Here is a 72089-nt window from a genome sequence, read left to right as displayed (position 1 = left end):
GCTTTAAAACAAGAGTCTTATCACTCAACAAGATCTAAATCTTCACAGTCTATTCTATACATGGAGAAAAGGGCTTCTGTGTATACTGAAATATAAAAGTGTGGGCAATTAATTCCATGTTCCTTAAAAGAATGGTAGAAACTAATCTCTCTAGGGTTTTTTTTTTCTTCATTTTACTAATGATCCATTATTTTATTCATGACATATGAAAACTTAACAGCTAAGAGATACCTAAAACTCAGTGAGGAAGTGACTTCATTTTTCCTCAGGTTCTGCTTGAGAAGGCACCTGTGGGAGCAAACCTAAATGACTTAGTAGCTTCTTCAGTGGACTCTGAGTGTCTCATGTAAAATGTCATTTTAATTACTTATGCAGGAAGAAGAAATTCCATCATGTACTTGAATTTTTTTTTATTAGTTTCAATTCACTTGTAGAAAGAATGAAACTCCCAAGAGTGACAGAGAACAGAAATTTACAGAGACAATCCATAGAAATAAGAAAATCACAGGCAACATAATGTCAATAAAAACATATCTTTCAATAATCACTCTCAATATGAACGGCCTAAATGCTCCCATAAAATGGCAAAGGGTTGCAGATTGGATAAAACAACAGGACCTGTCCAAATGCTATCTACAAAAGACCCATTTGGAACCTAAGGATACATCCAGACTGACTGAAGGGACAGAGAAGTATCATGCCAGCGGGCCTCAAAAGAAATCTGGGGTAGAGATTCTCATATCAGATAAATTAGATCTTAAACTAAAGACTGTAGTCAGAGATACAGACACTACATCATTCTTAAAGGGCCTATCCACCAAGAAGATCTAACAATTGTAAATATTTATGCCCCCAATAGGGGAGCAGCCAACTACATAAGACAACTGTTAATCAAGATAAAGTGTCGTACTGATATGAATACAGTAATAGTAGGGGATCTTACCACTCGACTCTCAGTAATAGACAGATCATCCAAGCAGAAAAATCAATAAAGAAACAAGAGCACTGAATGACACATTGGACCAGATGGACCTCATAGATGTATACAGAACATTCCACCCTAAAACAACAGAATACTCATTCTTCTCCAGCACACATGGAACTTTCTCCAGAATAGACCACATACTGGGTCACAGATCAGGGCTCAACCGATACCAAAAGACTGAGATAATTCCCTGCCTATTCTCAGACCACAGTGCTTTGAAACTGGAACTCAACCACAAGAAAAAGTTTGGAAGGAATACAAACACCTGGAAGCTAAAGACCACCTTGCTTAAGAATGCTTGGATTAACCAGGAAATCAAAGAAGAACTTAAACAATTCATGGAAGCCAATGAGAATGCAGACATATCGGTCCAAAACCTATGGGATACGGCAAAGGTGGTGCTGTGGGGGAAATACATAGTCATCCAAGCCTTCCTCAAAAAAACTGAAAACTCCAGAATACACCAGCTCTCTTTACACCTTAAAGAACTGGAGAATCAACAACAAATTAAGCCACCCCACATGTAAGAAGGGAAATAATCAAGATTAGAGCAGAGATCAATGAGATAGAAACTAGGGATACAGTAGAACACATCAAAAAAACTAGAAGCTGGTTTTTTGAAAGAATCAGTAAGATCGATAAACCATTGGCCAAACTAATCCAAAAGAAAAGAGAGAAGACCCAATTTAATAAAATTATGAATGAAAAGGGAAAGATCACAACTAACACCAAGGAAAGAGAAACAGTTATATGCCAATAAGTTAAGCAACCTAGATGAAATGGATGCACTCCTAGAAACCTATAAACTTCCAAAACTGAATCAGAAGAAACTGACAAACTGAATAGACCAATATCTATTAACAAGATTGAAGCAGTGATCAAAAACCTCCCAAAAACCAAGAGCCCAGGATCTGACGGATTCCCTGGAAAATTCTACCAAATATTCAAAGTAGAAATAATCCCTATTCTCCTGAAGCAGTTTCAGAAGATAGAAATGAAGGAAAATTTCCAGATTCTTTTTATGAAGCCAGCATAACTCTGATGCCCAAACCGGGCAAAGACCCCACCAAAAAGGAGAACTTCAGACTGATATCCCTGATAAATACGGATGCCAAGATTCTCAACAAGACCCTAGCAAATAGGATCCAACAGTACATTAAAAAAATTATCCCCCATGATAATCCCATCCCATGGGATTTATCCAAGGGATGCAAGGGTGGTTCAACATTCACAAATCAATCAATGTGATAGAACACATTGTGATAGAAGAGAGAAGAACCATATGGTCCTCTCAACTGATGCAGAAAAAGCATTTGACCAGATCCAGCATCCATTCCTGATTAAAATGCTTCAAAGTATATGGATAGAGGAACCATTCCTCAACTTCATAAAATCTGTCTATGAAAAACCCACAGCAAGTATCATCCTCAATGGGGAAAAGCTGACACCCTTCCCTTTGACATCAGGAACATGACAAGGATGTCGACTCTCGTCACTGCTGTTCAACATTGTACTAGAAGTCCTTGCAACAGAAATCAGACAACAAAGAGAAATAAAACATATTCAAATTGGCAAAGAGGAAGTCAAACTCTCTCTCTTTGCAGATGACATGATACTTTATATGGAAAACCCAAAAGACTCCACCCCCAAACTACTAGAACTCATACAGCAATTCAGTAACGTGGCAGGATACAAAATCAAGGCATAGAAATCAGTTGCTTTCTCATACACTAACAATGAAAATATAGAAAGGGAAATGAGAGAATCGATTCCATTTACTATAGTACCAAGAACCATAAGATACCTGGGAATAAACCTAACCAAAGAGGTAAAGGATCTGTACTCGAGGAACTACAGAACACTCATAACAGAAATTGAAGAAGACACAAAAAGATGGAAGACCATTCCATGCTCATGGATCGGAAGAATAAACATTGTTAAAATGTCTGGGTTTATATAGCACATTTTGCCTCAGGAATACAAAGTGCTTTGAAAGCATTACTGCAAGGTTTCCAATAGTGTGAGATGAGATGCCTATTTTTATTCTCACACACAGGGTAGAAGAGTGACTTGGACAAAGTTAGCCAAGTTACTGAAGGAATTCAGAATTAAACTCAGGACTCTAAATTCTAAAACAATGCAGCATTGACAAGAATAAATACTTCAAGAGAGAGTCTTATTCAAAGGGAAGTAGCACAAAATTTTTGTCATTAAAATATGTGTTATCAGATGGATCTTAAATAGCTTCTGAAAATCAGAATTAAAGATAGGACAGACTAATAATGGAATTCCTTTTTTTTAAAGATTTTATTTATTTATTTGTCATAGAGAGAGAAGCGAGAGTGAGCACAGGCAGACAGAGTGGCAGGCAGAGGCAGAGGGAGAAGCAGGCTCCCTGCCAAGCAAGGAGCCCGATGCGGGACTCAATCCCAGGACGCTGGGATCATGACCTGAGCCGAAGGCAGCTGCCCAACCAACTAAGCCACCCAGGCGTCCCTAATAATGGAATTCTTAAAGGCATGTAAAAGAGGCCATCAATGACTCAACCAGTTTAATAAAATACATAATGACAAACAAATGCAAATTAACCATTTTAAATTTTTCTCAGGAATTAAGCTTAATGATATAGGAATTATGAAAACACCATTCTCATATATAAGAATACACTGCTGTTTGTTCTTTTTTTGTTATTATTTTGAAACTGAAATTTAGATTACTTTGCCAATTGGGTGACAGAAAACTTAATAAATAAATAGAGAGAGAGACACGTATGAATAACGACAAGTTATTCTAACCGTAGGACAGCGTTCTGGGCTCAACATTCTCTTGGGTCTCCACTGGAGTCTTCAAACTATGGCAAATACAACTTCTGGAAACATTCAGCAATGGTGTCCTTGTGTCCTTGTATTTTACTGTTATTGAGTCACATCCTGGTCCTTCCTTTACAATTTTGGAAATATTTTTATCACAACAGTCTGTAAGCTCCACAGACATTTATTAAAAGCCTACTGGCTCAGATGGTTGGACGACTGCTTTCGGCTCAGGTCATGATCCTGGAGTCCTGGGATCGAGTCCCTCATTGGGCTCCCAGCTCCATGGGGAGTCTGCTTCTCCCTCTGACCTTCTCCTCGCTCATGCTCTCTCTCACTGCCTCTCTCTCAAATAAATAAATAAATAAAATCTTAAAAAAAAAAAAAGGCCTACTCTATGTCAGGTTCTGGGGATATGGAAACAAATGAGAAAGAGCTTCTTCCTACAGTCACAACCAAGGGAAGAGGAGAGTGGTTATATAAACAAGTAAGCATTACAGCATGTAAGAGAAGTGACAGCAGAAATATTTATGGAGCACACAGAAGTCAGCAGAAGGACAGGTCAGGGGCAGCCAAGGGAGTGTTGACCCTGCTGTGGTTGCCTGGGCAGGCTGGTGAGGGACAAGCAGAGGACTATGGTTTGAGTTTTGGGCAACGGAGGTCTTGTTGGTCTCATCACCACCTGTCCTTTCTAAGGCTGGAAACTACATTTCCCAGAAACCATTTGGTCTGAACTGTGTCAGAATTTGCCCCTGAGCGGAACCTGTGGAAGATTTGGAAGGAGGGAGGAAAACAGAAACCATTAACCTTGACATTTTACAGTAGCCTGCACTAACAGAATTCTGGACCCCGTCACAAACTTCCACTTTGTGGCCCCCCAGAATTAGCCATTTCCTCCAAGCTGGTTTACTATTTCTCTAATCGTCCAGCCTCAGTCTCTAGGGGCTTTAGTCTCCCATATCCTACCATAGCCAGATAAATTCTAATTCCCATATTAGAGGCTATAAACATTCCTACATTAAATCATTCCTTTTCCTAATACTTGTAGACAAAGATTACAGACAATCGTTTCCTGACTCAACCCAGGTAAGGCAGACAATTTCAGAGAGAAGATGAAATGTGGACAGGGTTTTGAAGGCTAAGTAAGAATTGATCGGGCAAGCAAGCTATAGAAATCATCCCTATAGAAGGAAAGAGCATGGGCACTGGATATAAATTAATCATTCTAAGTCCATGAGAGAACAAAAATAGTCACATCTAAATACTCCCAGAACTGTCCTTTCTAGCCACTGGGATGGATAATGCTATATCCATGCTTAGTCTTTGCTCCTTACCCAAAGTCTAAGGAGTGGCTCAGTCTTGGGACTGAAGGTAGAAAGGCTTCAATCAGTTCTCACCCATGTCACCACATATACACAATAAATTTGTCTGAGAATAAATCCAAGAAGGCAAGTAGAACCAGACAGGGAAAGAGAAGCTGAGCTCTGGGGGTATATACTAAAACCCAACACCAAGCCATAACTGAAATTGGTTCATCTCCTGGATTTCTCAATTGTGTAAGGAAAAAAAATAGAAAAAGAAAAATATTTTCCCTATAAAAACACTTTGACTAATGTTTATATTCACTTGAAAACAAGGTTCTTTATTAATAATACAGTGTTTGAGAAAGGTAAGCATTTGAATGACTTTGAAAACACTTCCTGGTTTTCACACCAATTCTGCAGTTCCTACAGACTGCATAGGAATGAAGTCTTGAGAGTGTAATTCATTTTTTCAATCAGTATTTACTGTGTCAAACAGTGCCTGGCACCAAACTGGTATTGGGCATTCAAAAAAACCGGAAAAGATGCTTGCCCTCAAGGAGCTTAAATTCCACAGGGTAGAGTTACAAAATAATTGGAAAATTTCATAAAGAAGTAAATTCTGGAGCATACCATCCGGATGTAAGAGACTGGTCCTTCCTCAGCCACAGATGACTAGAACCAAAAAAGGCTCACTAGCTGGTGATATCTGAGTAAGGGCTGCTTGACCTGAGTAAGGGCTGCTCCCTTTGACCCTGGGAGGCCCCCAGGTCCTATCTCTGGCCTCTCCCTAGTTCCCACCCTCTTTAACCAACACCTTATAACTCCTGTATGATAAGTTGATAAAGGGTCCTTACAACAGGCTGGGATACATTTAGAGAAAAAAATATCCTTTCTGGTGCCATCAACAGGGGCTGGTTAGGGCTCAAATCCCATCAGGTGATGACTAGTATGAAATGTAGTCACTCCTTTCTTTTAAGATTTATTTATTTATTTGACAGAGAGAGAGAGATCACAAGCAGTTGGGGGGGGGAAGCAGACTCCCCGCTGAGCAGAGAGCCCCATTAGGGGCTCAATGTGGGGCTTGATCCCAGGACCCTGAGATCATGACCTGAACCGAAGGCAGAGGCTTAACCCTCTGAGCCACCCAGGTACCTCGTGTAGTCACTCCTTGATCAATCCATAAATTCTAACCCTTCTGTCATCCTGCCATTTTTTCTAAGACCCTGTCCACCAACCTCTACCTGGTGACTCCTACCCTCTTTTGGGAGTCATCAGTGGCATGCATAATATTAAGAAAACTTTATCCGTTATACTTGGGGTTGGTAATGTCATTACATCAGGTACCTGGTAACTTCCTCGATGGGCAGATCACAGTGAGTTTTAGGGCTTTTGTACGTCTCTCCAGGGTTGACTGAAACACTGATTTATTACTTCACTTATGTGCTCATATTCCTATATCTCTCCTTCATCCTTCCATCCATACCTTTAATGATGTTACTCATACTTCACCAAGAAAAATGGAGCAATTTCAAGGTAATATTTAACAGACTCTCAACCACCACATCTATTACCTACCCGCACCTGTTCCTTCGTACTCTGTTCTCCCAAACTGTTAACTTAGATGAACTTCCTGTGCTCCTATCCAAAAACCAATTCTTACACTTTACCCAGGATCACATCTCCTCATGAGTGCTCAAGGACACTGCTAAAACAATTTTTTCCTTGTTTTCCTACATCATTATTTTTTATTTCTAAATGGCTTATACTGATGACACACAAACATGTGGTTATTTCTTTCAGGTAAAGAAGAAAATCTCATTTTCTAGTGTATCTGAGAAGGAATCTGATAAGGAGTAGCCAGTGAAGCAGGAGGGAAACATAGTACATGGGAATTTTGTAGCCCATGTGAGAAAAAAACAAACAACAAACCAAAAAAAACAAAACAAACAAACAAAAACAAACAAACAAACAAAAAACCCAAAAACAAAAACAACAACAAAGAAAACAGTGTTTTAAGGAAAAGGAAGTAATCACATGCCATGGCTTGTAAATCAGACAAGGTGACGACACTTTCGTACCAACAAGAATGGTACCAGCACGGAAGTCACTAAAGAGTCATCAGAGCAGCTCTGAGGGGAAGGTGAGGGCGAAAATTTGACAGCCCGTCTCACAGAGGCTGGGAGGATGAGATGGGACCTAAAGCTTCAGCTCTTTCAAGGAACAAAATGGTGTTGATATTGACAGGGGAAGTGAAAATAGTGGTTTTACGTAGTATCACAAAAATTCCTTCTGTGGTAACAGGAAAAAAGCAGTGGGTGTTAAGTGCACGCAAGGAGACAGAAAAGGAGTGGTGAGAGCCTACAGAAGGACTTAGGGTGAGGATGGGGGAGGAGACGATGAGGGATAGAAATAGAAGATATGGGGGCACCTGGTTGGCTCAGTGGGTGGAGCGTGCAGCTCTTGACCTCGGGTTGTGAGTCCGAGCCCCATGTTGGGTGTGTAGAGATGACTTAAAAATCAAATCTTGAAAAAAAAAAAAAAAAACAAAAAAACCAGAAGATAAGAAATTGGCCTGAGGAGAACAGACTCTGAACTTCAGTATGACCCCAGCAGGCCCCCTGAGGTTCTTGTCCATGAATTCAAAATGAGACCAATCAGCAGGGTCCTGTGTTTTCTTTTACCCCCATTAGAATACAGGCATGGAATTCGGTGGAAAGTTTAATTAAATCAAGACTGTCAATTTTCTGAGCCCGTACACGCAAGAAAGAAAGAAAAATTGAGATTGTGTGTAAAGGACTTATAACAGTGATTGACCATGAAATTCATGCTGGGTAAGGAGCGAGGACAGGAAGCAGGGGAGGGATGATTAAATGACCACAGCTCCAGCAGACTGGTGATGCTGGTGGCACTCACAGATCTCTGTGGTAAGAGTGAGTGGTCACTATAGGAAGGATGGTAAGGAGAACAGGACCCATGAAATTTAGATTTTAGAGAGGTTATAATTATTGACAAAGTCTAGCACCATTTATGGAAGTAGATGCCTGAGACAGAATGAAAGGAAAATATGGTCATTCAAGTAATGTTACAAGGTCTTTATCCTTAAAATTGTTGAGTAGCTTTTTGTTATCTGCAATATGGAAGTCACAGCTCTGTAGCCTATGACACAGGTGCTTTACCATTTAACTCTCTAGCTGTCCTGTTCTACTCTAAGCCCGCACCACTCTCGCTAGTGCACCCGACACTTCAGCAATGCAGACCACCTCAGTTTCTCTGAATATCACTTTCACTTTTACTGCAGTACATCTTTATAAATACATTGTTCTGTCTGCCTGTAAAGGTTTTTCCCTTTTATACACACAATCATTTATATACATTATATACATAAATCATTTATGATTTCTTTCCTGATGATTACACACACACAGTGTTTTATTCTCTTTTCAAAATACGAGTTCCTTGAGAAAAGAGCCAAATTACTCATTTGTACATTTCGACCTCATAGTGTCCAACATATAAAATTAAAATATCTGAGATGAATAAATGGAAAGACAAATGTAAATAGCTTTTCTTCTTGATAAAGTGTCCATATCCCATTTCCTAACTCATTTTACACTTTCATTTATAGACATTTCCTTATGCAATCAAAGGCTACTAAGTTGATTCAAAGACACGTACCAGTGTAAATACAGAGAGGAAAAATAACTTCAGCTTCTCTTCTTCATATTTCTTCATGACCCAGATAACCTCAGATCACCCAAACCCAGAAGGCCTCAAATTCCTAGAGCACCCCTCCTCCATGAGCTAAGCCACATGTTTAAACATCATCCTTACAACAGATTTGGAAAAACCTTGCTTTAGAGAAGTCTGTACACAAGATATTATGCTTTGTTATAATATGGAGGGTCATACTGAATAATGTTGTTAGCTTTTTCAAATAGAAAAATAATACTGTTAACCGAATACTGTAACTTAATTTAAAAAGACCCAGGAATGCAGGAAGATATTTAATAACTTCTAAACTCGGCAACTAATGCACATTTTGATTTAGTGCAAAGGAGTGAGTGTGGCTTGTGAAGAACAGCCATTCCGCCCACCAGCCTTAGAAGGAAAAACAACTAAGACAGGATGTGAATCGGAGTGCCCCAGTAATGTAACAGAAGTCTCCCCAAGCCACCTGAGGGTCTCCAAGGAGGGAAATGCAGTTCAGCCCCTTTCTCTGACTGAAAGTATAGGGAAGGTACTCAGCATGACACCTGCTGTGCTGGTCCTTTCCACAAGCTGCTGTGGGCAGTGGCTCTCCTTGACCATGACATTGACAAATTGCCCAGAGCCTTTTCAAAGAATAACAGCTACTGCTTCTCCATCTACTGATTCTGGGGCAACATTATTTGACATTTGGTCTTTGTGGAACCTGGAAACCAGGAAAGGGCCACCAGATGCCTCTTATTAAAGAGTCCCAGGAGGTGGTAGCCAACGATAGAGCAAAATCTCATCCACCTGGTCTGTGAGGACCCCTGAAATCCCTCTACGAAGCACAGAAACGTCATTCCTCCAATTCTCATCCGCTCAGGAGGAGGAACCCTGCATGAACTCACAAAAAGTCTCCCAACACCAAACTTTTAGAAATGCACAAAAATAGTGTCGAGTGTGTGTGCGTGTGCGTGTGTGTGTGAGAAAATCCTCAGAGAACAACGTGTGGTTAAGCCCACGATCTGAGGCTGTGACTACCAGGGAAATTCTGCTGCTCTCAGTAAGCTGGAGCTTGAGTAAAAACCACACACGAGGACAGGCCAGGAGGCCTTCAGGAATTGTTACTTAGAACCCCACATACACTTCAGGTGAAGACTCAGTAAAAGTATGAAGTAGGAGGGAAAATGTTCACACTGACAGAAGAAGACCTAAAATAGTTTTCACCTGGTTTAGCCTGGGCTCTGGTCAGGAAAATTAAAAATCTCCCAGAGATTCATAAGTACAATAGGCCTGAGGCCTAAATTTCAAGTCTAATCTAGGAATCCCTACTTCAAGAAGTCCACATTAAATGCAGTCTGAGGGGCGCCTGGGTGGCTCAGTGGGTTAAGCCGCTGCCTTCGGCTCAGGTCATGATCCCAGGTCCTGGGTTCAAGCCCCACATCGGGCTTTCTGCTCAGCAGGGAGCCTGCTTCCTCCTCTCTCTCTGCCTGCCTCTCTGCTTACTTGTGATTTCTCTCTGTCAAATAAATAAATAAAATCTTTTAAAAAATAAATAAATAAATAAATAAATGCAGTCTGAACTCCTGAGAAATCTGCAGCCCCAGAGAAGCTCAGACCTAAATAAATAAATAAATAAATAAATAAAATGCTTTTCTTCAGAGGCATGCCCTCTCCATAGCCCCAAAGTTATACTGCAAATAAACTTTCACTAAAGATTTTCTTGCAAATCTTATGAAACATACTGGAAAACAACCCACCTCGAGTATGAAGCAGTTTACACAGTGGTAGCAGGAAGAAAGACTCAGGAACTGGGCTGCCTGGGTAGCTCAGCCGGTTGAGCGTCTGGCTCTTGGTTTCGACACAGGTCATGACTGCGGGGTTACGGGATTGAGCCCCACGTCAGGCTCTGGGCTCAGCAGTGGAGTCTGCTTGTTCTTCTCTCTGTTCTCTCTGTTCCTTCCTGACATGAGTGACTCATGTCACTCGCTCTATCACATAAATAAATAAACAGATTTATTTTAAAAAGCGAATACTCAGGAACTACAGGACAATATAATGAGTTCAAACAACTAAGACATAAAAGAATTCACAGAAAGAAAAAAAAAAAACAGAAAAATCCCAGATCAATAGACTATTTTTAAAAAAGGCCTATTTAAAGAAAACAGAAGCTTGAATATTAAAAAATATAAAAATCGTAATAAAAAATTAATTGAACGGGCTAAGCAATTAGAGCTGAAAAGAAGAGAAAACCAGTGAATCTGAATATTAATCTGAGAAAATGACTCTGAATTGAGCAGAAAATGAAAACAGACAAGAAAAAATATGAGAGTTTAATAGATACAGAAATTAAAATAAGAAAATGTAATGAATGGCTAATAAAAAGCTTTCAAACTGAGAGAGGACGGTTCCAGTCCAATGGGGACACAGGAGGCTCCCGAACCCACCTCCTCCCAGAGACACACTGAATCTACAGCCGCATACAGAACAATTCCCTGTGAAAGAAATCCAGACACCAGCTGAGCAATTCCTACATGCTGAGTGAACAAGAGAAAGCCCACACTGAGTAGGAACCGTGAGATACCCTCTCGCCTTAAACCTCACACCCAGCACAGTGACATACAATCAGGAAGGAACTTACAAATCCCAGCCTCACCCTGAGGAAAGAAAAAGGATCTGGACCCCAACTTCTAAGACTTTCACCCAAGGAATGGGCCCAAAACACCGAAACCTGAAAGCCTAGAGGGTTTGTGTCCCTGAGACCCACAAGACAATAAGAAACAGAAGTGTTTGTTAGCAGGTTCCCGGAGCACCATGCCCATCCCCCAAGGCCTAGAAGAGCGGCAACAGACAGATGTGCCCATCTTCTAGTCTTTACCTGAAAGAGGTCTATTTGCATGTCTTAGGAACTGCAGCCTGAAGGTCAGGCATCACAATTTAACATACGTCTAGGGGCCAATTGCAATCCTCTCCAGAGATGGGGAGGCCACTGGGCACCTCTGTCTGACCCACTCTAGGTCACTGGTACCTCCCTGAAAGGAGGTTATGGACATGTCTCACCCTCTGGCTACTAAGGCTATCACTCCTAAGATGCACCTGTTGACCCCCGGGCCATGGTGGCCAAAAGGACTTGAGTTTGTGGGTCCCACAGGACCGTAGCAAACAAGAAACAATTCTCAACTACCTAACCTGCCCGCCAGGACTAGCTTCTAAACAGCAAAGAAATTGATCGACAAAATAAAAATGCAATCTACAAAAAGGAAGAAAATATTGGCAAATCACATATTGGATAAGGGGCTAATAGCCAAACCATATAAAGAAGACTTAACACCTCCATAGCAAAAACAAACAATCCCATTAAAACGATGGGCAGAAGGGGCGGCTGGGTGGCTCAGTGGGTTAAAGCCTCTGCCTTCGGCTCAGGTCATGATCCCAGGGTCCTGGGATTGAGCCCCACATCGGGCTCTCTGCTCAGTGGGGAGCCTGCTTCCTCCTCTCTCTCTCTCTCTCTCTCTGCCTACCTCTCTGCCTACCTGTGATCTCTATCTGTCAAATAAATAAATAAAATCTTAAAAAAAAAAAACAAACGATGGGCAGAAGACCTAAATAGACATTTTTTCCAAAGATGTGCAACTAGCCAACAGACCCATGACAAGGTGCTCAACATCACTCATCATCAGGGACATGCAAACCAAAACCTCAGTGCAACGGCGCCTCAGACTTGTTAGAAATGTTCTCATCACAAAGAAATAGCAAGTACTGTTGAGCATGTGGAGAAAAGGGAGCCCTCGTGCGCGGTCAGCGGACATATAAACTAAACATAAAGTAGGGAAGACATTATAGAGGTTCCTTAAAAAATTAAAATTACAACTACCCTATGATCTGGCAATTCCACTTCTAGGTATTTACGCCAAGAAAAGGGAACCCAGAATCTCAAAGCGCTATCTGCAGTCCCATCATCACTGCAGCGCTATTCACAATAGCCACAATATGGAAATAACTTAAGTGCCTGTCAGGGAACAGATGAATGAAGAAGTTACGGTATATAGGCACGATGAGATACTATTCAGTCTTGAGAAAGAAGGAAGTCCTGCCATTTCAGCAACATGCATGGGCCTTGAGGGTATCATGCTAAGTGAAATAAGCATTCAGACACAGACAAATATTGCTCGGTATCACTTATACATGGGTTCTTTTTTTTTTAAGATTTTATTTATTTATTTGACAGACAGAGCAATCACAGGTAGACAGAGAGGCAGGCGGGGGGGGGGGTGGTGGTGGGAAGCAGGATCCCTGCTGAGCAGAGAGCCCCATGAGGGGCTTGATCCCAGGACCCTGAGATCATGACCTGAGCAGAAAGCAGAAGCTTAACCCACTGAGCCACCCAGGTGTTCCTTATATGTGGATTCCTTATAAAAAAAAAAAAAAAAAAATGAAGGAAGGAAAGGAGGGAGGGAGGGAGGGAGGGAGGGAAAACTCCATAGAAACAGAGTAGAAAAGTGGTTGCCAGGGGCCAGGGCATGGCTAAAGCAGGGAGACTTTAGTAAAAGCATACAGACTTCCAGCTCTCAGATGAATACAGTCTAAGGACCTAATGTAAGTCATGGTGACTACAGTTCATTTAAAAAAGGGAAAGACAGGGACGCCTGGGTGGCTCAGTTGGTTAAGCAGCTGCCTTCGGCTCAGGTCATGATCCCAGCGTCCTGGGATTGAGTCCCACATCGGGCTCCTTGCTTGGCAGCGAGCCTGCTTCTCCCTCTGCCTCTGCCTGCCACTCTGTCTGCCTGTGCTCACTCTCGCTTCTCTCTCTATGACAAATAAATAAATAAAATCTTAAAAAAAAAAACAAAAAGGGAAAGACAATGGGAAAGAGGTAATATTCAAAAGGGTAATCTTGGAGATTTTTCATTAAATAATAAAAGTATATGATTCCTCAAAAAAGATGATTCCTCATATTCAGTAGCACAAAATACACTACATATGGATTTATTCTTCACAGAAAAAGAAGAAAGAGGAAGGAAGGAAGGAAGAAAGGATGGATTAATTAAAGGAAAGGATATTAATTATAATAAATAATGCAGATAACTTTCAGAGAAATGGCATTTAAAGTAAATGGGAGGCTATCAAGTAGACTAAACAATGCATAAAGACAATGGAAAAATATCACCAGTGTACCGATGAAGAAAAAAATCAGTTATATATCTGGGTATGGTGTATATCTTTACTAAACATTTGGCTTTGCAGATGTATGCAGTTGTCAAAATGCATTCCTTATACAGTTTAATGTAATTTTTGCACTCAAATTACACTGCAACAAAGTTGGTTCTAGAAATCCAACATGCTCACATTCCCAGGGACATCAGACAATGAGATGAAAAAGAATTCAACACATGAAGCACTGTTACAGGATGAATTGTGTGCCCCCAAATTCATATGTTGAAGTCCTGACCCCAGCACCCCAGAATGCAGCTCTATTTAAATATGAGGACTTCAAAGGGCAACTGTGCTAAAATAAAGTGCCTTAGAATGAGCCCCCATCCAATAATGACTGGTGTCACGCAGAGGAAAGGTCATGTGAGGACAGAGAAGAGGACATGCAAGCCAAGGACTGAGACCTCCTGAGAAACCAAACCAGATGACACATTGATCTTGGCCTTCCGACCTCCAAACTCTGAGCAAATAAATTTCTGTTGTTTAAGCCACCAAGTCTGTGAAATTTCAGGCAGCCCTAGGAAACTAAGACGACTGCGTTGTTATTAAATAAAAAATCCCAAGTACATTTCAGTAGAGACATAAAAATCACAAGATGAAGTTCCAATTCTTTACATAACTTTAGAAAGACGATTATTATCAAAATAGGTGTAGAAGGATACTACCGAAAGTGACTACGGTATCTTTCTAGAAAACCACGATCATGACACATAGAGAGGCTTTCCTTTTAAAATCCAGGAACTTAGGGGTGCCTGGGTGGCTCAGTGGCTTAAGCCTCTGCCTTCGGCTCAGGTCATGATCTCACGGTCCTGGGATGGAGCCCCACATCGGGCTCTCTGCTCAGCAGGGAGCCTGCTTCCTCCTCTCTCTCTCTCTGCCTGCCTCTCTGCCTACTTGTGATCTCTGTCAAATAAATAAGTAAAATCTTTAAAAAAAAAAAAATCCAGGAACTTATGAAGATTCTTACTATTACTACTTTTACTCAATACTCTACTGTAGCTTCTAAACAGAAAAATAAAAAAAATCATAAATATTGGAAATGAAAAAGGAAAACTCATTATTTGCATATGTTACGATTGCATATATGGGAAATCTTAACATATCTACAAACTTTTAGAACAAAAAACTCAGGTCAGCAAGTTTGATGACAGGAACATTGTAAAAATTCAATTGCGTTTCCGTAAAATAGCAACAACAACAGAAATAAATCTTTAAAAATTCAACTTTATAACAAATACAACTGTAATTTATCTAGGAAAACCTCTAGCAAAGATGTGCAGTATCTTTGTGGAATTTTAAATACAAGAAGAAGTATATTAATGAAGATTCAATATTGGAAAGGTGTCAATTCTTCCCAGAATTGATCTCTAGAGCCAAAATAATTCTTTTCAGATGAAAACAAGTAATTTGTATTATTTTTTGCTGTTTCGGAGAAACTTGACAAATTGATTCTAAAATGTATGAGGGACACCTGGGTGGCTCAGTCAGTTGGTGGGAATGCAAGCTGGTGCAGCCACTTTGGAAAAGTGTAGAGGTTCCTCAAGAAATTAAAAATAGAGCTTCCCTATGACCCTGCAGTTGCACTACTGGGTATTTACCCCAAAGATACAGATGTAGTGAAAAGAAGGGCCATCTGTACCCCAATGTTTATAGCGGCAATGGCCACGGTCGCCACACTGTGGAAAGAACCAAGATGCCCTTCAATGGACGAATGGATAAGGAAGATGTGGTCCAGGGCTTCCTGAGTGGCTCAGTGGGTTAAGCCTCTGCCTTCAGCTCAGGTCATGATCTCAGGGTCCTGGGATCGAGTCCCACATCGGGCTCTCTGCTAGGCAGGGAGACTGCTTCCTCCTCTCTCTCTCTCTCTCTCTCTACTTGTGAACTCTCTCTGTCAAATAAATAAAATCTTTAAAAAAAAAATAGATGTGGTCCATATTTACAATGGCGTATTGTGCCTCCATCAGAAAGGATGAATACCCAACTTTTGTAGCAACATGGATGGGACTGGAGGAGATTATGCTGAGTGAAATAAGTCAAGCAGAGAAAGTCAATTATCATATGGTTTCACTTACTTGTGGAGCATAGGAATAACATGGAGGGCATTAGGAGAAGGAAGGGGAAAATGAATGGGGGGAAATCATAGGGCAAGACAAACCATGAGAGACTGTGGACTCTGGGAAACAAAATGAGGGTTTCAGAGGGGAGGGGGTGGGAGGTTGGGTGAGCCTGGTGGTGGGTATTAAGGAGGGCACACACTGCATGGAGCACTGAGTGTTACACGCAAACAATGAACACCACAACAAAAACTAATGATGCACTATATGGTGATAACATAATATGATAATAAAATTTTTAAAAAATTTTAAAAAAAGCATCTGCCCTCCACTCAGGTCATGATCTCCGGGTCCTGGGATGGAGTCCTGCATGGGCGCTGAGTCCCGTACCTCCCACTGAGCAGGGAGACTGCTTCTCCCTTTCCCTCTGCTTCTCCTCCTGTTTCTACTCTCTCTCCACGTCAAATAAACAAACAAAATCTTTAAAAATAATAATAATAATAAATAATAATAAAATTGTATGCAAATTGCAGTGTCCAAAAATGGCCAAAATTCTTAAGGAAGAGTAACATTGGAAGGAGGGGCAGTGACACCTAAGAGTTACATTACAAAACTGTAATAAATAAGAGAATGACCGCCGAACATAGACAGGTCGACAAGCAGGACCCAAAAATGCTCAGAAATGAAGCCCCATATTTTTCGTAACTTACTAGTGGTAGATTTATCATTGCAAATCTGTGGGTAAGAAAGAACGCCTCTTTCAATAATCTGCTCTGGGACAGCTGGTTATCCATGTGGAAAGGAAACAAAATGAAGTTAGATCCCTACTTTCAAACCATACACAAAAATACATTCTAGGTACATTGAAGATATATATGTGCAAAGCATTTCTATAGAATTTTTGGAAAATAATATGCATGAGTATCTTAAGTTTTCAAAATGGGAAAGGATTTTTTTATATAAGGCAAGAATGCATAAAACATTATGAAAGATTGAGTAATTTCTGTGCAATATTCAAAATGAACAAGATAGAAAAGAAATCACAAAGTGGAAGAATATATTTACAATGTATGTAACCAAAAAAGAATAAGTATCAATATATTTAAGGACTTCCTTTAAATTAATGAGAAAAAGAAAAAATATAATAAAAATATACGAAAAAAATGAATAACCATTTTACAGGAAAGCCAAATGATTATCAAGCATATGGCAAGTTGCTTAGTCATCACAAAAATGCTAATTATAATAATGAAATACCGTTTTATGATTTTTTTAGTTTGTCAATATTCAAATTTTGACAAGGTTTTTTAAATATAAAGGTTTGGTAATAACAAGTGGCGACAAACATTTGAAGCAATCAGAACTCCTACAAACTACCAGTAGGACTATAAGTTAGTATAACCTTTTTGGCAAAAAATCTGAATATGGAATTCCACATCCATTTACAAGCCGCTGAAATCATGTTGATAAGAGCAACACAAATGTATGAATCTTTGCCACAGCAAGTGAGGCACAGAGGGGTTAAGTGACATTCCTAGGTCACTCAACTAGTAAGTGGTAAAATCATGATTCAAATCCTGAGGTCTGAGTTCCGAGTCTCCACTCCACTGGTGTGTAACGTACCAATCTATAAGACACTCAGCAGCCATTAAAAAGAATTACCCAGCTCTGTGTCTAATAATATTAAATTACTTCTAATATATACTGTCACACAAAGAATCAATGCTTAGGAATATAAAAAGTGGAGCGGGATCTCCAGATAATATATGAGAACTAGTAAGTGAGTTTGAAAAATTTGTCAGCTACAAGGTCAATATGTAAAAATCATTTTTATTTCTAGACATCAGCAACAACTATGAAATTAAGTTTTAAAAAGGTATCATTTTATGTGCACACACACAAAATAAAATACATAAGACCAAATCTAAAAGTACCCAATTACTGAAGGAAATGAACAAATCATAAATAAATGTGTGTGAATACATATATAAATATTAATCATGCAATAAAGGATTGATAAATTAGAGTATAGTAAAATTTAAAAATTCTATTCATCAAAGATGATTACGATTAAAGATGATTAAAGATTTGTACTGATTAAGACAGTACAAATCAGACCGTGGAATAAGAGAAGACGTTTACAACACATGTAACCAACAGACAACCTGGGTACAGAATATATAAATCATTGCTTCAAATCAATACAAAAAGATACATAACTCAATCATAAAATGGCAAAAATGGTATTATTTCACCAAAAAGATATACAAAGGAACATATGAAAATGTGCTCACCCTCATTAGTCATTTGGGGAATTTTTTTTTTTTTAAAGATTTTATTTATTTATTTGACAGAGAGAGATCACAAGCAGGCAGAGAGGCAGGCAGAGAGACAGGAGGAAGCAGGCTCCCTGCTGAGCAAAGAGCCCGATGCGGGACTCGATCCCAGGACTCTGAGATCATGACCTGAGCCGAAGGCAGCGGCTTAACCCACTGAGCCACCCAGGCGCCCCTCATTTGGGGAATTTGAAATAAAACTTGCGTGAGGCACCACTACACATTCATGAGAATGGTTAAAATCAAGACAAGATTTACAACTAAGCTTTGGTGAGCGTGTGAGCTACTAGGAACTCTCATACTGTGCTAGGGGGTACGTCGATTGCTACATTCACTTTGCAAAACAGCACTTACTGAAGTTAATCTAGGACCCAACATTTCCACTTCTAGTAGATACCCAATAGCACTGCATCTCTGTGTGCACCAAAGGACATTGTCTAAGTATCTACAAGTAGTTTTAGTCAAAATTTTCCCAGGCTAAAAAACAAATCCGTTAATGCTGAAATGAACAAATAACTTGTCCATATAATGAAATCCCATACAGTAATGCAGTAAAAGGAACCACAGCTACACACTTACAAGCATAACCTGACAAAGATAATTTTAAGCTCAAGCAGCCAGATCACAAAAGGATAGACACTGTGTGATTCTAGTTGTACTAACTTAATAAACAGGCAAAAACAATTTTCTGTGGTATTTGAAGTCAGAAATGGGGAGCAAAGTACAACCTGTTATTTCAGGGGTATGGGGGTTGTGGTTTGGGGTTTGGGCCAAGTTCTATTTCTGGACTGGGGGCATGGCTACATTGGTGTCAACTTTGCTAACTCTTTGTGGTGTACATGTATGTTGTACACTTTTATAAGTGTGTAACACATAGATGAAGAAAGATTCTTTTTGAAAATTCAAAAAACGTGCATTTTAAACTATCTGCCTGCATGTACATAGTTTATCTAGGTGCATTACTTAACGGATAATGATTATATTTGAGAATAATGCAGACGAAGGACGAGGTTTTCCAGTGTATTTGAAAATCTTCCCCACATTTAGTAATCTGCACTTTCCAAGACAAGCTAAAAAACCTAAAACATGAAAAAAAAACAAAAACAAAAAACTAAAACATGGTTCCCCATGCTCTCTAACCACCTTGGAGCTCTCCGGTATTTTACACACATTCCCTCTCTCCGGGAAGAACCAGAGTGGTGCCTGTTGCTTGTGTTGGAGAAACAGAATCAAACTAAACGTAAATGGAATTTAATAGAATTAAAGAATTAAAGTAGAACGTCTTCTGACTCAGAAAACCTCCCACAAAGTAGAAGAGAAAGAACCCAATTTTATTACTAAGCATTAAACCAGAAAGTGATGTGAATTACACACCACCCTATAGACGGTGAAGAAATCAAGAAATCCCCCTTTTTATACTTCCAAGTGGATACAGCCCATTACACACACGTTCTCAAGATAAACAATCCACTAGCCCTCAAGTAAGAGGACTTGACAAGACCATATGCCACCCATAGTTCATCTACCCATACAGTTGGGATGACCATCTGTGTTAGTTAATTGGCTCCATCCAGAGGAAAAATAAACCACTAATATGTTTATGAATGGAGCCAGTTTTGCATCTTGGAGTGAGGGACCCGCTGAAGTCAGGCTCCGAGCTTCCCACAGACACTGCAGCGAGGGGCACCTGCTTCCTTCATAATTTCATTCTAACAATACAACTCCTAGGTCCTTGAGAAAGATAATCCTGGGTTGTAGAGATGGCCAGACTCTTACTTAGCTTTTCAAAATATTTATATACATTCTAAAGAGCCCTAGAAGGAACTTGAAAGTTTTCGAAAGCACGTGCTTTATGAAAAGGGGAAGGGAAAGTCATTTCTCTTACTCTCCGCCGAGCGACTAGATCTCTTATTTTAATATGTATTTGCCCTTACACTTGCCTCCTCAAAACCTAATGAATGAAGAGAGAAGCCATCATCGGGAATATATTTGACACATTTTGAATTTTTGATATGTTTGATACGTTCGAATTTTTAATTTATTTGATACGTTTTCAATCTCATCAGAGATTCACTGTGGAGTCACGTAGTTCTATATACACATCTATATACACAAATATGTAAATTATACATCTTTTTTTAAAAAAAGAGACAACTAAAAGAGAAATGTTAATGTGGTTCAGAGATATAGAGGGTTTAAAAAAAATTGCATTTAATTGTTTCTGGTGTACTATCTATAAATATCCCGACTATTTTTTCCATTCACATGGCAATATTGAACCAAGCTTAATTCCTCGTGGCAATTCGGAAGGAAATTAATACTTGTTAATTCAACAAAGCCCTGTAATGAGCTACAAGGATGGAGGGAGATGCAGGTTCTGATTTGTGGTGGCAAGAGTACCTCCAATTTCGTCATCACTGTATTTAAATACCATTTTAATATTTTGAAACTCAGCATCTCCATTTTAAAAATACAGTAAGTCTAATTGTTAGCCTCATCAGGGTCTTACCGGGTTGATTAAACCTTCCTGAAAGGTCTAGTGGGGGATTTTCAAGCTGCTCGGTTGTCTAATAAGCTTATATTAAGTGATTCCCCTCACTCGCGATACAAGCAATTCAGACACGTAAGGGACCTAGTTAGGGGAGAGTATTAAAAAGTGTCTGGTGCGATTCTTAATTAAAAGAAAAAAAAAATCTGTGATACAGTGAAAATAGAAATAATTTGTTTAAAAGACTGCTACTCTTCCTTCACTCCAAAAACCAATGATGTATGCATGAAATTTGAATATTTTTATGCCTATGCATTTTATTAAAGTAATTTTCAAATAAATATAAATTACTCTGTGGAATATAACTCTTTACTTAATCAGGGGGAACCTAAACCCTGACAAAATCAAGAGTGAAGGAAGACTGTGAATCTTTTTCTTTTCTTCATCTACGATGGCATTGGAACAATTTAAAAAAAAAAATGAAGAACACCATACAACGTAGCTATCCATAGCAATATATTCCAAAATCTTAAAACCCCTTAATAGGAAATTCTTTCTTATAAAATCAAATTATATTATGCCAAATTAAATACATTTAGATTAGGGCGCCTGGGTGGCTCAGTGGGTTAAGGGTCTGCCTTCGGCTCAGGTCATGATCTCAGGGTCCTGGGATCGAGCCCTGCATTGGGCTCTCTGCTCAGTGGGGAGCCTGCTTCCCCCCCCCACCCCGCCTGTGATCTCTCTCTCTCTCTCTCTGTCAAATAAATAAAATCTTTAAAATAAATAAATAAATAAATTTAAATTGATTCGTGATTTCTCACGTGACTATCCCAACATACCCCTCACTCCGTGCCTATCTAAATCCTACGCATCCTAACAAAGTCAGATTAAATCTCATTTCTTTCCAAATAGATTGTTTCATGTGTCCCAAACCCACTGACCCTATTCCCCAAAGTGACACTGAATGATGAGCCCGAACCTCACAGTTCAGTAATCGAGGCTTCATACCGTTCTATGACTGTCTTATTTTCCAGAATAGATTATGAATTCCTGGAAGCCTTTTCTTGATCCTCTATTCGCAGGTAAACTATTTCAAATTGATTTATTCCTTTCAACATCACTATGACATTCTCATGAAACCTCTGAAATCCTCTGCATTCCTCTTACGTTTGACTCCAATACCATTCTCAGAAATGCTTCTCTCTCTACTGACTGTAATTTCACACATTTTCAGAATAGGACCAGACATGAGCGTCCAATTAAGCTTCTGAATTCCATCCCATCTTCCCTTGCACAGGTATTTAGCTGTTTCTCCCGTATCAGTTTTCTCAGGGTTTATCCATTTGCCTGCTTGCTTGTGTGCTTCATGTGTTCGTTTTGCCTTCCCAAGAGTATCTGCTCTTGGTAAGTCTCACTTAATCCCTTCATGGGTCCAGTTCCAATTATCCAGGGCCCTTTTGTAATCATTCTGTTCACTAAAATTCATCTCTCACAGAGTAGCCAAGGGCAGAGTTCAAACTGGTCAACCCAATAAAACATAAACGACCAGGATCAGAGTAAAGGCATTTAAGACGTCTAAAGGAATCCAAGGGAAATATCAGCAAAGATCTATAACCTGCCATTGTGGAAGGTGATTATTGCAGGGTGCTGAAATTGCCCCGTGGATTATCAGCCACACCTGAGCCCTGCCCCCTCTGACTGGCAAAATGAGGGCTCAGACATGGACAGAGTGCCGCCCCCATCTCTGCCAACAGTAGGATCTGGCCAAGCTCCAGATCTCTGTTCCCCTGGCCCCGTTAACTTGCAGGATCTGAGTATGGTCTGGATTCCCTAAGCTGCTCTCTGAATCCCATCGTCCCCTCCACTCCTCGCTACAAGCTTCCCCTGAAAATCAGGTTTCCCTCCAGGTCTCTTTAGGAAGGTCTTACGTGAATCTTATTTTGGGAATGTGATGCTGCAAACGTCGAGATAAATATCTTTTTGACCATCATTAGGGGATCCAGTGTTGCACCCAAGACCACCACCGCCACCACCATTAGCACCATCAGCGCCCAACCACCTGCTATCTGAAAGGTTAAGTAGCCACAGGGGAGAGCTGGCACTGAGTCATCAGAAAGGATCTTGCTGTCATCTCTCTTCAGTGTCCTTCCTATATAAATTTTACTTTGAAAAACTAAAGATAATTTATCCATGTCTTTAAACTTCTCTGCCACCAAACACCTATCAGATCTGTAGCAGTTCACATAGGATTTAGCAAATCTGTCTGTTTTCATTATTTCTTGCCAGTCTCTTCCTCATTTCTATCCATTTTACTTTATATTTTTATCGATTTTTTTATTATTCAGTTTTGGTTTTTGTATTTGCTCCATGGCACGTGGCCCATGAGTTTGTTAAAATTTTTTGTCAAATACCCAATACTGAGTTTTTTGATGGGCTAAAATTACTTTGACCAGAATGACAGTAAGGGTGGGTTAGAATTCCATTTACTAAATGTCGGTTATATTGCCAGTCATCAAGGACACAGGGGCCATCGGGAATCATCCCACCTACAAAGGACGTCACAGCCCAGCACTCCTCTCTGACGCACAGATGAGTCATTCTAGTTGCACAGTTCAATGGCAAATGCACGGCGGGTAGGGTGATGATGCAAAACCATGTGCCAAACCAAACTGAGAGAATCTCAGGGAATTTCCTAGAAAAGGTGGTATTTCAAATGGGCCCCAATCAATGAGAGCAGAACAGGACAGGTTAGATATTTCAGGAACAGAGGAAAGGGTAAACAGAAGTTTAGTAGTGGTAAGCACCTCTATGCCTGTTTTGTATGACTGACTAATGCACCTCAAAAATTCTGATGCTTTCGCTGAACTGTTTTTATTTCTTTAAATATTTTATTTTATTTGTTTGAGAGAGAGCACAAGCAGGAGCAGGGTGGGGGAGGGGCAGAGGGAAAGGGAGAAGCAGGCTTCCCACTGAGCAGGGAGCCTGATGTGGGACTCCATCCCAGGACCCTGGGATCATGACCTGAGCCGAAGGCAGATGCTTAATCGACTGAGCCACCCAGGCAACCCTGAATTGTTTTTATCTACCATTGTATTTCAGCAAAAGAATACCACCCCCAAAAGAAATGGTTAAACTAGGAGGGTTCTCCTGCTGATTTAGTACATCCTAAGTCAATAAAATTACTGTCTGGAGGCTGGTTGGTCTAGGACGGCCTCATCCACATTCTGGAGGCAGAGAGTGTGCCTCGGTTCTCACATGGTCTCCACCCCAGCAGGCCGGCTCAGACAGACTGACCTGCTGACCTCCGGACACATCAGAGAAGCTCATCAGAGATCAAATAAGTTCAAACTGGAATTGCGCACCTGATCTTTTTAAAGCAGCTATCCTACAGCCTTACAATAAATGCCCTTTTTTTCCTCTTAAAAAAATTATTATCAGTTATGAGACAGATAAGTAAATTGGTAAAACAAACAAACTTTAGGAAACCTGTGTCAACTCTGGAAACGTTCTCTGCCCAGCATTCGGTTTATAATATTATCAGCGAACACATCCAAAATCATTTTAAAGATAAATTATGTTTTGTTGAAAACCCGGTACCTCGGGGCGCCTGGGTGGCTCAGTGGGTTAAAGCCTCTGCCTTCGGCTCGGGTCATGATCCCAGGGTCCTGGGATCGAGCCCCACATCGGGCTCTCTGCTCAGCGGGGAGCCTGCTTCCTCCTCTCTCTCTGCCTGCCTCTGCCTGCTTGTGATCTCTGTCTGTCAAATAAATAAATAAAATCTTTAAAAAAAAAAAAAAAAGAAAACCCGGTACCTCGTCGAATCACTTGTCCTACAAAGTTAGCCAAGGCTCCATGCTTGTTTCCTTCTCCTTGTAAGAGACAACTCGCCTGAATTTGATTTGTATATGGATGAAACATTCAACATGCTAATTTACTGGTTAATATTCCCCTTTGGCACGTACCAGCAACGGATAATTGGCAGTAATGTGATTTCAACTTACTTGAATTTGTAGCTGTTAATTGAACCTTCACTTTTAGTAACTCTGCATCACAGCGTAGAAAGAAACTGCATTCACGTAAGACGCTCCCAAAACTCCCTCTGTAGAGAGAACATCAGGACGGGAAACTTTCTGTGTCCTCCCCCGCATCTGGAATCCAGGGAATCAACTCTAAATAACCTCCAGCATTATCTTCTAATCTCATGATTTGATGATTATGGAATGGGCTACTTATCTATTTATCTCTCAAAGAAAGGCGAGCATAGCTCAGGCGAGGAGGAGTCATTAATCCAAGGAGGGGACTTTGAACTAATTTCAGTGAGGGATGAAGATAGTCAAGAGGTGATTTTAAATTGTAATGATGAAGAAAGCAATCAGCTGATGCAGATTTTAGAAGTTGTACCAGGAACAATAATGAGAAAAGAGGATACTTAATCACATTCACAAAAGAATTATAGGAATACATAATTAAAGCAATGATAATGAGTAATAAAACTCTTGGCGAGATATCTTTCAAATATCACTAAAAGTAGAGTAAGAAGCAAAAAAAGACATTGTCTTTTGTGTTAGTGACAGAGATTCTGCATGGAAGTTCAAGCAGGCAATTATTAAAGTGAGAAAATCTTAGGGCTCCATGTCAACAGCCATTGGGTATGTGTGAAGGGTTTGAACAAATTTGTAGGGTGTACACTGTACGAGACAAAAAGAAAAACAAACCCAAGGAGATAATTAAGTACTTTATTTTTTAAAAGATTTATTTATTTATGAGAGAGAGAGAGAAAGAGAGAGAGAGCACGTGCGCAAGCAGGAGGGGCAGAGGGAGAGGAACAGAGACTCTCAGGCAGATTGACATCGGGATCCCACCACCCTGAGATCATGATCTGAGCAGAAGCCAGGAGTCGGATCCTCAACTGACTGCGTCATTCCAGTGCCCCAATTTAGTATTTTAATATATCCTAATTAGAGGAGAAGCAACAGGATTTTATATATGATACAGGAAAAATTATAGTAAAATCAACCGTCTTTCAAAACTACAAATGTTAGCACAAAGAAACAACACAAAAAAATCTCATGAATTAGAAGGGGGAAAGGGAGCTAGTAAATTTGCAAAGATTATTCCATACAAAAAGAAATGAGGACAAATTAAAAACAAGGTTTATAAACATCGAGAGAGCAAGTATAATGGAGTAATGTATATAATAAATAGCAAAATGCAGGGTAGTTAGAATTATAAATATAGCACTGTAAGACAGAGCACATTATCACACACACACACACACACACATATTTATATATGTATAGATCAGTAAGCAAATTTATTCCATCATTCCTGATGACCTATATATGTGTGGGGGGGGTGAATTTTGAATACTTTTTTAAATCAGTTTTAATATCTTGTTGGTTCGCTCATTAATCAATATGTCAAATATTTTTGTTTTCTCTTTAAATTTGTGTGATAACAATACATCTCTAAACTATCTTAACTTATCCTTTAAATATCTGTAATACATATATAAATGTATGGAATAAGTAACAACATGCATGTATGAGTACACATGCATGTCTGTAGGAAATATGTGATGTACGTGATAGGTACATACATGTAAATACTGCACATCTAAATGAGAATTAATACTCAGAGTACACACCAGTTGCCACAAACTGTTTTAAATGCTTTATATATATTAACTCATTTAATCCTTGCAGTTATCCTATAAAGTGGGTATAAGGTAGGGCCCACCAAGGCTCCATTTTACAAATGGGGAAATGGAAACGCAGTAACAAACATGCTCGAGAAAACAGAAACTGTCAACGCTAAGGCTGTGAGCCCAGGATACTTGGATTCAGGGGCTGACGCTTACCCTCACTATCTTCTACCGCTTTCCATTGGTTGTGCATAAGCTGACAAAAATTGCCTTCAAAGGAATTTGACAAACATTAAGTAAATAAGATAGAAAACCTATCCCAGACTTTAAGTTGTATTTTCCTTCCTCTTCCCAAAGGGAGTAAGAGTGACACAGACCTCACATAAATTCCCACACTGATGGCAAAGCAACTGTGAGCAGCTTACCAGGCGAAGGACTGCTTAGTCAAGCTGCATGCTTTCAAGTAATCCAGATGTGATGAAGTCTACCCTAGAGCTCTCCGAAACTACTGATTAAATCTCAGCGCCATTACCTACTACACTTAAAGACTCACCGAGGAATGATTAGATCCCAGCTGTCTGAGCCAATGCAAACATATCACCCACTTTACAAAAATAAATGAATAATGGTATCTTCAGGAATTATCAATGAGTAAGCCCAAGGAAGGATCTGGAAAGGTTCTACAGCAGTAAATGAGGGAATCAATGGCCAAGATGGCTACAATTACAGGCTAACGAGGAGGGATGAAGACAGATGTATCAAAATAGCTAACAGCTCCCCAACGGGCTAGCTTCCTCCTCCTTTGAAGTAAAAACAGAGCCTGCAAACTGTGGTGTTAAGGAGGACGGGTAGAGAAAATATGGCTGAAATGTTCAACTCTACTGATGTTCTCAACATTTTCATATACCAGGGTCCCTGGCCAATGCCATCCATATATATACATATATATGTATGTATATACGTATGTTTTTTTTCACCTTCCTGTTTATATTTGTCCACCAACATAAGCAGCCCTGAGTGTAAGCAACCTAGAAGTGGCCCGACCTGCCAGTGCAGGCTAGCATTACTCTTGTGCCCCGCACTCAGCAAGGCCCTCGTGAAAACAAGACCTAAATAGGGACAGAGGCAGAAAATGGATATAACAAGCTCCAGCTCTAGGGCCTTCCTTGGGACCCCCACCCCATCCAATGTGTGCCTCTATGTCTCAGCAAACAGTGGAAAAATCTGCCCTTTATTTCAAGTGGAGCTGTTCTGTTATCAATTTTTTCTGTACCAACCAGGTTTTTTTTGTTCAGTTTCCTTCCCAGTTCCTACCTGCCCAAAGACTTTGGTTCCACCCCACTGATTCTTACAGAAATGCAGCACCCCCTTGTTGAACAACGTGGTACATTTGTGCAGCAACCAAAGCTTCTCGGTTCTAAAGAGAAAGCCTGTTAGGAACGTCCCTTTCTACAATCCATCCAGGCTGGTCGGAGGCTGTGGGAGCATAGCAATGACACCGCTGATATCATTGTGCCTAAAGCAAATGATTAAAAGCCCATCAATAAGAATTGGGAAAAACTGAGAATCAGAGGTTACTTTTTTCCCCTTTTCTGAGAGTTCAGTTTTACTGATTCTTTGATGTGCTGAAACTTTTTTGAATGTGTTCTTCTGCTTCCATTGTCTATAAAATAAAATGCTTTCATCAAGACTTATTAATTCATGTCTCCTTAAGAATATTACATTTCCAAGTTGTCTGTGCACTGCTATACATCATCTTTAAATTTTATTATTTACACTTGCCTGGATTTTATTCTGGGAAAGGCAACAAGTGAATGGAGTTAGCCTAAACACCTTACTTATCCAGAGTCATTTCTCTTTTCAAGTCCATATCCTTAAATCAGATGATAACTACTCAAGGTTATCAAAAAACACAACCAAAACTTACTATTCTAAGTGGTTTACCTATATTGATTCAGTCAAACTCAAGAGGTAGTTAAGATTATAGCCCTATATTAAAGATAAAAATCCTGAAGCCTAGAGATTTTAAGCAAATTGCCCAAGGTTACTCAAGTGGTAACTGACAGAGACAGAATTCAAATCTGAGTATGGACAGCTCTGCATCCATGATGCATGGATCCCTGATCCAAATCTCTTCTTAAAGGAATTTATCAATCGAGTGCTTATACAAGGAACATGTAGAAACATGATGGTCATTTTTTTCAGTAACAGCACTTTTTAAAACATGCAAAGTGATTTTTTTTAATGATCCAAAAACCTAATAATAAAGTATGTCTCAGTAAGGAAATTTCTGTAGCTGGTAAGCTGATTTGTCCATTCATCTATTCAACATTATTTATCGAGTGATTACTATGTGCAAGTCCCTAAGAAGGAACACAGAAGCCTGCAGACCAGTAGGGAACAAAACCAAACAAAAAAGAGAGCACAGAGGGGAACAGCTCTAAGAACAGATGTACGTGATGTTGCCCAAGCAGGGTAGAGAGACATGAGCTTGCTGGGTGCAGGGGTAGGAGGGTCAAGGCAGGTCTTAATGAAAGATGATATATAAAATGTATAATAAAAGGCAAACTGGAATGCCAGTAGGATTCAAAAGAAAAAAGAGTAGGATGTAAAGGAATGCATTTAAGGAAATGCTAAGTCCCTATAACATAGAAACATAATGTGCTTAGGAACCTGAAATTAGTGACATGCAAGTACGTAATTTTCTTCTGTCTTATTTCTGTGCTGGTAAAAGAATAAAAAGTTTCTATCCAAACCGTACAGTGTGGTTGTGAAAAGTGCTGGTTCCTCAGGGACTCTTAAATCTACTGCTTTAGAATCTCTTGTAGGGACACCCAGAAACCTGCCCATTGAACGAGCTCCAGGCATGGCCTTATGCATGGGGAACTCCAAGCATAATGACCACCATTTAGCCCAGAACATTGTCAGAGATGTGACCGGACTCTACGTCAATCATCTCTATTCTGCAGAATGGCGTCTCAGATTTAGGGTAATGCTGCCTCCACATTGGCCCTGGGGGACCAAGTTAGTGTCAAGGGACACATGCCTATATTTGAGCAAATCGGTCTGCTGAGTGGAACTTGCTTATTATTTGTAATTCTAATTGGAAAACATCTGTAGAAAAGAAAACAATAAATCTAACACTAACAGTTAATAATACATTGTTCTTTATGATAATTATTAAATAATACAGGCACTAGAGGCTTAAGGCTTCTCTTCCATTGTGAGAATAAAATCTCACATTGGATATCATGGGTTACACGGGCTATTACTAAACACACAGGGAAGTTCCCAGGTTTTGCTTTATTATTCAGCTTAATTTTTAACTAGTGATCAGACACCAGCCTGGAATAAGTTTGTTGAGAGAGCAGAAAAACAAATAGAATTGAATATTTGATAAGAATGATTGCATGCTAAAATTTCTATTTTCTTTTAGGATCAATAAGGTGCAACGGAGTTCAAGTAAAAGAGAATTTTATAGCGAAGTATTTTTGATGTCTTCAAAAATATTCATACTTGGATTAAAGTTAAGATAGATGTTCCGAATTACAGTACCATGTGAGAAAATATAGGAGTCAAGAAAGGGAATGGTCCATATTATCATGATGTTCTCAGTAAAAGTGTTCACCTAGTCCCCATAATGCAAAGGGTTTGTGTTAAGAGGCAGAGCAGCAGTGGTGTTCTAGAATGTTCTAGAGTGGCTCAGAACAAAGTATGTGGGGATTTTGTGAAATTGAAAACCCTTGATCATCAAAACACGCAGGAGTATTCACTCACAGAAAATCATGGCTTTGTGTTTTTTGGGGGGTTTTTTGGGCGGGGGTGGTTTGGTTGGTTGGTTTGGTTTGGTTTTGCTTTGCTCTTAAAGAGCCAGTTCTCAGGACACCAGAGGCACAGGACTTAGCTTCAGTCTGTTCTCTGCAATCACTATCTGTGTGACTCAGGTAACCTCTCTGAACTGCACGTTATCTTTTCCCAAGTGGGGATAAAGTTACTGGCTTGTATACAGAATCGACTTTATATTAACAAATGTTTGGTTAAAGCACATAAGCATTGCGAAATGACTCCTAGTGCGTCATGCTGGCCTTATCAGCTGGGCCCCTTGTGTTTTATTTATTTTTTATTTATATTTTGTTTATATATTTATTGTATTTTAATATGATAAATATCCTGCTATTTGAAATTTCCAGGTCCTTTATCAAGAACTTTTCAGAGGAAAAGCTAATTCCTTCAAAGGGCTGTTTTGGGGGCGCCTGGGTGGCTCAATGGGTTAAGCCGCTGCCTTCGGCTCGGGTCATGATCTCGGAGTCCTGGGATCGAGCCCCGCATTGGGCTCTCTGCTCTCTCAGGGAGCCTGCTTCCTCCTCTCTCTCTGCCTGCCTCTCTGCCTGCTTGTGATCTCTCTGTCAAAAAAACAAAACAAACAAACAAAAAAAAACAAAGGGCTGTTTTGAATGTCAAGCATCTGATACAATTATAAAATAAGACATTCTGAAGGAAAGTTCATTCAAAGAGGAAAGTTTCAAAAAAGGCAACAAATTTTTTTAAAGCTTGCCTTCAAACAAACCGAGGTAATGATTTTATTTATTTTTTGAAGTTCCCATCTTTTTTTAAAGTTTTTACTGAAATTCCAGTTAGTGAACATATAGCGTTATACTAGTTTCAGGTGTACAATTTAGTATGTAAGTGATGTAAATGATTTTAAAATGTTTTAGTTACCAAACATGGAACCAAACATGAATGCTTACTCTTTGTGTCCCCTAAGAAAATACACCTTGTTTGCATGATAGTGTGATTAGTAACACCAAGCTGTCCTGTTATTTCATCTGTAGGTACATTCTTGAGAACATAAACTTGAGAGCAAACAGCAGTGATGATGTTTTTATTTTATTTTATTTTTTTAAGATTTTATTTATTTATTTGTCAGAGAGAGAGAGGGAGAGCGAGCGAGCACAGGCAGACAGAATGGCAGGCAGAGGCAGAGGGAGAAGCAGGCTCCCTGCCAAGCAAGGAGCCCGACATGGGACTCGATCCCAGGATGCTGGGATCATGACCTGAGCCGAAGGCAGCTGCTTAACCAACTGAGCCACCCAGGCGTCCCAGTGATGATGTTTTTAGAGGTTTGTGAGACATACAAGGATGGTCATCACAGCTCTGTGCTCGTGGACAGAAATGCATGACTAGATATTCAAAAGCTGAATCTACAGTATCAAGAAGGAAACAAAGGTATCTCAAGATAACCTCCTTTCAGGGCACCTGGGTGGCTCAGCTCATTAAGTGACTGCCTTTGGCTCAGATCATGATTTCAGAGTCGCTGGATCAAGTCCCACATCCGGCTCCCAGCTCCACGGGGAGTCTGCTCCTCCCTCTGATCTTCTCCCCTTTCATGTTCTCTCTCACTCTCTCACTCTCTCAAATAGATAAATAAAATCTTAAAAAAAGAAGAAAAGATACCTCCTTTCACACTAATAAGTCAGCAGCACTTTCCAATAGAACTTTCTGTGAGGACAGAAAGGTTTGAAACCCCAGCTCTTCCACAGAGCAGCCGACAGCCCACTGAAAGCTGCTGAGCTCTGGAAATGTGACCAGTCAAAATAAAGAAATAAACTTTTTTTTTTAATTAAAATTCACTTAAATTTAAACCTAAAATCTACATGTGGATAGGGGCTACCATAACAAAAGTACAGAATAGACATTTTGAATATGTTCTTCCTCAGTGTGTGTGTGTGTGTATGTGTGTGTGTGTGTGTGTGTCTAGAGATATTTGTGAGAACAAAATAGTGGAAGTGGTAACTGTAGCATTTATATAATAGGGTACAAACTTCACATCTCTTCCTCATTTTAAGGATGTGTGAGAATCATGAGTCACGTCTCTTGAAGTGCCTTATTTCATGTCCTGTTATGTTGCAAAACTATGAAAAGATATTACCTTTCAGGCTTAACAAGTAGCTTAATAGATGTTGTACTTGTTGTAGAATGAATTGCCTGAGGTAAACAGATAGTAAACAAAGAGTATAATATTGTATTTTCTCAACAAGTATTAAATAATATTTGTGTTCCCAAAACATTGTTGGGTGGAATGATTGAAGGAGCCAGTAACTTTTAATAAGCCATTTTTAGACTCTGCCATTTATAATTCGCTTTCCTTTTATGTAATAAGGAGATGTTATTTCTTCTTCCAGCTCTATTACTCCTTTCTCTCCTTCATGTTTTCATAACAGATACCATATTTACAATTAAAAACAATGAAGTTTTTCACATAATTTTTAGTCAAAAGGTTCAAAATTTTACTCTTTAAACTGGTGGTACCACCAGTAAAAGTAAATAACTTTTAAGTTGATTTCTTTCATACTTACAACTATGTTGGCTTTAAATGATGTGTACCAAGGCACAAGATACTTAAATGAATGTATTCTTTTAAAATCCTTATATCTGGGGTGCCTGGGTGGCTCAGTGGGTTAAAGCCTCTGCCTTCGGCTCAGGTCATGATCCCAGGGTCCTGGGATCGAGCCCCACATCAGGCTCTCTGCTCAGCAGGGAGTCTGCTTCCCTTCCTCTCTCTGCCTGCCTCTCTGCCTACCTGTGATCTCTGTCTGTCAAATAAATAAATAAAATCTTTAAAAATAAAAAAATAAAAAAAAATAAAATCCTTATATCTGTTTTTTTTAAAAGAACACTTTTTAAAAATCAAATGTCAATATGTCATTAATATTAAGAGAAATGAGGTTAGCGCAGTTTAATATATGATGGGAGTTTTTTCCTTGACATTTAACCCATCATATTAAAAGCTTCTTCAAAGGCAAGAAATATCAGCTTGTCATCTGGAGATCGAAATTGAGCTGCTCTGAGACAAACTGCTGTTTCTTCCCCATGATGAAATTCATAGAATGGACAAAAATGTCAGGATAAAAATAGGCCACCTTGTGGCGGGGGGAACCATCAGGAAAAGAAGGATATCTATTGTTATAATTACAACTAAAAATCATTTAAAATCAGTTATTTTTCTCTAGTAGCACATGAAAGACACCTAGCACCTGGATTTATATTGTTAAATACTTAGTTGAGAACAAAATGCGATCAAACTATGTTTATGCTAGTCTGTGGATGTCACTTTGAATACAAGCTGAACCATGGTGAGAAGGTATTTTAAAGAACAGCAAATATTTTAATTTGTAATATGCAAAGGACATACCACAAGCTGGCATTTTGAAATTCTGGGATGATTTAAAAAAAAAGATATATATCAATATTAAATCTTGCAAGATGTTGGAGGGCTGGATGCCAAAATATGCACATCTTCTAAGGAAAATCTCTGACAATTCAAGAACGACAGAACTGTAAATGAATCCACTCATAACGATCAACAAGTTGCACTTTTCCTGCAATTTAAAAAGTATCTTGAACAAAAGCCATAGAACAGAAGCACGGAGCTCAAGATGAAACCTCTCATTCCCCCCAAAGAAGGCTTAACACAGTGAAATATCAGATTTTCCTGTTTCTGGGACACGGAAGAATACACGTTTATGCAGATTTTATTAAATGCCACTATTTGCCACTGACAACTCCATATTAGTTAATTGCTCAGGTTTTAATGATACATATGGAGAAAACTCTTGGCTACTTTCATGGATAGTTAATTCTGTAGATTATATGACACTGTTACCTTATGAGATTTTAATCCCTGTCAAATGGCTACTATTATCCATCATATTCAGATTTTATTTAAGAAATGTAATATCCCCTTTCTATAATTCCTTTTCAATTATTTAGGGAAGTGTTTTCTAGTCTCCATATCTTTATTCTCCATTGCTTTTCCAATCGATGGTTCTTCCAGTTAATCAATAATGCAGAGAAAGAAGTCCAAGTCAGATATGGGCCAGAAGCCAGTGTGACTTTAAAGTAAATAAAAAACTATCAGAATGTGTGTATGCCTGGTTCATCAGATTGGCAAAATATCCTTTAATTTTGTAAGATTTAGATTTCACCAATAAAACAGGGAAGGAGGGGAGAGACGGCTAACTGGATTAGTTGGGCTTATGCATAAAATCTGGTATACAAGGGATAACATCCAAACTGTGTTAGTCACCAAGCCCTCAGAAACAAAAAAATTAAAGTGCAATTCTGTACAAATTACACCTAGACTTGGTATGTTTTACTCTCCCAAATATTGGCTGGTATTAGAAGAACAGAATGTCAGACCTGTCAGTTTTCCAATTTACAATGACAGAAATGTGTTCTATATTCTTTGTGTGTTTGATGGCATTGTAAAGACACATAAAGAAAAGACTTTTATGAAAGTTATCCATACTGCGATCAAAAATGCAGAACATTTAAAAACCTAGCATGCAGAAAAATTTTTAGGAATAACACTGAACATTCTACTCAGTTTTGTATGGAGATTTCAAAAAAAAGATTTAGAAAAGAATATGTCTGTATGATACACTGTCCTTATGTATTACACTATAACATGATGCTTGATTTTTACCACAGATTCAAATAACTAAATTAAACATTTTACACAAATCATGTTTTCACTTTTTCCAGTCAACATTAGGTTTTGAAAACTGGACGTATCAGTTGAGTAGTCCACATGATGTGACCAACACATTTGCTTCTTTTCACTCAATAATAAAATACCTAAGTTACTCTACTTCTCTTCTTCCACAAAAATCATCAAGTATGACCCTGCTTGGAAGTGAGGACCAGATTTTCTGGGGTGTAATAACAAATACTAGATTGTTAAAGAGTTAGATATAAGCATTCGTAAATTCACTGCTATGAATTTCCTTCCAGAAGCGCTGTACCAGGCTATGTTACCACAAGCGATCAAGGACACTATCATTCCTCCTCATTCTTGTCAATACTTGGTTGTATCTTTCTCCTGAGGTGAATCCCACGGGTGCAAAATAGTATTTCACTTTTGTTTTAGTTTGCATTTGTCTGATTATTATAGAGGCTGGGTACCTTTCACGTAATTAGCATAATTTTGTGCCTTTTTATATTTTGCTAATTTGCTTCCTAATTTCTTCATCCATTTTGGTTGCTTGGAATATAGTTTTTGTCTAGTTTCAATACTAAACCCTTTGCAAACCTCTTCACCCAATCTGTCATCCAAATGTTAATTCTTCCTGTGATACTTCTCACTGAACAAAACTATTCAATTTTTATGTAGACAAATCCATACATATTGTGCCTTTAGGGCTCTGTGAAGAACTTTCTCCTCACAGTTTTTATAGTTTTACTAGTTACATTTCTCTCACTCATCAGTCTGGAGTTGACCACTGAGTGTGGTGTGAATAAGGAGTGAATGTGATTCCTCTACTGTGTAGTCTGTTTTCCCAAAATAATGTACAATCCAGCCTTTCCCACTGGATGTGGGACCACTTTACCATTACCTAGTTCCCAAACCAAGGGGTCTGTTTGGAACCCTAATTTGTTACATTAATCTTTTTGCTATTTTCTACAATAACATTAATTGTGCTTATTACTTAGACCTTGAAGCACATCTATATATCTCTTAGGAGATATTTTACTTCTTTTTTTTTTTATCAACTGAGCTTTTCAAGGATATTTATGTATGTATGCCCAATTCTTCAAAATGCATTTTTATGGGAAGAACCCTGAACGTACAAGTTACTGTAGAAAGTAAGTCTTTATATTATTAAAGACATACTATGTCTTTACATTTACTCACATCTGCTTTTATTTCCTTCACTACAATTTAAAAATTTCTACTATATGGGTTTTGCAAATTCTTTCCCAGATAAATTTCTATGTCCTTTTAATTTTTGTTGCAATAATTTTATATTACATTTTTAAAGAAGTCATTACTGATTTAGATGAATGCCTAAAAACTGAATGAGGTGACCTCATGTTCAGCAAGCTTATTCAGTTCTCTTATGAACTCATCATTTGTTAATTCTGCTGGGATTTCTGTGGAGAACACGTCTATGAAATGATAGAGTTTTATACTTTTTTAATTATTTTTCTCAAAATTTGTCAAAATCTACATTTATTTTATAAGACTCTAAAGAATTATGCCTAATCTTTAGTAATTCATTGAACTATAGTAATGAAAAGTGGACACCCTTGATTTGCTCCTGACCAAAGATAATGTGTTGAAAATTAATCTTTAAATATGACATTTACTATAATTATAGTATAAGTTTTTAACACATGAAGGGAATTTCCTTTTAATTTTCTCAGCATTTTTTTTTTTTAAGTAGGCTCCATGCCCAGTGTAGAGCCCAAGGCAGGGCTCGAACTCATGACTCTGAAATCAAGACCAGAGCTGAGATCCAGACAAAGACGCTTAACTGACTGAGATACCCAAGCTCCCCCTCAGCATTTTTAAAACAGTTATCACAAATGGAAATAACTTTATAAATTATTTCAGTGTTTATATTGTTTGTTTCAGTATTTTAAAAACATAATGAACTTTACAAATTCTTATTCAGCATCTATTGCTATAGTTATGTGACTATTCTCCATATATTAATGATCTGAATTACATTAGAAAATTCTGCAAAGTGTAACTATCCTTCCATTTTTATGATAAACTTTCTTTGGTCACAAAGTGTTTTTAAATATATGTTTGGATTTAGTAAGCCAGTACACGGTATGCCCAAATGGGATTATTTCCATGATAGATTCAGCTGAAACTCCAGGAAGTCAGGTATCAGCCACTCCCTTAATCCACAGAGAACTAGCCAACCCCCCTCCAAGCAGCACTTGTACACAGTACCCTTAGCTTAGCACCCACCTCTGGCTCATCAAAAGGGTAGAGAACTGGGGCAAGGTTAGAGAGCAAGGGGATGATTGTTTAGGAGAAAACCATCAGTCTGTCTCTGAGTGACAATTTTCACACTGGCAAGTAGTTGGGAGTATTTCAAGCTTCAAGGGGCCCTGGACTTTTAGGAAAACAATGACCTAGGCCTAATCAAGGTCTGTGAAGCAGACCAGAAAGAGAAACAGAGGTGAGTAGATATGGTAACACACCATGCAGACATAGCAGGAGAAATTCTGGAAACCAACAGCTGGGGCAAGCCATGTGTGTTTCTCACAAACCCTACAAGGGCTACACAGAGATAACATTTGCCCAGTGATATTTTTTTTAAGATTTGTTTATTTATTTATTAGAGAGAGTATGTGCACAGGATTTAAGGGAGGGGCAGAGAGAGAAAGAGAGAGAGAATCCACAACCAGACTCCCGGCAAAGTGTGAAGCCAGAGGCAGGGCTGTACCTTACAAGCCAGAGATCATGACCCAAGCCAAGATCAAGGGTGCCACTCAACCAACAGTGCCCCCGCCCCGGTGCCCCTTGCCTAAGAAACTTTAAATCTTTCCAAAGGACCAAGTGACCCCACAGAGGGTCACTTTGAAGAGACAAGGGAAGAGAACATCACCTGCTTTGTGGGAAATATAGTCACACTTTCCAACAGAGGCTTTCAAATGACTTAAAAGCGCTCACATAAGACAATGAGTAAAGCACAGACATTGTTCGGGGTCAGAGAAAATTTAAAAAAGAAAATTTAAATCAATCCCAGGGGGGAAAATATCTGTTACAAGATAGGTCTGGGTATTAACATCTGACAACTTTTTTTTTGTGATCATTCCCAGTTGTTACAGGTAACAACTGTTACCAGTAACCACTTTTAGAGGTGTAAAAGTTCCCACCTACGATCTGAGCAAGAACCTCTCATACAATTTGAAACTTCCTCATCCTCTCCTCTGCAGTCTCAAACAATTGCTAACCAACAACCAAATTACTATATTCTCTCCCACGGACCAGGGAGCTCCTGGGATTACCTCAATGATCTTCTGCAGATCCTATCAGAGAAACAAGCCTTCTGCAGGGGACTTGCACAGCCCCACCGAGCCCTGCTACAGGGGTCCACTCACACTGACTCTTCTGTGAGTCATGCTCAGGGGCTTTCTGATGGGGCTCCTTTCCAAACAAGAAAGCCCCAAGCGTCCAGCTTCCATCTGAGGGTGCGATGTCTGGCCCGACACCAGGGAGCATGCAGCCGCCCCCCCACTCCCACCTTCCTTCCTCATGCTCTGCCTGCAACAGTAAGTCTACAGTGCAGAGAACATATGTCAAGGGTCCTAAGTGCTCTTCCAAAAGCTCTTCTCACTTACTTTAAGGAAAAAATGTAACCCACTCCCTAAAATATGTCCAGAGAAATTCCCATGAAACACTTCCTGTAATGAATGCTTAAGCCTCTTTTCCATACCTGGACGTGGGTGATGGTCTCACGGTGCAGAAAGAGAGTTTCAGGCCACCTCCTTTGCGAGCAGCTCACACGTGGTCTAAAATAGCATTTTCAAGTATACCAGCACTTGGCCTCTACTTCATCTCTGTCTTGGTGCTTCCTCTAAAAGTATTAAGAACAAATATCATGTATCAAATGCCTTAGATGTGATTTTTTAAATTGAATTATATAAAATCCCTAAAGCATCCAGATTTAATTATCTTCCAAGCTCTTGCACAATGGAGTTTTATATTCTTTGCATCCATTCTTTTCTGTAACAAATGTATATTAATTGCTTACTTTGAGCCAGGACTGTTCTAAGAACTGCAATTGTAATAGGAAGTAAAGCAGACTCTATCCTTGTGAACTTGCATGGAGGGAAAGACATATAAATAAATAAATGTTATACGTCAGTGCTATGACAAAACTCTACAGCTAACTGTGTGGGTAAGGGGCAGCATAAACTGTGGTTAGGAAAGGGGAAGGTGTTGATAATTAAGCAGAAGTTCTTTTTTTTTTTTTTTTTTTTAAGAATGATTTACTTATTTTAGAGAGAGAGAGCACGCGAGCAAGAGGAGGGGCAGAGGGAGAAAGAGAAACAGACTCTCGGCTGAGCACAGAGCCCAGAGTGGGGCTCGATTCCATGATCCTAGGACCATGACCTGAGTCAAAACCGAGAGTCAGACACTTAATCAACTATGCCCCCCCGGGGCCCTAATTAAGCAGAAGTTCTAAAGAACTGACAGTGAGGCTTTCATACACTACGGAGAACCACCCCAGGCAAGTGCAAAGCATGTGTTGTCCTGCTCAAGGAGCAGCAGGAAGGCCGTTATCATTTTGAACAGAAATGGTAAAGTTAAATGTAAAATTCTGGACTTGAACTCTTTTTTCCCTCATAATCCCCTTTCTTCCTGATAAAATGCACTTTCCAATCTTACCTGGAGGGCAAGATGGCATACACCTTCTTGCCTTTTGTTGTCGTTGTCATTCATGCATTTATTCGGTGATGCTTTCCTAAAAACACTGCCTCCTTCCGGAATGTCCATCTCTAGAAAATTCTGAAACAACAGAGTAAATGAAAAAAATACCAATGGTGCAAGTAACCTTATTTAGGGATGAAGCTTTATGAGACTCATGCCAACCAAGTGGTCCAGGGACAAATGACAACATTTAAATAAAAGATAAACCATATAATTTTAATTGTCTCCAATTATTAGCTCTTGAATTTCCTCTAGGCGTGTCTATAAACATCATAATTGCTTAATTCAGCACTTTTAGCAAGTCTAATTTTAGTTGATGCGTTAGAACCTGAATTTCAAAGAAGAGTAAAAATTACTTTGGTCTTTCCTGAACTCATAGCCATTTGGGGAAAAAAGGAAACAAAAACTGTATAATAGAGATACAGGGAAGAAATACAAAAAGGTCTGGAGAAGGGTGCTAGGGTGTAACATCGTAGTCCTAAAAGATGGCCTCAAATTCTTTGACATTTCTCCCAGGAGGTCAGGTCTTTGTCTCCTCCTTGCAAAGGTCAGGCCCCTGATTGCTTGGAGCTACAAATGAGGGAGGAAGGAGGAAGTGTTGCTCTATGACTTTCAAAACCACGTCCTCAAGGCATCCAGCTTCCAAGTGGCTCTTGGAATGCCAGCTGTCTGGGTGTTCCCTCCCAGAACACAGCCCTGGGAGCCAGCAACCTTGCTGGCAGAATCCTGAGTCTTGTGGAGTGAGCGCCAGTATAAGGGCCTGGTTGACAGTCCCAGTGAGCCTACAGTTGGACCCGGAGTTGGAGAACCAACCCCCGCCTCCACAGCCGGGTGGCTCTAGCCTCTAAAGGGCAAGTCCCTTCCAGCCATTCAAGTCTTCCAAGGAGCAGCCCCAGACGTGGAGCAGAGATAATCATCCCCAAGATGCCCTGTCCACTCCCACCCACAGAACATCAGGGTGGCAAAGACATGACTGCCATCAATGACATGTCTGCCATGTTCTGTCCTCAAGTGCGGGGTGCTTTGTTATGCGGCAGTAGATAAATGGGACACATAATGGTCATCTATTTCAGAATTTCCAGATGGCCTTTATTGCAGATACTAAGTGACTTTAACCCTCATGATCCTTCAGACTGTCAGACACTGGGCTAAAATCTTCTTTTGATAGGAGCCATCCTTCTACCACTTATTCTGCCTGGGAAAGACGGGGAAGGCTTCCCAGAGCAGATACCATTTGTCAATATTATTGAAAAAAATTGCCTGATCTATTTCATGGGTTCCCCGTGCCACTGTTCGAGGCCAACACCCAAATGCCTGTAATGTTCTGAAAAGCACCTCAAAATCATTTTTCAATTGCATATTACTTGATCTTCAGTTTTGTGACCCGCCTGAACTTAGTACAAATTCCGTGTCACTCTAGAGGTAATTTTGTAAGGCAGGCCCATCAGTACTGCGACAGCGGATGATGGGAGAAAGAAGGCTGCCTTCTTTTATCCCTACAAAGGACAAGGAGGAAGGGGTGAGGGAGACACACGCATGGTCTCTATGACCTCTATGACCACCGCCTGTGTCAGCTCCTCAATGTACAGGATCATTTAGGCTTGGCATCTGTAAAAACACTGGACAGTTGTTTTTTTTTTCCTTTTTTGCAATCCTAATTTTTAAGAATCATTTAATTGTGCCCAGAGGCTGTGCAAATGGGAGTATACAGAATTTAGGAAAAATAAGGCGAATGAGTGCATCGGGACGTTCGCATTGTTCGCATTAAGCCTTTAGGAGGACAAGAGCTAATTGAGGACACTGGATCACTGTTAGGAAACTGATTAGGAACTAACAGTGTGATTTCAGTGAGAGAGAAGCAGCCACTCTCATTCCGCGCAAGGAGCTTACTGTCAGTTCCCCACAATGAAAACTTGAGACGGAAGACAATGAACGCTGTATCCAGGCATCATTCCTCCATTGTTTCTTCATGCAGGTTTCATATTAATCCGTTTCTGATAAATATACTTAACATATCCCTTTTCTTCTGAGTTTTTCCACTTGACTTTTTCTGTCCCCTACCTTCCATCCTCTCGGCACCGAACGCTGAGCTACTACCTGGTCTGACAAATTCAAATCCCACAGGACATCTCTTGCCACAGTATCACAACTAATTTTCTCCTTTCAATTAAAGGTCATAGTTTGTTTGAGAAGAGCAGAAAGTACCGCAAGCATATTGACATTGTGTAAATGAGAACTGAAATCAAGGGGGGGGGGGATAGTTAATGAACAAAAGATCATTGCTCAGTGTCTTAACTGCAGCATTTCGGCTCCAGATTAAATCCACTGAAAAGGTGATGGGCCAGAGGACAGCCAGCCAGCCGAGAGGGCAATCACCCCACACGGTGGGTTCGCCAACCTTCTCTCCCCATTTTCTTCCCACGTATATAGTTTGCTTCTGAGGACTTCCATGTCCAGCTAAGGGAACAAAATGCGTATTTCCCCCTTGTACAGGGATCTATCATTATTTTATAACATATGTGCCCGGTTATACCATTCAGCACGACAACCTGTGTAAGTAAGATGCACTTGGTTTCTTGTGGGCTGAGGACAAGTCTGTAAAGACAAAGGTCACTCTGAAGAACAGAGTAGAAATTACACCCACTGATTCAAAGACTGCATTCATGTAAGTATTCCAAAAATTAATGCAGATCTAACTATGCTTTATAATTTTCTTACTACTAACACAGAATGACAAACACTTCTGTAGGAGGAAAAGTTTGAAAAGTAAATTGCTGGAATATGTATTTTACCTTACATAAATATATTTTAGGGAGACTCATGCTTTAAAAATGTTTTGCAAAGCTGGTATAGTTACATGCATGTCTCCCAGAAAGAAGACATGAAATGCATTTTGTTATTTTAAATTTCAGTGTTAACTTTTCACTAGAATGTAACTTGAGGGTTTGCTAATAGCTTACAGATTGAGGGTTGCAGAAAAAAAGAGACACTGGTAGGTAGACTAAAAATTCATTAGAGTATTACCTGATATGGTAATTATATATAGAAATCTTACTTTAATATAAGTTTTATGTTCTAACCCCTTATTATATTTGACTGTCGACTGTCAGTTATAAATCATTACTATCACTCGAGTACTCAATTAACAAATTTTGGTTTTGGTGAGAGATGAATCATTTGTCTGAGGTTCCCATTTTAAACAGCCTGAATTGCGTGTTTTAAATATATGTTTAGATAGCCATTCATCTAAAAAAAAGACGGAATACTATTTCTATGATCCACCAATAAAGATGCTAACAGATAATGTTTGTGTAAGCACACACCATAGAAAGCAGCAAACAATGCAAAAAGACTAACAGAATAATTTTGCTTTCCACATTCACCTTATTTCTAGGGATAGTTTTCCTTACCTATAGAAATTAAAGTTTAAATTAATATGTCTACATCGCCACAGTGCTATCGTTAATGGTTAATCATTTGCATAAATATTCTTTGTTTAAAAAGTTAGAGATAGTTTGTTTAGTAACTAACAAATTCAGTCTTATTAACGATGCAAGCTTTGGAATTCTAGACATATATAACACATAACCTCTGTCCCAAAAAACCTTTATCATTTACTTCAGGAGGCAAATCTAACACACATGAAATGATTCAAGACATCATAAAATTAGGACAAAGGTGTGTTATTTCAGCTGCAAAAGCTATAAAAGTTCACAGGCAAAGAGATCACGGAAGATAGAATAATTGGAAGCTTTTATGGGGGAAACGGTCCCATTTGACAATTCCGGGTACTGAATGCTTTCAGCTAACCACCTCCTGGTAACTGTGCCCCTAAACTTTTACTATAAAAATATAACCACATTTGGAAATGGAAACTAGGGAAATTATTCTTGCTAAATTTAGGAAGTGCTCCCTGACAAAAATTTGATTTTCTATGAAAAATGTGATTTCACTTACAAGTTTTTAGAACATGCGATTCACAGAATATAGGAGAAGCAGTAACAAATGAAACACTAATGAACAAATTTTTTGTGGCATGAAGACCAAATAAAATAACCTGAATCTTACTTGTTAGGTTTACACTCCCAGGTTTAGGAAGTAAATTATTCCAGGGGAAGAGATTATCCCTGGAAGGATGAAAAAGAATGCCAAGTCAGAAAATTGCATACTGGCTAAGGAGTAATAAAAGGTTCCCTCAGCAGAATTCAAAATTTTAGTATGGGCCAGCAGTTCCATAATATGACTCTGAAAACTTAATTGGGAGAAAGTATAAAGAATAATTCATTGTATGATCACGGAGAGCAAACACTCAAAATATTAATTTATAGATGGTCATAATGCAAATCCAATCCCCTAAGATCTTTGCAGCATAAGAGTAGATGAAGAACGTATCAAAATGGACTTTCTGCCCACCCTCAAGATTCACAGTTGAGACATCTTCCACTGAAGGAGAGAGATCCAGATAAACGAGATCAATTAAATGTAAAAGTTATCACGATCCACACTGACAGAGGCTAACCACGTAAATGTACAACAGCTCTAAAGAGAACAAGAGAGAATCTCATGGATGATTGCCAAGTGGATGGCCAGTGCTGAACGCAGAGTACACGGTCAAAAGGGAAATTTTCCTTAGTCGATTCTCCATCCCAACATGAGAATAGTTATTATGCTAAAGCAGCAGAGTACGTGGGATATAAATATGAAATGGGTCATGAAAAAAAAAATGAAACAGCATGAGGAAACACTAGTTATGCCCACTCTAGAAGTAAAGTTGTATTTTTAAAAAGCACACTTAATAAAATGAGTATTAATCATCACTTATAGATAATGCACTTGAAGAAAAAAAAGAAAGAAAAAAATTTTACGGAGCCAAATATATTGAGATAATCAGTAGGGAGTACAAAACGTTCAGATGTTCTTCAAGCCTTTTAAGAGGGAATGTAAGACAACAAGTCATACAGAATTATATACCAGGGGCACCTGGGAGGCCCTGTGGCTCAGTCAGTTAACCATCTGCCTTTGGCTCAGGTCATGATCCTGGGGTCCTGGATCCAGCCCAACCATCAGGCTCCCTGCTCGGCGGGGAGTCTGCTTCTCCCTCTCCCTCTTCCCCTTCCTCCCAGCTCATGCTCTCTCTCTCTCTCTCAAATAAATAAAATCTTTTTTTAAAAAACACCCAATTCTATTTTCTTTGTTATTTCCCAACACGATCTCAGTAACAATAGCTGAGTAAACTTAGCGGTCATGAATAAATAAGAATCAGATTAAAACTGGAAAGGATAAATCCAGTGAACTAGTCCTGATTTCCTACACTGTGAGCCATGAACAAATTTAAATAAATGAAGGAGGAAAATGTACACATAAGTTCAATAAATTACTTAACTGATAATGTATTTGAAACATGACTATTTGGCCTTAATTGAGTATAAGTGTGTATTTTCCACATGAAAAGCTTGTCAAGGAAAAAATCAAAATTAAGTAAACCTCTAAAATCAATAGCAAATATATGTCTACATTAATAAAATAGGGCTTTTGTTTTGTTTAGCTTTTACTTTTATTTTTGCAGACTTAACACAGCAAAGGAAATGACCGGTTTCCAGGTCTTAACTGTGGCCAGTAATGGAGATGCCCACGGACCCATCTTTGGAAGTGAAGAGTTAATATCATTTTTCTTCCTCATTTATCCACAAGAAAGGACAGAAAAGCAAAATATCAAAGGAGCACTGGGAATGACTTCACTAATCGTGAGGACCCTTTGGGCAATAGAGCCTCAGAAGTATACTTTAGTCAAAAAGACCATTAGACTGTAACTTTATTTACCCACTACATAGAACAGGGCAATGGGTACCAAGAGGGTTTCTTTGAACACAAAGCAACAAGAGCATATTCTCCAAATAGAAGACAGGTGGCTTGTTATCCATTACCCAACTGCTTTATCTCCAAAGGGAAAAAAATAATAATCACTATGGTTTCCTGTGTTCACATTTGAATAAGGCATACATAGCCATCAAACTTACTATGTGTTTTTTTAAAGCCATGGATAGGTATTTCTTTCATATCTAAAATTTATCCAAATACAAATAATACAAAGCACATCTAGAAAGGAATGTTAACTTTTTGATGTGAAGCAAGTCACAACTGTCATGGAATTTATATGTATTCTTCTATCAAGAAACCTTTCAGTGCAATTTTCAAAAAATGTTATTTGAGTACATTTTTCATAACTTCAAGTCATGTTGTTACAAATAATAGACTAAAAATTGGGTGTCCTATTGACTCAAAAGACAAAGACTAAGACACGTATTACAGAGTTAATTTTTTTTTCTAATGTGTTTACCCTGAGCTGGGATGGCTTCCCAATTCTCCAATGTATCTACCATGACCTTGAATATCTCCCAAATTCCCTTAAGTTTCTACTCTTAACACTGTTGGTTTCACTTATACCCCAGGTGTGTCTATACTGACTTGTGATTTCTCCCTAACTTCCCAGGTTTACCAACCATCATGTAGAATGTCTCTCTCATTCCTAGGAGTTTCTAAACTATCCTAGGATGTCAGCCTAATTTCACAGGCTGTACACAGTAATCTGTACATGAAAGTCTCTAAATCCTCAGTTTTTCTACACTGACCAGTGTTGGATCTGTAATTGCCCAGTTCAATCACTATCTTTGGACGTCTCCTCAATCTCTAAGGGGAATCTTTTCTGATCTAGGATGTCTCTCTAACTCACCAGTTTCCGTCCTGATCTTGAACATCTCCTTAATTCCCCATCAAGTTCTAAATTAAACAGGAATGCTCCTTCATCTTCAAGTGTATCCACCTTGACATTGTATGTATACATAATTCCCCTGATATGTCTACACTGACCTGGCATGTCTTCCAAATCCCCAGATAGTTTTACAATGACTTGGTAATGTTAAGAGTTCATTTAACTCACATGATTTTAGAAAATATAATTTAAGCTAGAAGAAAAATGCACTGGAAACATTAGAAAAATCTTAGATGTACATTCTTCATAAAATATTGATGTATTTTCTGTACAGAAGAAAATATTTCAATAATAAGAATTCACCGAAGAATTGAACTGATTAAATTTACAAATATAACAAAATCTGAGGATCTCAAAATGAGTATGTCTTATGTCTGGGTCTACTAAAAACATAAAATGTGCTAGTCAAAATGCATACTTTGCTAAAAGGAGTTAATTTGTTCTAATTATTCAAGAAAAGTTACCATTTTTACTGTCAAAGCACGGTAATGTTAACGTTGGCTAAAACAGCATCTCAAAATTTTCTCATGACAGAAAGAGATGCTAAGTACAAAAAGGAACTCAGTCTGTGTATTGACAGGGGTATGGGGGGGTGCTCTTGCCATAATAAATAATTTGGCTACTGACAAATTATATATTGCAAATAATTATTCATTTCTTTGAAAGAACAGCAAAGGAAGTAGCACTTCAATATTTTTTTGAATAATTCACATCACTTTGTAAGAAAAGGAATAATATCCTCAGGGAAATTTCCAAATAAGGATTAAACTCAGAAACAGATTGCCTCAAAACAGAGATCATCAACTGTACTTGCAAATGAGGCATCAATGCAGCATTTTTTAACATCTCCATTTTAATTACTAGGTAAATTGTACTTATTTGTAATTGTGAAAACCAACACTCTGAAAGTTATTTTTAAAGACTGTACTGCACAGGGGAATCATTATTGTTACCATGTAACTCAAAACTTCACATACATGAGCAACATCTAGGAATGAAGCTTCATATCTTTGCTCCCCGTTCTGAGGCTATGGAAACTTCAAGGAACCCCAAAATTAAGTCATCTACCATCTCTGTATTTCAGTTACTAACACTTACAGACATGGTACAAGGAATCAAGTCAATTATCTCCATATTAGTAAATATTTTCCCATTTCATATCGCACAGGGGAAATTAAGCTACTTAGGTCTCAATTTTAATTATTTATTCAGACACTCAGTGTCATGTGGATAAGATTGTATGTGAATTTTGGGGGATTTTTGGACACTTGACCTGGATATCTTCCATAGGAGGGCAGCCTCTAAAAATACATTTTATTCATATTTGAATTTACTTGGAATTAAAAATATAAATATTATCGTGGGCCAATTTTTGGTGTAGAGTTTTATTTTTTCATCTACATTCTAATTTTTTGAACCTCAGCAATTGGTAAATTACTGTAATATTTGTTAAGGAGTGGGGATTATGTAAAATATGTAATATATACTTGTATTTTATGCAGCATTTAAAAATATGCACATATTTTACACACATAGACCTGATTTGTTTTGAGGTTTTGGCTCCAAATTACAGAGATGACTACTAATCTAAGATATTGAATATATGTTGTTAAAAATATAGTTCTAAGATCATTAAGCTTTCAAGTAAATAATAAGATATACCTTGCAGCTTGAGAGACAACAATATTTCATTTTCCTAACACAGAAATCTACAAGCAACTTCTGCTAATGCTATTTGAACACAGCAACCTTAAAAAACATAACTACTCAGTATTAAAAAATTTGTTTCACTCTTTTAAAATTGTATCAATGAAATTCAAGCTTCCACAGTTGAAGAGAAAATTCTACAAATTCATACAGAAAAAGAGAGACATTTGAAACATATGTCTTGTAGTAAATGAACTTTTCAATGATCCATTCAGTAAAGAAAAATTGTTTCCCAGCAGAAATTCCACAGATTTCCAAACTGTCTGAATGCATAATAATGAAATTACTCAAGCTCAGGTATTACCTTTTTTATTATTTTTAGCACCTGCCATTTTTCTGTGAAAGCACATCCATTCATTCTGTCATCTAATTAGCATCAGGGCAAGTTATGACAAACCAAATAGTGTAGGTAGGGAATCAAAGATAACGTATTTTACGAAATAACGCTATTTGTTCGCCGTCTTTTTCCGACACATCTCACATTTTATTAACTCAGTCTCTGAAAATCAGACTAAAGTTCACTTGCTTTACTCTGGATCATTCTGATTAAAATCTTGCATTCTATGAAGAAGTCAGTGATCTGAATTATGCTCACAGAAATGGTTTTCCAAATTGGGGGAGGTTTTCAAAACTTGACTTTTTTCTATCTATAGAGTGAAAATCCTCCCAAATGTTCATTTTAATTCCCATTGCGTTTTTGTCTCAGTTATTTTTAAACCACAAAAGTGCTCTGCAATGGAGGAGATTCACCTGCTTTAATAAACATGAGCAAGATGGTGTGTCTGTTAACTCCAAACTATTAGCATGACAACTGTCTTTCTCACACAAATTAATAACGACCTTATCTAAGAAATTTATGAAACATTACTGGGATAAATTTATGAAACATAGCACTTATAAATTTTTTAACATCTAGGAAAGAAAATAACAATATACATTTCTGTGTGATCTTATCATCCCTGATTATTTCCTTAGAACAGATTTTGAGAAGTGGGATTAACTGGAGAAGAGTATACAAACATTCTTTTTTTTTTTTTAATATTTATTTCTTTATTTGAGAGAAAGAGAGAGAGCAGGGAGAGGCGCAGAGGGAGAAAGACAGTCCTGAAGCAGCCCAACACAGGGCTAGATCCCCGGACCCTGAGATCATGACCTGAGCCGAAATCAAGTCTGCTGCTCAACCGAATGAGCCATCATCTAGGCACAAGTATACAAATATTTTTAAGAATCTTGTGATTTGGGTCTGGAAGTTTAGTACTGGTGCACTCTATAATTTATTTATTTACTTTTTTTTTTAAAGGTTTGATTTATTTATTTGACAGACAAAGATCACAAGCAGGCAGAGAGGCAGGCAGACAGAGAAGGGGAAGCAGGCTAACCTGCTGAGCAGAGAACCCAATTCCAGGCTCGATCCCAGGACCCTGAGATCATGATCTGAGCCGAAGGCAGAGGCTTTAACCCACTGAGCCACCCAGGTGCCCCGCACTCTATAATTTATAACAAATTCTAAAAAGGTAGGGAAATTCGTTAAAGATTACAGTTAACATATCTGTTTTTGAAAGTTTAAATTAAGTTCAGGTTGATGAGAGTCTCTAATTTATCATTGAAAAATATATCCAAATGTAAAAAAAGTCATTTAATCTTATATTTATAATTACATAAATCATCTTTGAAGCGCAGGAGATGATGTGTAATTTCTTATGTAGAACTTCTAGACTACTTAGACAAAACCAGAGATTTAGAACAAAATCACAGAGAGTTTAACCTGCCTCAAGAGAGCCCTTCACTCTGCGTGTACACACTTGTTGTAAGTCATTGTAAGGATTGTTCAATCAACAAACATTTATTGACAGGCGCTTAAGTGCCAGTCATTGTGCTAGAACAACGAGCATGTGGTGATGAAAGACACAGAAAACCTCAAAGAGTTACAAAGTTACAATCCAGCAGGGAACACAGCCCAGAAAATCAATTACATTTTAATACCATACAGGAGTATGGCAGGTGCAACGGGACTGAAGGGGAAGAACATAAAACCTGACCTGAGAGGGGGTCAGGACGGGTTCTCCACCCAATGGTCCCTGAGGGCTGGGATAAAGTCACTGAGTCTGAGAAGATGAAGAGGGTTTTTTGTTGCTGCTGCTGTTTGTTATGAAGTAACAGCAAATGCATAAAAAGAAAAACAATACAACAGAAGTTCAATATAGCTAGAGCAGAATGTGGTGATTTCTACTGACAAAAAACTGATATTTAATGGTTTAGTGGCCTCTATGTGTTCCCTATATTCTGTATTTCTACATGCAGAAACTCCTTGATGCAGAAATATATAAAATTTTTTCAAATATCGAGCAATTCCTTTATACAAAAATAAATGATATTAATATTTCTGTGTGTTTCTTTTCATATCATATATGATATTAATATTTCTGTGTATTTCTTTTCATAGTTTTTTCAACATGGCTAAATTTTTTTTATTAAATCGGAGTTGAGTTGGTAGTTTTTGTTTTTTTTTGTTTGTTTGTTTTTGTCAGAGAGAGAGGGAGAGAGAGCGAGCACAGGCGGACAGAATGGCAGGCAGAGGCAGAGGGAGAAGCAGGCTCCCTGCCAAGCAAGGAGCCCGATGTGGGACTCGATCCCAGGACGCTGGGATCATGACCTGAGCCGAAGGCAGCTGCTTAACCAACTGAGCCACCCAGGCGTCCCGAGTTGGTAGTTTTATATTTGGTTTTCTACATACCATTGCAAATATATTCCTATGTCATTAAGTTATTTTTTTAAAAATATTTTTAATCACTACAAATCATCATCAACACGTACCAAAATATACTTAACACAAAATTCTATTCATTTTTTTTTGCAATTAAGAATTTTTTTTTTTTAAAGATTTTATTTATTTATTTGACAGAGAGAGATCACAAGTAGACAGAGAGGCAGGCAGAGAGAGAGAGAGAGGGAAGCAGGCTTCTTGCTGAGCAGAGAGCCCGATGTGGGACTCGATCCCAGGACCCTGAGATCATGACCTGAGCCGAAGGCAGCGGCTTAACCCACTGAGCCACCCAGGCGCCCCGCAATTAAGAATTTTTTAATTCAGGGTCGCCTGGGTGGCTCAGTGGGTTAAGCCGCTGCCTTCGGCTCAGGTCATGATCTCAGGGTCCTAGGATCGAATCCCGCATCGGGCTCTCTGCTCAGCAGAGAGCCTGCTTCCCTCTCTCTCTCTCTCTCTGCCTGCCTCTCTGTCTACTTGTGATCTCTCTCTGTCAAATAAATAAATAAAATCTTTAAAAAAAAAAAAGAATTTTTTAATTCAGCGTCCTCCCAAAATTTATATGTTAAAACTCTAACCTCCAATGTCATAGTATTTGGAGGTGGAGGCCTTTGGGAGGTAATTAGGTTTAATAATCATGAGAGTAGAGCCCACAAAAGGATTAGTGTCAATACAAGGACACAAATCCTGCTTGGTCAGCCAGTTGAGGAAAAGGTCTTAGCCAAGAACTAAATTGGCTGACACCTTGATCTTGGACTTCCCATCTCCAGAATTGTGGAAAAAAAAAGATGTCTAAGCCACCCATGGTATTTTGTTATGGCAGACCAAACTAAGACAGCATCTATAATTTTTTTAATTAGAAAAATATCAATATACATTTTTGTGTAATATTATTCCTGATTATGTCCTTAGGATAGATTTTGAGAAGTGGGATTATTGGAAAAGAGCATGCAGAATTTTTTTTAAGATTTTTTCAAGAGAGAGAGAAAAGGAGCGAGTGGGGAGAGGGGCCAAGGGAGAAGAGAGAGAGACTCTCAAGCAGACTCCCCACTCAGCACCGAGCCCGAGGAAAGCGGGGCTCCATTTCATAACCCGTTAGATCTTGACCTAAGGCGAAATCAAGAGCCTGACGCTTAGCTGACTGAGCCATCCACATGTGCTAAGTATACAAACATTTTTAAGGATCCTGATGTAAATTTCCAAACCAATTCTAGGAAGAATACGTTCTTACCAATAGCATATGAGAAGTTCCATCTTCCAGGCATCTTTTACTATATTATCTTTCATTAGTGGGATAATTTTTTTTATCTTGACTTAACTTTTCATTTCAAATATGCCAAATAAATCTGAGGGTTCTTAGTCACATTATATGTAAAAATAACTCTTACTAAACTATTATGACAGCATATACTCATGCTTCACAAAGTTAAAATTTTAAAAACCTGAGATTTAAAGCTTTGTTTTTCAAAATGTGAAGACTATAACAGGAATAGCTTTCCTCAACAGTTGAAGTTTTGGAACATTCCTTAGCAAGGGACTATCCACAGGTTCTATTAATAAGGGAACATAAAGATGAATGAAAACTAAATCATAGAGAATTAAACTCACCTATACTCTTTGACTTCTCATCCATGGCTTTTTTCATCGTGATACATGCCGAGACTATATAATGTGGAACTTCCCTTAGAATTCAGAATATTTCTGCACATGTCATCATGTTTCAACATAACCTAAAATGGGACAAGTTCTAAGTTGAGCTTTTTTTTTTTAAGACCAAAGGTAAAAAACAAACAAACAAAAAGCTTTAAATAAAATCCCAAACTCCAAGGTTAACCCCCTTGACCAACTACAGGCCAACAGTATTTTCCACTAAGACCAGTAGTATTTTCCACTAAGATTTTCACCTTTCAGAGGATTCAGAGATGGTATCGACAATGTGTGATGCCAGAGTAAAGTCACAGCCAACATTTGCTGTAGCTAAGAAAATCGTGAAATGCCTGTCTTCCATAGACAGGAACAATTTTCATTTGCTTAGAAGTTCCTAAGTACATACAGGATTCTATGCAGTTCTGTATTCACATCAATTTCTGGATCAATAATTAAGGTTCTATAAAACATATATACAGCTAATTGAAGATTCTGTAAAATATACATATAGAACTTGTCAACCTCAGACTCCTGAGAATAATTAAATTAGCTTTGGCAAGAGACAAACTTCAAAGTTTGCAGGAGACGAGCTTCCAACATTAGAAGTCTATTTCTTGTCCACCTGAAATCCAACACTGGCATCCAGCGCTGCTTTCTGGAACAGTCTCTCCAAAGTCACAAGAGAAGACAGTGGTTAGGGGAGGCACCTCAGCTCCTATCTACCTTCACTGAAAGTGACACGCCATTTGTGCTTATGGTTCATGAATGAGAACAGCGTGGAAGCCCGAGCAATGGAGAGAAGGGAAGGGTGATGTGTGCCACTGATTTCTGCCATGTATCCCAACTAAACAGGATATTTAAAATCTGTACTGCAGGGGCACCTGGGTGGCTCAGCAGGTTAAGCCTCTGCCTTTGGCTCAGATCATGATCTCAGGATTCTGGGATCGAGCCCCACATCAGGCTCTCTGCTCAGCAGGAAGCCTGCTTCCGATCTCTCTTTCTCTGTGTCAAATAAATAAAAAATCTTTAAAAAAAAAATAAAATCTGTACTGCATGAAAGAGTTAACAGAGGTCAGAATTCTACTATGAAATCTTCATTGAATGTGTCCTCAACCTTGTATTAGTGCACAGAAACGTTAAGACATTTTAGACATAATCCCTATCCACAAAAGTCCTAACATTTATAATATAGTTAAGGAGTTGGTGAAAAATGTATGAATAATTTAAGGGCTATTTTTTTTTCTGCAGCACAGAAAATGAAAAGTTTCATTATCGAAAGGGGGAGATCCAGGAATAATGAGGGTAGGCTTTTAGGCTTCATAAAAAAGGTAGGGGGCAAATCCATCCCCAAAGGACAGCATAGTGGGATGTCTACAGGAGCAGGAAAAAGCATGTGCCTCAGAGGCAAGATGATGGGCTCCAGGGAAGGTGAAGGTGAGAGGAGGCATGACAGCCTCAGAGAACCTATGGAAATGGGCCTCACTGGAGTAGAGAGTACATTTTGAGAAATCGTGGAAGATAAAATTAAATATACAGAGGAGAGAAGCTTGGAGACTGCACAGAGGAACTTAGAATTAAAACTGTAGAAAAGCGGGAAACATAAAACTCTTAGGCAGAAGGCTGATTATGTTTTTGTTTAAGAATTACATTTCACCTATGTCTACGAGGACACAAGAAGCTTACAAAATTCAGCATCAAGGAATAAAACAAAGCAGAGTCTGCTTGATGAAATTAATGAAGTTAATGAATTTAATGAAACAGAAGGAAGGGATGCCGCACTACGTAGTACTTGGAACCACAGCTGGGCAGGGAGTACTCGACCATGCTGTGAGTCTGGCTCTGAATTTTCTTACTTAAAACACAGAGGAAAGTGGATCAGGGGAAATCATTTGTACTGGTTGAGCCAAAAGGAAATCACCTTCAATGTGTGTCGTGATATAAGCAGGGTGTGAGAAAGGTTCTCTGGGCAGTGATCTGCATGGAGTCCAGGGCCCAACAGGAGAAGGAAGGAGCACAGCCTGGGTAAGGGCTCCATCACCATGCTTGGCAACGAACACCCCGATGACCAAAGGAACACAGCAGCTGGGGCGATCTGATGGTAGCAGCAAATGCCTTGTGTGTGTGGACCTTGGGAATCCCTGAACAGACTCTGAGAAGTGTCAGGAGAGGAAGGGGGGGCGCATGCTAGAGTTTTCACAAATCAGAGACATCCCTGAAAGTGAAACCAAGCCAGTCCCAGAGCGCCACAGGGACACTTCCACAAATGTAGGTGGACGGCTTTCCGTGCAACCGTCCCTTCTATATCTGCCAAGGAGCCTAATACTACCGATGGGGCTACAGCAACAGAGACACTCGCATTGATTATTTAGATAAGATACGGAGAAGGCTTGTATGAATAATTTAGCTTACCATGACTAATGGTATTGCTTTGGGAACACCCAAACTTCACTCGGAAAATCACATAGTCCTACGGCTATTAGAAACCTCTAGCGATCATCAACAACACCTTCTCTTCTTCACGTAATGCCACATCTAAATCATCATGATGACTCCTGTTTCCAAGTCTTTCGGAACAGGACGTAGTATACTCTCTGACAGATGGCCCTAGACATAGTAAGATAGATCTAGTTTACAGATTGCCAGTTTTATAGAGAAAGATAAAGTATACTCCCCATACTAAAGAATAAGGAAACCAACACAGAAAAAATGCTTTAAAATGCAATAACAACAATACCAACTCTCATTCGTAAGATTCTTGAAATAAATCAGGTGAGGAAAATGAAGATAAAAAAGATAAAATTAAGGTAAATCTTCCAACACTCCTTCTTGAAACTTGTGATGGTTCCTTTTTCAAACGCCTAAAACATTGTTGTAACAGTGTTATAATAGCAAGCTGTTAAAAAATATACACGACTTTATTATTAAGGGGCAATGACAACTGGTTTGATCTCATTTAGTACTATCCCCTAGGTAATAGAGTGGAAATCAAATTTCAACCCACTTTCAGGAAAGTATGAACAACTAATAATTATAAGGAAATATCACCACAGTAAATCAGCATCTTTCAGTTACTTCCACCACTTTTTATTATTTCTAGGTAATAATTAAACCAACATTGATCAACCAGAGATATTTATCGATTCTCTCATAGTACAGATGATACCATTTTGTTCCTTGCATGAACATGTGACAATCTTCTAAGTCACTGGATTCCAGACTGTGGATCTGAGAATTTACTTAACACATCATGACCTATATGGGGCTCCTTTGAAAAAATGGACCAATCTGTCCATTCTAACATCCACAGTCTTTGCTACAACATCAATGCAGAAAGAACTTATAAACTTGACCACTCTAAAAAATCCCACTCTACGATGGAAAAAAAAAAAAAAAAAGGTTGACTTCAGTGAAGAATAAACACTATGACTAAAAACCATGTTTCCTTTCAATCAAATAATAAGATCTAACTATCTCCTGAGACTCTCCAAACAAAAGACTAATTCTTGGACTATCAGATTACATTAAAACAACTTGTAAAGTTTTTTTTAAATTATTTTTCTAATGTTCTTTTTTTTACTCTTGTTTCATTTGTTCATCAATTTTGTTCATTTTTTTAAAAGATTTTATTTATTTATTTATTTGACAGACAGAAATCACAAGTAGGTAGAGCGGCAGGCAGAGAGAAGAGGAAGCAGGCTCTCCACTAAGCAGAGAGCCCAACTTGGGGGCTCAATCCCAAGACTCTGAAGCTGAAGGCAGAGGCTTAACCCACTGAGCCACCCAGGAGCCCCTGTTCACTTCTTTAAAATAAAATTTCTTTACAATGGAGATAGCAGTGGGAAAATACACTGAAAAAGACTACTCGGGGGTGCTTGGGTGGTTCAGTCAGTTAAGCATCTGCCTTTGGCTCAGGTCATGATCTCAGGGTCCTGGGATTGAGCCCCACATCAAGCTCCCTGCTCATCGGGGAGCCTGCTTTTCCCTCTCCCTCTGCTGCTCTCTCTCTCTCTGTCAAATAAATAAATTAAATATTTATTTTTTAAAAAGCCCACTCAGGTAAATTGTTGTATGGACAATTCTGAAAACATTAACAGAGGCATTACAGGATGTCCACGGATATGGAGTTTGTGATCTGTAAAAGTACACCGTCATGCGGACCTACGTAGGTCACGCTGCAACATTACTGACGATCAAGTTAATAAGCATTTAGATATTGTGGCACTGTTCCAAGAACTTAGGCAGCTTCTTTGTAAGCATCATGATCTATAATTTTCTAAATGTATACTGCCATTTCATCATGTAAGGGTTGTGAACGTAAAAGGCCCACGGAAAGGTTTAAAAAAGCAAATAATTTATTCAAAAAGAAAACAGAAGGAAATGTCAAAGCAGGTGGTAAAACTTCAGCTCTCATCTTAAAAACTGGTGACATTTCAACTATTATAACTTCAGGTCAATTTAATTTGTGAATCCATCTAGACTGAGAAGATGGTATCGACTTTTCTACGATTTACTAATGGTTAAAACAGTATCACTTTTGATGTTGAAAAAAATGGCAGGGGTCTCGGGATATGGACACAGAACAAGATAAGTTTATAATTAGCTTCCAACTGTCAGAATCACTAACATTACTCCAGTATCTCAGTGCTGTCAGAATGACATAATAAATCATTAAACATTTATCAAATGGCAGTTTTCGTTGGGACTAACGTTCAATTCTCAAAAGCTTAAACAAAGAAGTTCCCTTCCAATGAGACAATTTGCCAACACCTATAAAACACCAATTCTTCTTGCCAAGCACATAGCAATACATTTATTTGTAAAAAGAATCTTTCATTTATGTATTTATTCAACATGCTGTAAGACGGTGCATGTGGATACAAATTCACAACAAATGTATGTATAGCATTAATTAGAACTGCTATGAACATGTAAGTCCATGTAAGTGTATCACTGATTGTACTTGGATTTTAAGTCCTTAATAGGACTACAACCCTACACACTGTAGCGTATAATATACATGACATGTAGAAACAGGTACGTCTCAGACATAGCTGAGAACCATGACCTCTGACACTCGGTAAATGTATCAGCTATCTTGTGAAAGTTGTGAATTTCACAAGATACCTGTATTTCTACCACCCATACTTTCATGAAATCTAGTTTTGCTTTGTAGAATAGAGAGGTGACATGATACAGACACATCTTTTAAAACGTGTAAGTCCTACAGTCCCACAGAAAGAATGCAACTTGTCAATATTTTTTCTAAGACTAGGCCCCACCATATTTGATGTTTTAATAAAACAGATATTTTCCAACTAATCTCTTCTCTCCACCAGCCCTTATCCCCATAATGTATCTAATAAAAGCCAGCATTTAGGTGCAGGCTGTACATTATGCAGAAGATAACAGATGAGCATATCAGCTGTTTTGCAACTGCAAGGGTAGATTTATTGATAAAACTGTACAAAGTGAACTAACCTGACTTTCAACAGTAACATGGGACGCTATCCATTTTGGCTTGTTACCTGTTTGTAATACTCCTTCCAGCACAATGAAACAAATGACTTTGTAACATTAAGAAAATGGGCACTGGTTAAAAGACTCAGAAATGTTCCTTTCCACAAACTTAGAAAAGGCTTGTTTTAAACTGAGTATTTTAACCTCTTAGATATTTTTCTTACAACCTCTTCTCTAATAATGTCCGCACCAAAGTGTAGTTACTGTGCCATCTTCAGGACATTTTTAGAACACAACTCTGTAAAGAAAGTTAGAATGGACTGTCTGGGATGGGGTTTTTTATTCTATTAACAGTATAGAAAGTTTTGTATATATATTATTATAAAAAAGTGTTTTGTATATATATTATTATAAAAAGGTGGGGTGCCTGGGTGGCTCAGTGGGTTAAAGCCTCTGCCTTCGGCTCAGGTCATGATCCCAGGGTCCTGGGATGGAGCCCCACATCAGGCTCTCTGCTCGGCGGGGAGCCTGCTTCCTCCTCTCTCTCTCTGCCTGCCTCTCTGCCTACCTGTGATCTCTGTATGTCAAATAAATAAATAAAATCTTTAAAAAAAAGTGTTGGCTGAAAATCTATTATAAAGCAAAATTACACAAACTTTCATTTATGTGGGAATATAAAAATATGAGAAATTTTACATGTAAATACAGACATATGCTTACATACGTGGGTTTTTAAGTACTTAGTAATTTCCAAAGCACTTACATATGATCTTATTTTGTATTTACAGCATTCCTGTGTGGTAAGTAGAGCAGATACTAGCATAATCTTTTTACAAATGAGAAACTCAGGGATACAGACTTTGTCCAAAGTTTCAGAGTTATTGAACCACAAAGCCATGACTCAAGCCTACATCCTTGCACTCCAAGAAAATTACTTCCACTTACCAGAGTAATTATTACCTTTATAATCAATGAAGAAAATTACATGTAATTCCTAATTATTCTTGGTCAATAATTTCTTAAAATATCTATACTGAGAGTTGGAACGATTCCTGGCTAGAATGATCATATATCAGAGAATCAGACATTTACAGCAAGCTCAATTCTGTCATCATTCCTGAATTCTATTTGAACAAGAAACCTATAATAAAACAAGGATATGTCTCACTAACAGAAAATTAGAGTTATGCAAATCCATCCAAATACGTAGAATGAATGGTCTATGTGATAAACCAGAATATGCAAACAGAAATTTGCTATTCTAATATCTCAAAGATATAAGAAAGAACTAACAACACATGGAGCATCTGGGTGGCTCAGTGGGTTAAGCCTCTGCCTTCGGCTCAGGTCATGATCTCAGGGTCCTGGGTTTGAGTCTTGCATTGGGCTCTCTGCTCAGCAGGGAGCCTGCTTCCCCCTCCCCCTCTGCCTGCCTCTCTGCCTACTGATCTCTCTGTCAAATAAATAAAATCTAAAAAATCTAACAAGATGCCATAATGTCATTTGGGATGACCACATATCCCGGTTTTCTTGGAATGATAGTAATGACCTAGAGACTTTTAATTTTTCCATTCAAGCATGTCCTACTTTGGACAGCATATGGAATGACCAACTGAAAGTGGTTTATGAAGGAGAGAGGCACCCTGATCCGATGGGACTAACTGCAACCAGAGCTGGGAAGGTAAGGGAAGCATGCCCACTCAGTGAAAGGCTTCCCCTCTTCAGAAATCCAACCCCTGTGTATATGTCCTGGACAGCAGAGTCCACTTAGACCCAGAAGACGCATGTGTCACTTCCAGCTTTGTCTTTAATGAAGCTAGTGAATTTATATATTATCTCTGACATTCTCTAAGCCTCAATTTCCTTGTGAAGGATAATACTTCCTCCCTGGGGTTTGTGCAAAGACTAAATAAGGTGACCATGTGAAATCAACTAGAACTACGCCCGGTAGCCAGAACTTTATGAACGAATGTTCATTATAAATCTGTAAGTCTCTGAGGTTTGAGGAGATATCCGGGACAGGAATGATAATCAAACAGATGCACTGACTGAGTGAATTTTAAGGGACAGAAAAGGCATTACCCTTAGAAGATTTTTTTTCTCTATCTTAATCAAATTCATCTATTTTATTAAATTAGCAATTTTCACAAATCAACCAACCAAATAGGCTTTCCCTAGTATGAAAGAAATACAAAAACCCACTAAATGTTCATTGAATTAGGGCACTGCTGATTCATGGACTTTTCTAATGCAAACACCTCTTCCTAGAGACAAAGTACCTATACTTCTGAGTTATAAGTCCAATTTGCAATCCAGAAGGAACCTATATGACTCTGCCCCAAACACAAATTATATTATACAATATTGTAAATATATTACACAATATTGTAAATATAATAAATATATATATTATACAATATTGTAAATGTATATATTACATGTATATGTAATGCACACGTATACAAAACTATACCAACAACTTCAAAAGGTTTCTGAAAAACTCTAAAGCCATTATCACAGGTTTTTAGCCAAGAATATCTAAATTGGAGCAGGGGCAGGCTCTTTGTTCCCCCCTAACAGTCTTTGTTGATAGTAAACAACCAAAATGGCTGTTTAATGAAGAAATACTTCGCCGCACCCCACAGCTGTTTCTACTCTATTCTATCCTAACCTGTTCCGTTCCCTCCCATTCTACACTGCGTCGTTCCTGCTAAAAATAATAATGCTGGTTTAACCAACTACACTGTTTTCAGATTTCATGCTCAAGACTGAAAACGCTGCAGAGTGGGACAGTGGCAGTGGGTCACGGAAGACAGGATAAGGCCAACTGTCTTGGTTACTAACCTACAGGAGAGAGCCTTTGAGGGACCAAAGTGTCCTGTAGGACCATTGGCACAAAGGAACTGGAGAAACTCCAGGCCACCTTCCCGCTTTCATGAAGAGCTCTGGTGGACTCTGGGGAAGCAGTCCCCTCTGCTGCTATTTGAAGTAGACTTTTTCACGTACATGTGCATGAAAATGACTGGTGGATGGGGGACCCATGAGACCTGGACAGTGCAACAGTCCCTTGAACACAGCTTTTAAGAAGAAAGGTTTTCTTAGCAAACATCCCAAATAAAATAAGTGGGAAGTGAAAATTTCAATAGTACATTTACGCATTTATTTATACTGACCTCGTTTGCAAACAGATTTGAGAGGACTTCAGAAGGAATTAAGAACTTTTTTTTTCAAATTAATTTGAAATTAAGTGCCTTGGCAATGAAATACTTAGAATCGTCTAACAGTGGGTTCAGTGATAATACTTGGGAAGGCACAGGAATAATGGATTGCTGAGTCCATGGTATTTAGACTCAGACAGGCAGGCTGTGATTGGGATGAAAGTGAAGGAGCCCTGAGAGCTGTTAACAATCTGCATAAAGCCACAGTTGGGGAGATCTCTGGTGTCCTTGTTTCGCGTCAAGAGAAGACTAATCCACGGAAGGGCTACACAAGTAATACTTAGAGTCATCTTTCAATTTAGAAACAGAGACTGGGAAGCATTGATTCTAGAGTGGGCAGGTGGGAAGGGGGAGCTGCCAAGAATGCACATGACAAATAAGCAAAGTGTACCATCGATTAAAATGTGATCGACCAACGCTGCAAGGGGAAGAAAAAAATAGACCAAGGAGGGGAAGAGCAGGAAAGGAGGGTTGGGGAAAGCCCAGGTGGCAGCAGGGCAATGGTGTGGGAACAGAAAAAAATGGTATGGTTTAAAGCAGATGCAGAGAAAAATACGCTTTTCAGAAGTATCGCCACTTAGACGATTCCGATCTTTTAGAGCGTTAATGTCATCAGCCCAGCTGCCCAGGGTTGGTAGCAAATTACAGCTTGCGGTGAGTTTGAAGTAAGAAAGCTTATTTACTTTGTTTAAAAAACAACTCTGAAGGTCTCGACTTTGTCAAAAGAAAACTCCAATAAGCATTATCTTAACGTATCAGATAAAAGGCTCAGTTAAAAAGCAATTTGCAAGAATTTTATGAATGTTGTTTGGGGGAAGAACATTAATACCATTTTCTGATAGCCTATGGTATCCAAACATGACTGACAGAATTACACTTCATTAAAAGCTATGTGAGTCTTCATTATTGTTCAGTCCTGCGTATCTTGGTGAAAGTATATAGTCACTAAGAAATGGTTCAAATACACGTCTGTAGCTAAAATATCTAACTCTGTATCCTGTGCTTTGGATTGGAAAATTTAACAAGCTTTGACTGTCAACAGTACTACAGACATAAAACACTTCTGAGGAAATGGGAGGTCCTTCTTCGGACATCAAATAATTTGAATTAATAACCTATGTCATCTGATTGTACAGATTTGGTACTAATCTTTCCATTTGTTTTACACAAGCAAACATGACCATTTAAAGCAGCTCTGGAATTGTAACCTTACAAACATGGAAGACATTCTGTTTCACTACTAACACCCATAATCCTCAAAAATGTTCCTAATACCTTCTATACTAAAAGGCGCTAGTATATATCATACACACTACAGTCTAGTGGAAAAGACATAAAGAATTCTTCATGTAAGAGGTGAGTGTGGACCTAGAGCATGGACCTAGTGATCCAACACATACCAATTAATCATTATGCTCATTGTTAAACCATTTTCATTTGACCTGTTAGAGCAGATTAGTTTTCTTACACTTCAAGCTCCAGCAACCAACATGAATATATGTCTACAAGACCAAATATGATTTTACTTGCAATATAGCCTTGACTTGGTTGTTGCCGTTGAGAGTTCTTATTATATATACAAGTTCACAGTTGTAGTCTTGAAACCTAAGCTCTGCCCTATTCCCACCATTGATGTCTCAGCCATCTCCCCAAGTTTTAGAATTATAGCCTCTACCATTTTATTCTAAGGTTTATTCTTATGCTTCTCCCTGAGCATGAAAAAGTGATCTCACACACCGTACACACCGTGAAAAAATTGGGACCCTTGCACGGTACTGTGAATGCAAAATGGCAGAGATGTCGTAGAAAACAGCATGGAGTTTCCAGGAGGAATAAAAAATAGAACTACCACATGATCCAGCAATCCCACTTCTTTGTATTTATCCAAAAGAACTGAAATCAGAATCTCAACGAGATATCGGCAGTCCCATGTTTACTGCAGCACTATTTGTAACAGCCAAGATTTGGAAAGATCCTAAATGTCCATTGACAAATGATTGGATAAAGAAAATATGGTATATGCTAAAAGTAGAACATTCAACCTTTAAAAAAGATGGAAATCCTGCATCTTGCGAAAACATGGGTGAACCCTATGGACGTCATGTTCAGTGAAACCAGTTAGTCATGGGAACAAAGGTATTGCATGATTCCACGTCCATGACGTTTCTAAAACAGCCAAATTCATAGACTCAAAGGGCGAAATGCTGGTTTCCAGGGGTAAAGGGAAGTTACTAGTTACTAATCAACAGCCATAGTTTCAATTTAGCAAGTTCTAGAGATCTGCCATAAAACACTGCCCTTATGGTCAACAATCATGTACTTGGCAAGTAAAAATTTAAGAGGATAGATCTCATGCTAATTGTTTTTTTAGCATAATAAAATACAATTTAAGATAATTAGACTGCTTAACACGTTCTACTCTTCTTTAAAAGAAATCTAAATTTTAAAAAGGAAAACAAAACTCCTACAAGGTAGCATAGTGGACAGATTTGTATGAATAAGGTAGACTTTTCTCTTTTTCCACAGTGTCAAAATACTTGATAAGACAGCACGCAGCTATAACCAGTGGTTAGCTTCAGAATTCCCTTAGAAAAAGTCTTAAGGTTATGATCTATTTTATCTAGGCTTTATGTTTTGTGTGGGTGCCTGGCAAGTACTTGATTCTATCATGTTATGAAGCATGGGAGAAGGGAGGGCACTTCCTGTCAGTCACCCCTGGGGATGAATTCTATGTATCCTGTTTTCTCATCTGAAAAAGAACACATGTGTTTTAACATATACCAATGGGCAAGAAACAATTTTTTTAAAGTATGTCTTGTACCAGAGTTCAGATACTGAGAAACTAATTTTGCGGAATTTTCAGTGACTGACGAATATATCAAGTTCTATTTTACCGAGATAAACTTCCCATCCCCGAGGAGCAGAATCACTTTCTTCATCTCTCCCTCTTTTCCCTTCTCTCCCATCTCTCAAAAGAAATTCCATCGGTCAAGACCAAAGGGAACCACTTTCTGTTTTGTGGATGCCATACCTAGATGATAAGAGTCACATTCTTAATTGTGATGTTTGATGAATTTGTTTCTTTCCTGCAGGAGTCAATAATATAATGAAAAAAAGTTTGTATGGCATTGAAACACATATCAAAAATTGCTTAAGGACAACTGAGACATAGATTCCCTAAATATATATTATAAAGATGCTGATGCAATCAAATTGGAACCTAATTGAATTGAGTTATTGATCTGAAAAGCAATTTTCTATCAGGAACTGCCATTACTCAAAAACTAATTTTACGCCCTTAAGGAACTTCTACCGTTTTCCTTCACAGGATGTTGATGGCAAGGAAGAGCAGAAATGAACTGTCACTACTACTGAGAACATATTTGTTCAAACAATGTTTTGTTACATCTGATAAAAGGCTGTAGCCGAAGAGATTTTTATTAACTTCAAAAAGTGTCACTTTTTCCTAACAAAGACACCAGAACCACCAATTAGTTCTCCCAAATATAGTCAGTGTGCTACCAGGGAGTTCTCGAAGTCTGTAAGCAGCGATGATGGTAGCCAGTGGGGGAGGTAGTTAAGAAGCCTACCTGGGAACGCTCCTCCGGCAGGTTTCCAACGTCGAGGGCTCGAGTCTGGCTAACAAGCCTGACAGGACAGCAGATCATGGTCTATGCATTATTTACTCAGCGTGTGATCACTCGCTGCAGCAAAAGAGGGGAAAAAAGTGAAAGTCTGAAGTTGAGCTAAAGTTGAAAAGAGAAAGTGGGCCACAGAGCTATTCCTGCTGTCAAAAAAGCAAAGCTTGCTGCTGCCGCTGCCGCAAAGGCTTAGCACCTGGGGGGCTGGTGCGAAGATCTGAAGGCTTTTGAAGGCCAAATGGCCCTGAGCATCCTCCCCATACTGGCCTCCCCATTGCACGTTGGAGAACGATGAATATTGGGCATTTCTCTAATGATGTGACGTGCGTGCGAAGTCAAAGCGATGTGGCAGGCAGAGCTATTCGGGAAGGACCGGGGAGCGAGCTACGAGTGCTGCTACCGACCGCCGAGGCGAGGGAGCTGAGAAATGGTCATTTTCCTGATCACAGCCTTCAAAAGCAAAGGGGGCCGGGGCGGGGGAGCTGGGGAGCTCATTCTTCCAGAGGCCTTCGTCGGAGAAGCAAAGAGAAAACGCCGCTGAAACATATCTAGTACAAAAGAACTGGTTCAGGTCACTTCAGAAACACAGATCATGAGTTTGCAACGGCATCTAGTAAGATTGTTGAGTGTGTCATTATGCTAGTCATCGAGCCTGAGACTTTAGAAGGCATTGAAAATTATATGGCAGTCCCAAATAGTAAATAATCATGGTTAAGTCTGTCCTGATTACAAAGCACGGTAGCAAGACTTAAATAACCTGAAACTCTAACAAAGCAGAACCAAACATCGCACAGAACGGTTAGGCACGTATCTGAAATGCCTCCTACTTGACAACTTTAGTGTTTTTGAACTTTTCAACCATGGTCCCAGTGCTATATTTTCGTAGTACAAAAGTATGGAAATACTCACTAAGACACGGTACAGGTATTATTAAATGTTCACAGCATATATTTCCCTAGATCCCTCTGATGACGCCATTCTAAAGGTCACGGCAGTCCCCCAGATGTATAATGCTAAAATTTTCGGCATTCACTTTGTGTGCTACAAGAATGAAAGAACAAAAGGATGAAGTGTAAATAAATAAATAAAGCCTAACTTTCGGACTGTTGAGGCATGTACTAACCATTACCCTCAAAACAACACAGAAACAAACAAACAAACAAAAACTAAACAGAGAATGGCTGCTCTGTATTCACCTGCCAGAACTGCAATGCCATTCTCTAACACAATGTAAAATGTACCATTTATAGCCAACTGGTGACTTACACACACACATACTTTTAAAGTATGTCTGAAGATTCTCCAGAAATATTGGGATTTGCCCTAAATAATAGCTGTAACAGATGAAGACTAGGGGTTGAAGTGTAAGTAACACAGGTACGTTACTTATCCAGTGTGTATGCATGTGAAAATGTTGGTTAAGGGAAATGCTGTAACTGAAGTTGTCAGCATTAAATTCCCATTATGCTCTAATGCGCTACCATTCTTTTTAAACCAGCACTTGCATAGATAGACACACAGATACATGATAGATAATAGATAGACAGACAGGCAGGCAGACCTACTAGAAGGTATATTCACATCCACTGTCCTAAGTCAAAGTGTTGTTTCTGCTAAAATTAATTGAAAGTCATCAGACTCACATGGATCTGATACCATGATGGCCACTGCAAGCAAACCAAAATCTAAGCCTGTAAATGCTTCAAGGTCACAAAATCAAAACACTGAGGACAACCGATCACAAACAGCCATTAGGTTTTAAGCTAGAGACGATAATTTTCTTACTTAGCTTCTGCCTTCTCTCTAGGTCAGTCTCTCCTCAAGCTCCAGTTGGTAGAGCATTCCCAACCACTTTCGGTTTGGCACTGCCCAATCTGAAGAGATTTTTTTTGCTCAGATAAACTCTTAAGATTTTTAATCTGCCTCAGTTTACCTCTTGACAGTTCTGGCATCCAACAAGGAAACCAAAGGAGACAGCCCTGCTTAGCCCCCAGCAGCAAAGGCAAGCAGAAGCAAGTTGGTGTTGAGCTGGCTGCTTCCTTGCAATCTCCAGGTGTCATGGGCAAGTCCCTCCCATATCCCAGTTCTGCAGATTTGATATAATGAGCTTCTAATTTGCGATCACTTAGAACAAAGACTGCCCTTGAACCTCCTTGGAAGGGACCACCAGGTTCTTCTCACTCCCCGCCTGGCAGCCAAATTTCAGAAACTTGAACTTTGGGTCCCCATCCCCCAGACTCTTAGAACTGCACACCAGCTGGAGATCTATAATTAAAATTGACTAGGGAGGGTCTTCCCCAGAAGCAGATGGCATCTTGAAGTGGACAGCCCTCCCAAGATCGTGGAACAAGAGCTTCATGGCCAATATGAAACCTGTATTCCTTTTGCCCTTTTTAACTACTTGCCTTTTTTTTTTTTTCCCCTCCTGTAAATGCACAGGCAGACAATGCTCCTTAACTCGGGTAACTTATCACTGAATCTCCTGCTGAGGCCATAGCTACACAACACAAGTCCCTAGACTTTCTTGCTAAAGATAGTGTTGAGATAACAGAATTGCTTTAGATCACTTACCGGCTAAACAAGGAAGAGTCTGTGCCATTGAGAATATCCCCAGCTGTACCCTGGTCACAAACAAGCTACTTGGCTAAAACAGGCTAAAACAGGTCCCACAATCAGGGGCACATCTTATGATCTCAGTGTGCTTGGAGAAAGAGAGATGAGATGAACCACAAAACGGTCCTTCCCGGACCTGACATCAGACTCTGTGAGCGTCACAATGAGACAAGAGCAACTTAATGCTCACAGTGACTGAGTGTGGTGCCAGTATCATGTGGTGCCAGTGGTCAATCTCTCGTGTGGGACAGGATGATCAAAAGGGGGAAACTTAGGTAAGTTCAACAAGGAGCCAATGAGACCAAAATGGTGGTCTACATGAGCAAACCAACGTGAAAGCCTGCAGATGCCTCGATGTTGTGAGATCAAAATGCTAAGAACGACCAATCATGAACACCCAAGTAGGCCCCGAGTTGCAGCCCATCAGTAGTTTCCTTACTTTGTCTCCACATTTTCTCTGTATAAGTCTCTCCTGTGCTGCCCTTGGTATCCTAATCACTTCCAGCTTGGCACTGCCCAATTTGAGTCAATTTTTGCTCAAACGTCTTCTTGAAAATTTTTAATATGTCTCGGTTTATCTTTTAACAGTACACATCTTTTCATTCTCAGCTTTACAGAGCAAATAATGCAGTTTTCAGCTTAACTTTTCCTCTCTTGTCTGATTTGCAAGTCCATTAATTTGTTCAGAAAATATTTGAACAGCTAAGCATACGCCAGGAATCTCAGAGATCCTTTTTAAGCCGTTTGATTAGATGACCAGAGGAAATGAATGACTTAAATAAAAAGGATCTGTGAAGGATCACAGAACTGAAACAAATCTGGGGCCGTTTTTAGTTCACTTAATATCCTGAGATGGATCACGCTTTAACAGAAAATAATCAGTGTTCTTAAACACTTTGAGAAACTGGTCTGTAGCTCTTTCCTTCAAAAATGAAAAGTCATTTCCATCCTCCAACTGTCTCTCTCCTCTGCTCAAAGTCTGTTGGGACTTTACTGCTTCTGCAGCACAATGGGCCATCCTTTTTTGGATTTCTTTTACCTGTTTCTGCCTTCCATCTGGGGTTTTTAATCACCTTATATTCCTTACTCCCCAGCCCATGAAGAAATTTGCCCCAAGTCCTGTTACTGTGTTTTTATTCCAGAGTCTTTCTCCATTTCTTCCACAGTAGTAAACAACTTAGCCAGACACAGAGACACAAAGAATAAAGACTATATTCACCACACTCCTTCATACTTACATGTAGTTATGTGACCCTGTTCTGGTCAATGAAATGTAAATAAAGTGGTTGTTTAGCAATTTTCTAGATACTTCTGGAAAAAAAAGAAAAAACATATGCCCTTCTTCACTTTTCTCCATACTACGACCTGGCACCATCTTAAACCATGAATCACACAAAGCTGAGAGACAAGACAGAAAGAACTTTGGTCCCTGACCATGTAGAGTGTTACAGTGACCATGGACCAGTCCCTTGGACTTCATTGTGTCAGGAAGAAACAAATTCTGTCTTGGTTTTGAGCTACTATTTTCTTTTTCTTTTCATATTGTTTTTACACTTACCTCTCAGGGTAACCCTAACATAAAAGTATTTAGTCTGGGCTTAAGAGGTTGGGCTGTTTTTTCCAACTCCTCACTCCCTCCCTGTCATCTGCTGCTATACCTCTGCCCATTTGCACATGACACGCTCTACGCCTCCTGTTGGAGCATATGGCCCTGGCTCAGGACTGCTGACTTTGGGCTTGGACCACACACGTGACACTTTGTACATCTGAGCAGAAGCTTTCAATGTGACTGCAGTGGGTGCAGCACATCTCTGTGCTTACTCTCCACCACGAGGCCAGAATCAGCCAGCTGGAGGCTACTCTAAGACCATGGGTCTCAGAATTAGAAGACACAGAGAACCAAGTTGGCAGAAAATAAGTGTTTACTTTGAAGTAAGCCACTGAGATTTCTACTTTCTTGTTGTTGTTGTAGTTACCTCAGTAAAAACTAACACTGTATCAAGTCACACAATCATGAAGTCACATGGGAAACGGAGCTCTGCGGACCCGTTTAACTATGGTTGTGAGAACGAGGCACAACTGTTTAACTCTGGGGACAGTAACACCATCCAGTCAGCACAACCACATGTGGTGCAACGTTAAGTGGATGAACCTTGTGTGTGTGTGTATGCGTGTGTGTGTGTGTGTCAACTGAAAGAAATCACGGGGCCCAAACCACAGACTTCATGATTTGTTTATTATTTGAAACATCTGATTCATCCTTGAACTTGACTTCAAAGGTTAAGCTAATTTCCCTTCTTCTGTGCTTCTGTAAAAATCAGTACAAACCTCTACCATTACCCTTTGTATTTTGAAGGACCATTATCTCTAATAGGTCTGTCTGGTTAAAAAAGTGAAAAGTCACCATTTAAAACAAAAACGGGCAAATAGTGACTTCCTCCATAAAACAAGGATGCTGCCTAGAAGGGATTACAAGTAGCACGATTATTATCGTCAGCCCGTTAAAGGATGCAGCCCAGGAATGTAACGTAGCAATCAGATGGCCTCTCTGTGACTAATATTTAAGACCAAAATCACTGGAAAATGGGGATCAAAAAGGACATGATCTATATTCTAATTAACTGAGAGCCTTAGAAGCAGTGGTTTTACGCCACCGCAACACTATGGAGCCCCCAGATCACGGTTTCTAATACCATGTGGAAATAAAGGGAATGCAGTAACAGTAGCAAAATGGCTGATTCTAGCTCTGCGCCCTGGGTGGTAAGAGAGGCTCATAGCATCCTGTAGTGCCTGAGAGTAAGGAGAAGCTCCAAAAAATGGTAGGTACATGCCGTCATGACATATGTCAAAGAGACAGAAGAGGCGACTGGACGAGCTCCCAACAGCAGAAGTTGGAACAACATGAGCAACAAAATAAAGTAGTACTGGATTTATTTACAAAATAAAGTAGTACAGTATACAAAATAAAGTATACTGGATATATACATATATGTATGTATATGTTCATATACATACATATCCATGAGTCTATCCAGTTATAAATGATTAAACAAATATAAAGGAAGGGACAAATCTCTTATGCAGAAAAATTCTAAACAATTTATGTAGATAGAACATCTTCAGGGAGATGGAACATAACCCTCATTCCTTAAGTGTGGGGTCCACAGAGTGACTTATTTCTAAAGGTAACAGGATGAAAAGGTTGGGGGGGTGGATATTAACTTTATCATGGAGAAAACTGTCACATCACACACAGTTCTCAGGGAATTCTATGTCAACCTCAACAGTGGTTAGTCTTGTTGCCAGTACGCACCCTCCATGTCATAAAAATGGCAACACTACCTCTGTGGTTTTCCTCCTCAAACACATAATCCCATTCTAAAGACAAGAAGACATTAGACAACCCCAAAAGTGGTACAGTCCACAAAATATCTAACCAGGAATTTTCCAAACTATCATCAAAAATAAGGAAATTCTGAGAAACTCTCTCAGCCAAGAGACATGAAGGCTAATATATTTTGGTATCCTGGATGAAATCCTGGGTCAGAAAAAGGGCGTTACATGAAAACCAAGAAAATACAAATAGAATATCAACTTTTAAAATAATAATGTAATAATATTGGTTCATTACTTGCCACAAATCTATCATATTAACTAAGATGTAAAATATCAAGAAAACCAGGGGTAGGGTACATGGAAACTCTGTACTATCTTCACAGTTTTACTATAAATATAAAAGTATCCTAAAGTGAAAAGTTTATGTTAAAAAGCAAATGCAGCTTTAAAATTTATTTTAACAGCCATTCAATCCTCTTCTTATTATCTTACATATTCTTGATTAAAATTTTTAGAAATCCTTTCAGGATACACTTATTTTGTTGCCCATTCTACAGTATCAAAGTAACTAAAATATTATCTATATTAAACTTAGAACACAATTTTGCAATTCTGAGGGTTTTCACCATTTTTAAATATCTAGAGGTGACTTAGAAGTCATTATAAATGATATAGATTAAAAGCTATTTCAAATGAATTACTCATATTCATATGTGAAGTCTTATTCTATAAGTATATGAAATCTTCCAGGGAAGCTAACAGTATGTGTTTTAAATATGTGGATAAAACAGTGATAAGATTTACACTGTAACTAAAGAAAGAAGGAAAATCCAAATGCTACGTTTGGTCTGAGTGTTCTGAATGCCAGAAAGATGCATGAGAACCAGCATCTTAGAAACAGTTTTGCATCAAAAATCAATTCAAGTCATATAGAATGAGAACAAACAGCATAACCTAAATTACAATGATATATATAATAACTAACGGTGATGGGCTCCCGTTGAGTCTATCTCTTCTTTGCTTCAAAAGTCAGCCAAGGAAAACATCAGAGCACAGACTCTCCGAGGAACGAGCATCTCTAAGATAGTTTGCATTAAGGGATTCGGTCCATTTTGCATACACTATGTCCACTTTCTTCCTTAACATATATTCATTTTCTTTACAAACATTACCATAGAACGGACTTT

The 72089-nt window shown here is 38.9% G+C and overlaps 2 long non-coding RNA genes across 2 annotated transcripts; one reads left to right on the top strand and one right to left on the bottom strand.

Moving 5' to 3' along the window:
• Window positions 1-38763: 38763 nt before the first annotated feature.
• Window positions 38764-52709, bottom strand: LOC125090993 (uncharacterized). Its single transcript, XR_007124544.1, has 3 exons — window positions 52599-52709; window positions 39712-39831; window positions 38764-38896 (listed from the first exon to the last, which is right to left on the bottom strand). It is a non-coding gene; the product is annotated as an uncharacterized LOC125090993 (long non-coding RNA).
• On the top strand, window positions 42044-45683 carry LOC125090988 (uncharacterized). The gene is made up of 4 exons (XR_007124543.1): window positions 42044-42137; window positions 42294-42418; window positions 44082-44275; window positions 45320-45683. It is a non-coding gene; the product is annotated as an uncharacterized LOC125090988 (long non-coding RNA).
• Window positions 52710-72089: the final 19380 nt, after the last annotated feature.

Source organism: Lutra lutra, chromosome 2, assembly GCF_902655055.1.
Source record: "Lutra lutra chromosome 2, mLutLut1.2, whole genome shotgun sequence".
NCBI lineage: Eukaryota > Metazoa > Chordata > Mammalia > Carnivora > Mustelidae > Lutra > Lutra lutra.
Note: the sequence above shows the minus strand (reverse complement) of the source record. Positions and strands in the feature narration are given on the sequence as shown.